The 60,948-nt window shown below is 31.9% G+C and overlaps 3 protein-coding genes, 1 long non-coding RNA gene and 1 pseudogene across 5 annotated transcripts; 2 read left to right on the top strand and 3 right to left on the bottom strand.

Moving 5' to 3' along the window:
- Window positions 1–223: 223 nt before the first annotated feature.
- LOC114381748 lies at window positions 224–7,356 on the bottom strand (annotated as a pseudogene).
- An 8,281-nt stretch (window positions 7,357–15,637) lies between these two features.
- On the bottom strand, window positions 15,638–17,856 carry LOC114380894 (DELLA protein GAI-like). Its single transcript, XM_028340010.1, has one exon. The coding sequence runs from the start codon at window positions 17,675–17,677 to the stop codon at window positions 15,887–15,889; it is 1,791 nt and encodes a 596-aa protein (XP_028195811.1). The 5' UTR covers window positions 17,678–17,856; the 3' UTR covers window positions 15,638–15,886.
- A 14,952-nt stretch (window positions 17,857–32,808) lies between these two features.
- Window positions 32,809–34,894, bottom strand: LOC114381834. Of its 2 annotated transcripts, XR_003660092.1 has the most exons (6): window positions 34,254–34,894; window positions 33,920–33,988; window positions 33,741–33,849; window positions 33,596–33,648; window positions 33,302–33,467; window positions 32,809–33,205 (listed from the first exon to the last, which is right to left on the bottom strand). It is a non-coding gene; the product is annotated as an uncharacterized LOC114381834 (long non-coding RNA). The 2 variants fall into 2 exon arrangements; XR_003660091.1 differs by having other exon boundaries at window positions 33,741–33,988.
- A 4,472-nt stretch (window positions 34,895–39,366) lies between these two features.
- On the top strand, window positions 39,367–44,559 carry LOC114381018 (glutathione S-transferase DHAR3, chloroplastic-like). The gene is made up of 6 exons (XM_028340192.1): window positions 39,367–39,630; window positions 40,468–40,558; window positions 40,700–40,843; window positions 41,087–41,204; window positions 43,193–43,333; window positions 44,213–44,559. Exons 1-6 carry the CDS (start codon window positions 39,432–39,434, stop codon window positions 44,297–44,299), a joined length of 780 nt encoding a protein of 259 aa, XP_028195993.1. The 5' UTR covers window positions 39,367–39,431; the 3' UTR covers window positions 44,300–44,559.
- Window positions 44,560–47,768: 3,209 nt separating this feature from the next.
- Window positions 47,769–49,105, top strand: LOC114381369 (HMG-Y-related protein A-like). Its single transcript, XM_028340609.1, has 2 exons — window positions 47,769–47,933; window positions 48,285–49,105. Exons 1-2 carry the CDS (start codon window positions 47,877–47,879, stop codon window positions 48,783–48,785), a joined length of 558 nt encoding a protein of 185 aa, XP_028196410.1. The 5' UTR covers window positions 47,769–47,876; the 3' UTR covers window positions 48,786–49,105.
- Window positions 49,106–60,948: the final 11,843 nt, after the last annotated feature.

Here is a 60,948-nt window from a genome sequence, read left to right as displayed (position 1 = left end):
TTACTTTGGAAGGATCTAATCATGACTACATGTTTATCTAGGTTGAATCAAATTCAGTCAATGTTTTCAATTTAATTAGTTCAGTTAAGGATAGCTGCCCATTGACCCATTTTGTGAACAGGGGCAGATCCAAACAATAAATATCAGTGTGGTTAAAATATAAAAGAAATTATAGACTAAAATATATTGAAAATAAGAAATAATGTTGTTTAATGAAATATATTTACAATGAAAATCGTCTACTACCCATTTTTTGAAAATGAGCTAAAATAACATCATTGTTGATTGTTCCAAGAACATCTCTTTCTATAAAAGTTACAAGACGATCATTTAACCATTGATCACCCATTTTGTTACATAGCTGACTCTTCACAAACTTCATAGCTGAAAAAACACGTTCCAAGCTTGCAGTTGCTACCGGCAAGACTAAAGCCAACTTCAGAAGCCTATAAACTATATCAAATGTGTTGCACTTTTTTGTTTTCACAAGCTTTGCACAAAGGTCTGAAAGTCCTTTTAACTTTGCAAATTTTGGATCACATCGAACATTTCTAACATAATTCTGAAGCTGATGTCACACCACCACTTTCGGCACATCTACAAAATCATTTGGATAAAGTTCAACCATCCTCAACAATTTTTTCACATCAAAAGCTTCAAATGATGATGAGGGACTCAAACATGAAACACATTGTAAACGTTCAGTATTCTCTTCATCAAACCTAGCATTGACATCATGCAACTGCAAATCTAAAACACTAAATAAACAATCATGCTTATAATGATGCAAATTAGAAACACTAGAAGTGGTAGCATGTCGTCTAGGTTTCTTCCCTTGCACATACGGTGCATCCAAATCAGGCATATCAATATCATGCTTATTGCAAATTTCCATAACCTTAGATATAAGTTCTTCCCATCCATCATTCCTCATTTCTTGTAATTCTTCTTTGGTGGCTTTGACAAGTGATAAAGCATTCAAAAGATCTTGATCACGCTTTTGTAGCGCTACACTTAAATCATTTGTAAATCCTAAAATCTCAACCATCATGTATAACATGAAAATAAAATCAAAGGACTGAAGCACATCTAGCAAAAGCATAGTTTCACCATATTTTTCAAATGATGTATCTTTCCCGACTTCTTCAAGTACCTCAATAATGGCACCATATATAGTCATCAAACTAGTGAGAGTCCTAAAGTGGGAACCCCAACGAGTGTCACCCGCTCTAGCAATAGACGATTCTTGATTTAATCCACTGTCAGTCTCTATCTGACCCTGTTCAATCAATTTAGCAAATTGAGATACATGTTTGTCCCGAAGCAATTCTTGTCTCTTATTAGAAGACCGTATGAAATTAACAAGCATATTGACCTTATCGAAAAAACCACTAACATCTTTGTGAGTCTTAGCACATGCAACAAGTGCCAATTGAAGTTGATGGGCAAAACAATGCACATAATAAGCAGATGGATTTTCATTTTGAATTAAAGTTCTCAAACCACCAAACTTACCTCGCATATTGCTAGCTCCATCATATCCTTGCCCCCTTATGCTAGATAAACTCAAGCCATTAATAGACAACAACTTCTCAAGTGCCTCCTTAAGTGACTTAGCACTTGTTTCTTTAACACTAACAATCCCAAGAAACCTTTCTTTTACCAAACCTTCACTATTAACATAGCGAATAACAACAATCATTTGTTCTTTACCAGCAACATCACCGGATTCATCAATCAAAACACAAAATACATCATCCGCAATATCACATACAATTTGTTGAGTTATTTCACATGCACAAGCAGCAGCAAGATCCTTTTGAATCGTAGGAGCAGTCATAAAGTTATTGCCCGGAGCACAATCTATTACATTAGCTATCTCTGGGTTAATTTCCTTTAAAATGTCCACCAACTCAAGAAATGGCTCCTTAAATAAAGAGTTAAAGGACTCGTCACTCCCTCTAAATGGCATGCCACACCTCAAAAGAAACTTAGTAGCTATAAGAGATGTGTTTACACGAACACGATATTCGAAATTCATTTGTTTAGTTTGATTAACAAATGCAGCCTTAATACTTTGGTTTGGGTTCATGAGAGCATAACTCATATGCACACAATCAACATGACTATTGGAAGAAGTAGCATGATTAGCCAATCTTTGAGAATTCTTCCAATCACTAAACCCCTCGGTCACAAAGTGATCTCCCCCGTATTTAGAGACATTCTTAAACAAAAAACATGGCAAGCAAAATGCTAGGTCCTTAGATTCACTATAATCAATCCAATCATACAAATCAAACCAATTTTTGCCAAATCTACGTCTTTGATTACCTTTAAGAGACCAAGGGTAAACGAAATTATGAGGAGGTTGATGACGACCTATTTTTAAATAAGCTTTCCTTACCTCATTTTGGATGTGAGGATGATAGCTTGAAATTGGAGGCCTAATTCCTGGATATGTTTCCAACAATTCATAATCAACAACTTTAATACTCTCACTTGGATGTTGAGTTTCTAATGCTTCTAGATTTACCGAAGAAGTAGATTTGTCTCTAGAAAGCACAGGAAAAAATTTCTTCATCCTATAAAGAGACAATGAAACCACTAAAATTAGTTAATTATCTAACTCAAAGCCACTGTTATCTTTAGCTGTGCATTAATAATTCATTACAAGAAGTTGAATTTTGAGGTTTATCTGGTGAAAAAGGAAAAGGACCAAGTCCCTAAAAGAGGAAGGAAAAAGAAACAAAATGGACAGAGCAAAAGCAATTTTCTTATTGTTAAAATGCCTATCTCAACAACTAGATTTTCCAATTCCTTCATGAAAGCATAAATAAGGGAATGGATTAAACTGAACACTCTTTACTCCTTTGTTCTCTCTCTCTCTCTCTTTGGTTAGTCATGGCATCCATTGCAACAATTTTGCTAGTATGTTTGTTTTAAGAGCTAAGACCTATAACTTTTTATTGTTAATTATGAACAAGTTAAGATTTTTTTTTAATTTGAGAATTTTTATATATAGTCAGTATGAATTATATAAACTGTATAAAAATTTTGAAAATAGCAGTCATATTGTTATGCACTATCAACTATACTACTATAGCAATTTTGGTGTCAGCTGCTACGCGTCTGCTATCTGGGATTGATAGAAATAACTAAGTATGCCTACAATTAATATTATGTCAATAGTTGTGATGCTATTAGCTCAAGAGTTAAACAAGAAAGGAGTCCAACAAGGCATGCCATCAGTTAACATCGACATAAAAAAAAGGTATGATATTTAAATTAAGAGGTTTATCCTTTACTGATTGCATCATTACAAAAATAAAAATTCAGAAGATTTAAATGTTCTAAATGCTCTGAACTCAACTTTATTCACATGCTCTTTATAAATTACAAGATGTGCAATGTGAAATGTAATAGTAATAGAAAGGAGTTTTGGAGCATTATTTTCAATACACCCAAGAAAACTATCAAAATATTGAAATAAGAGCTCTAAGCTTTTATAACAAAGAAAATAAAAAGTCAATTTAAACATGAAAGTAGATCAGGAAAATTGTATTAAGCCTAAGGTAATATTGGATTTTATTAATCATCGCACATTAGAAAACAAGCCCAGGTAATGTTGCAATGCATCATAATGTATATAAAGTTTACCTAGGCAGGTTATTTATGCTAGGCTCAGTATGATAAGAAATGCACTAAAGATAAACCTCGTTACACTCTTTGTTAATAACTCAATATTTCTAAGAAAAAGGAAGGCATATGATGATCAGTAGGAGCAAGGCTGTTAATAATCTAAGCTATTTTTGGAGGCCTAATTCCTGGATTTGTTTCCAACGATTCATAATCAAGGCTGTTAATAATCTAAGCTATTTCATGAAAACCTTACCTCAACAAAGTCGTGGAACGGTGGAAGGGAAGAGGCGGAGTCGCGGAGAGGTCGAGAGGGGAGGCAGCGGCAGCGCACGATGCAGTGGAAGAATAGGCGCAGTTCACCGTGAACGAGAGAGAGAAGGAAACCTAGGTCGTGCAACACAGCAGCAATGAACAAGAGAGAGAAGGAAGTTTTATTTTAAAAAAACCTATTAATCAAAATGACGTCGTTTTGAAACCAAAAAAAAAAAAAACTTAAAAATTCTGGTGTGGCTATAGCCACACTCTGACTCAGCGTGGGTCCGCCCCTGCTTGTGAAGCTCTCTCGCGATTCAAAAGTTGGCTTCCTCAATAGGACATGGAAACTCATAATTAGAATATGCCATGTTTTATGGAGATAATAATCTTTCTTTGTTCTTCTTATCATAGGTATTCTTTATAAACGAGAAAATGATGTATTTAACGAAAGAATCTATGTTCGATTTTTATTATGTGTAAAATTATTTTGGGTCAAAGACAATCACAAATCGTGAGTGAAATTAATCTAATATATGATCCAATGAATTGAGAAACACTTATATCCTTTGACTCAAGACTAAAAAAAATATTTATACAAAATAATATGTGATTTAAAAATACAAAAGGAGATCCCAACAAAAAAAACAAAATCAAAAAGGATCTACACATGATTTATAAAGGATTTGCACGCATGTAGTATGTCAAACTCATATATATCAACTTGCCTTTATTCATACCCCTATTATAAATTATTTTTATGTGTTATCATATATGAGATTCTCTCTGTCCATAACAAAATGAAGATTTTTATTTCTTTTAATCTAAGTTTGGCATATGGATTAAAAGAAATTAAAAATTGATATTTAAATATAGAAAACATGTGTTTTAAAAAATACAAAAATGATATCCCAACAAAATAAATTGGAGAGGTTTTGTATGTTTGTCACGTATCAATTTCATATATGTTAACTTATTTTCATTCCTACATCCTACTGTAAATCCCTTTTTTGTGTTCTCATATAAAAAGTTCTCTCAGTCCATAACAAAATGTAGATTTTCATTGCTTTTAATGTAAGTCTAGCACGTGGATTAAAATAAATCTAACAATTGATATTTAAATAGAGAAAAACGTGTATTTTAATAAATCAAAATAAAAATCTCAACCAAACAAATCAAAGAGAATTTGAATGTCGATTGAAGAGAATCTACATATCAATTTGATATATGTTAACATGCCTTCATTGACACACTCTATTGGAAATCAATTTTATGCATTCTCACATATAAAGTTTCCTTAATTCATAGCAAAATGTGGATTTTTGTTTCATTTAATCTAAGCACCACATGTGGATTAAAAGAAATCTAACAATTAAAATTTAAATGTAAAAAAAATGTGTTTTAAACAAAAGGAAAACAAAATCCCAATAAAATGAATAAAAGAGGATTTATACGTAGAATGAAGAGAATTTGTATGTCAATCACATGTCAGTTTTATATATGGTAATTTGTCTTCATTCATACATCTTATTATAAATCACTTTTACATGTTTTCATCTATCATGTTCCCTTTTATCCATAGTAAAAAAAATAGATTTCCACTTCTTTTAATCTAAGTCTGACATGAGTTAAAAGAAATCTAACAAATGATATTTAAGTAGATAAAAAAATGTGTTTTAAAAATGAAAAATGAATTATAGAGAATTTTGTCTCCTTGGCAAGCATACCAAGTTGCACAAGTAGTATAAAACGGTAAGACCGAGTATCGAATTCCACAGAGATTATGCTTGTACTCAGAGTTATACGTATATCTAACACTTAAACAATTAGTGAGTCAAATTGAATCTTGTTCATTAATTAACTATAAGTATAAACTAAAAGGAATGAACTACAAAGCAAGAAACATGAAGGGTTAGAAGGCAAACGCTCGAAGTTGTGAGATGGTGTTGTGATGAGTTAAAGAATGTGTTGGGGGCTCCTCTTGCCAGAACTTTTCTTGATGTAATCTTAATAGATTTTTCTCTTTTAACATTAATATAATTATTACCTGCATCTACTAGTGTATTCTAACCAATATCCCTCGAGTGAAAGAACCTAAATCACTTAATATCACTCTCAATCCCTTTGTAATTGATTACTAAATGATTTGCATTAAGAGCAAAGATGCATGAACAAACTAAAGAAACCACTCTATCCCTATATATGACTCACTTTAGCTATTCTTTCCAAGTTCTTAGCATACAAACATTTCCTAATATTTGTATCCTAAAACAATACATAAAGATGGATGATCAAATCATAAATATGTGAATAAGCACAAAGATGAATAATAATAACAACATTATATCAAAAGACAGTTTAGAATCATCACATCAAAGAGAGTTTGGTTTGCAAAGCTCCCAACAATGAGTGGTTTTAGCCTCTCATTGCCATGAGAGACTTACAAATATAAAAGTGGGATGAAAGGAAAAAAATGGAAGAGAAATGGATTGAAACGGATCGGCCAAGGCTCCGGAAATGGATTTTCCTTCTACTGGCTTCTTGCTTTCCTCTGCTTCTTTTTTTATTTCTTCTTTTGGTTTCTTCATCCTTGAGGAAACAAAATGTTTCCTTTCCTTTTTATATGATTCACCAATTAATTGGCCAATAAAAACTCTCTTGTGCGCTTAGCGCGAAACTCGCGCTAAGCGTGCATGTTGATAAGTGTTATGCACACGCTATTTGTATATTGAAATCACATAACAATTATCTCATTTTTTTTATCTTTTATTGCTTATTTTGTGTTAAAACAAAAGGACTTAGCTTCTTCTAAGTTTTTATTCAGAAGGTACTAAAAAGTTAAAGATTTTAGAGTAATTTTTGTTGTATTTTGTGTAGAGTTGAGTTGTAGTAGAGACATGGAAGAGGATGAATGAACAAAGTGTCACACTCAGTGCAACCTCCTCGCTCAGTGAGTCAGAACTGCTAAGCCCAAGTTAGCCGCTTAGTGCAAGGAGCTACATTGAAAGACAGTTGTCACGAGCAAACACGCTAAGCGCACATCCCACGCTTAACGCGTGGCTACTTTAGAGTCGCGCTAAGCGCATAAGAGAGCTCTAATTGGCCAATTGGTTGGTGAGGCATATAAAAGAAAAGGAAACATATTTTGTTTCCTTAGACATGAAGGAAGCCAACAAAAGCAAAAGAAGATAAGTAGAGGAAAGCAAGCAGCCGGTGCAAGGAAAATCTGTTTTCGGAGCTCTGGCCGATTCGTTTCAATCCATTTTTCTTCCATTTTTTCCCTTTCATCCCACCTTTATTTTTGTAAGTCTCTTATGAAAATGAAAGGCTAAAAACCACCCGTTGTTGGGAGCCCTACAATCCAAACTCTTTTTTATGTTATGATTCTAAACTATATTCTAATATAATGTTATTATTATTATTCATCCCTATGCTTATTTACATACTTATGGTTTGATCATCCATCTTTATGTATTGTTTTAGGATATAAATATTGGAAAATATTTGTATGCTAAGAACTTGGAAAGAATATCTAAAGTGAGTCATATCTAGGGATAGAATGGTTTCTTTAGCCTGTTCATGCATTTTTGCTCTTAATGCAAATCATTTAGTAATCAATCGCCAATGGAATGAAAGTGATATTAAGTGGTTTAGGTTCTTTCACTCGAGGGATCTTGGTTAGGATAGACTAGTAGATGCGGATAATAACCATATTAATGTTAAGAAGAGAAAAATTCATTAAGATTACATCAAGAGAAGTTCTAGCAAGTAGAGCTCCCAACACGTTCCTTAAATCACCACAACACCATCTCACAACTTCGAGCGTTTGTTTTCTCAACTTTCATATTTCTTGCTTTGTAGTTAATTCTTTTTATCTTATACTTGTAGTTAATCAATGAACAATATCTGATTTGAATCCCTAATTGCTTAATCATATATATATAACTCTGAGTACAAGCACAATCTCTGTGGAATACGATACTCGATCTTACCGTTTATACTACCTATGCAACTTGGAACGCTTGCAAGGAGACAACACATGTCCAGCTGGATCAAGTGATCTTGCGCTAAGCGTGGGATGTGTGCTTAACGCGCTTGCTCGTGATAATTGTCTTCCAATGTGGCTTCTTGTGCTAAGCGGCTTGCTTGGGTTGAGCGGTTATGACTCGCTGAGCGAGGAGGTTGCGTTGAGTGTGACACTTCAGTTCAATAATCCTCTTCCATGCCTCTATTTCAACTCTACACAAAATACAACCAAAATTACTCTTAAATCATTAACATTAGCATCCTCTGGATAAAAACTTAGAAGAAGCTAAGTCATATTGTTTTAACACACAATAAGTAATAAAAGATAAGAAAATGAGATAATTACTATGTAATTTTAATATACAAATAACTTATGCATAACACTTATCAGAGAATCTATATATGAACCGAAGAAAATTTACATATTAGTTGCATGTCAATTTCATATATGATAACTTGTCTTCATTCGAAAATCTCACTACAAATGACTTTTATGTGTTCTTATTTATGAAGTTTCGTCTCTCCATAGAAAAAAGTGTAGATTTTCATTTATTTTAATCTAAGCCTAGCATGTGGATTAAAAAAAATATAAAAATTAATATTTAAACGTCATGTTGTAATAAATGCAAAATGAAATCCCAACAAAATGAATATGTGAGATTCTACATGTGGACCAAAGAAAATTTGCATGTTAATCGCGTGTCAATTCCATATATGCTAACTTGTCTTCATCGGTCAATCTCATTACGAATCACTTTTATGTGTTTTCATTTATGAAGTTCCCTCTCGCCATAGCAAATTGAAGATTTTTGTTTATTTTAATCTAAATGTGACACATGGATTAAAATATATTAAAAAAATATAAAAGTAAAAAAAGTGGCATAATAAATGCAAAAAGAAATCTCAACAAAATGAATCGGTGAGATTCTACACGTGGACCAAAGAGGATCTGCATGTTAATCACGTGTCAATTTCATATATGTTAACTTGTCTTCATTCGTACATCCTACTATAAATCACTTTTACGTGATTTCCTATATCATGTTCCCTTTGTTCGTAGCAAAATATAGATTTAAACTTATTTTAATCTAAATATGTGTTAGTCATTATTTACGATTAACTTTTGTATTGAATAGTTACATGAAATTAGCCTCTTTCCCCAAATTTATGGTTCTTTTTGTAGGAATTGTACATATTTTCATGTTTAGTTTGATTTTATACAGTAAATACTCCCATTTTGTGAATTAATGCTGAAATCACTTCATTCTCAGGCCAAAAGAAAAAAAATGCCAAGCAACTGGTGTCTTGCTAAGCGAGGCATATATGCTTAGCGAGTGACATCCGCTAAGCGAGGCACTAAAATCGCTTAGCGTGATAGGAAACCCTAGATGAGGATCAGCCAGAGATGTGCTCGCTCAAGGCGCCGCAATGCTCGCCCAAGTAGTCATTTGTCTCTTCTCGCGCAAAGCGCGCCCAGCTCGTTAAGCCAAATTTCACTAACTCGCGCTTAGCGAGTCAATCTTGCTAAACGAGCCTTCAGAATCTGAAATGTCAAGGAATCTTTAAAACACTGAAGTTGGCGGAAACTAAGAGGAGGAGTCAAAAAACAGAGCCAAGAGAGAAGCTAGAACGACAGAAACAAGCCTCCAAGAGAGTTTAGGTTAGAGGAGTGAGATTAGGGTTCTAGAGGTTGAAGGAGACATCCTCAACCATTCTTAGCCATTTTCTTCCCTCAAAATCTATCCTTTATGCTGAAAGTTCATTACTTGTAATGGAAGGCTAAACTTCTTGTTGGGGAGTTCTGTTGAACCTTTGATGTAAAACTCTCTTACTGTTTATTTAAGGTTGTTTTTTATGTGTTCATTGCTTCTATCTATGCTTATTTTTGCATGATTGTGGCTTGATCATCCATTTGTATGTATAGTTAGGATTTTTAGTACTGGGAAGTACATTAAAACCTTAGAACTTGACAGAGCAAGCTAGAAAAATGTATGTCTAGGAATGGAGTGCAGCAATCTAGTCCTTATTATGCTGTAATCGTAATGCAACTCTTTTAGGCTCAATTTTTTGAAGGATCAAGGGCAAGGTTTAAATAGAGTTAAGCCCATTCACTCGAGGGATCTTGGTTTGGGTAATTTCTCAGCATAAGAACACTATGATAACATTAAATAGAGAAAAATATTTAACAACATCAAAGGAAATTTAGTAGGACGACCCAACGTGCTTTTTACTTGACTGTTTTTACTTCTCAACCTCTAGATATATTATTTTGTGTTTAACTAGATTTTTATACATAAATCCAACTCAGCATTTACTTGCTTTACACAAATGTTTGCTCATTAAACATATATCTTCTGAATGAAATAAGTTCCCTGTGGATACGATATTCGGTTCTTACCATTTTATATTACTTGTGTGACTCAGTACACTTGCTGATTTGCATCGCAGAATATTAGTGAACAAGTTTTTGCTTCGGGAAACAATATGACACGTGAGTCAAAACAAATCTAATAAGTGATATTTAAATGGAGAAAAACATGTGTTTAAGAAATGCAAAACAAATAAGAAAAGATCTACATGTGAACGGAAGAGAATTTGCATGTCAATTATGTGTCGAATTCATATGTGTTAACTTGTCTTCATTCTTACGTCTCCCTACAATCACTTTTACGTGCTCTCATTTATGAAGTTCATTCAATCCATAGCAATGTGTAGATTTTCATTTCTTTTTTTGTCTTAACCATTTGGTTCATCAGGAGAAAGGGACCATCACTAATTTGGAATTCGGCTGGAAAGTAAGTAAAGTATTATCAAGAATTATTTCTGCCAAGAATCGAACTCGAGTAGTACTCAAACATTCAACCTTAACTTTAGCATATTAACCACTTGTGTCCAATCACTTGGTTAGATTTTCATTTCTTTTAATCTAAGTCTAACCGTGGAATAAAAGAAATCTAAAAATTGATATTTAAATGTAGAAAACGTGTATTTTAAAAAATGCAAAATGAAATCCCAATAAAACTAATTGGTGAAGTTCTACACGTGGACCGAAGAGAATCTGCAGTCAATCGCGTGTCACTTCCGTATATCTTAAATTCTCTTCATTCATAAATCTCACCACAAATCACTTTTATGTGTTCTCATTTATGAAGTTCCCTCACTCTATAGCAAAACATTAAAAAACGTGTTATGATAAATGCAAAATGAATCTGTGATATTCTACACATGGACCAAAGATGATCTGCATGTCAATCGCGTGTCAATTTCATATATGCTAACTTGCCTTCATTAGTAAATCTCATTACAAATCACTTTTGTGTGTTTTCATTTATGAAGTTCCCTCACTTCATAGAAAATTGAAGATTTTCATTTATTTTAATCTAAGTCTGACACTTGGATTAAAACAATGAAAAAAAATATAAAATTAAAAAAAGTGGCATCATAAATGCAAAATGAAATCTCAACAAAATGAATCGGTGAGATTCTACACCTGGACCGAAGAAGATCTGCATGTCAATTGCGTGTCAATTTCATATATGTTAACTTGTCTTCATTCGTACATCCTACTATAAGTCACTTTTACATGATTTCCTATATCATGTTCCCTTTGTCCGTAGCAAAATATAGATTTAAACTTATTTTAATCTAAATATGACACGTGAGTCAAAACAAATCTAATAAGTGATATTTAAATGAAGAAAAACTTCTGTTTAAGAAATGCAAAACAAATCAAAAAAGATCTACATGTGGACAGAAGAGGATTTGCATGTCATTCACGTGTCGAGTTCATGTGTTAACTTGTCTTCATTTTTACGTCTCCCTACAATCACTTTAACATGCTCTCATTTACGAAATTCATTCAATCCATAGCAATGTGTAGATTTTCATTTTTTTTGTCTTAACCCTTTGGTTCATCAGGAGAAAGGGACTCTCATTAATCTGGAATTCAGTCAGGAGGTAGGTAAAGTCTGGCCAAGAATTGCTTCTGCTCAAAATTTAACTCGAGTAGTACTCAAATGATTCAACCTTAACTTTAGCATATTAATCACTTGTGTCCAATCATTTGGTTAGATTTTCATTTCTTTTAATCTAAGTTTGACCGTGGATTAAAAGGAATCTAAAAATTTGTATTTAAATGTAGAAAAAGTGTATTTTAATAAATGCAAAATGAAATCCCAATAAAAACTAATTGGCGAGGTTTTACACGTGGACCAAAAAGAATTTGCATGTCAATCGCGTGTCAGCTTCGTATATCTTAAATTCTCTTCATTCATAAATCTCACCACAAATTACTTTTATGTGTTCTCATTTATGAAGTTCCCTCACTTCATAGCAAAACGTTAGAAAACGTGTTATGATAAATGCAAAATGAAATCCCAACAAAATGAATATGTGATATTCTACACGTGGACCAAAGATGATCTGCATGTCAATCGCGTGTCAATTTCATATATGCTAACTTGCCTTCATTAGTAAATCTCATTACAAATCACTTTTGTGTGTTTTCATTTATGAAGTTCCCTCATTCCATAGCAAATTGAAGATTTTCATTTATTTTAATCTAAGTTTGACACATGGATTAGAAAAATGAAAAAAATATTTAAAAGTAAAAATAAGTGGCATTATAAATGCAAAATGAAATCTCAATAAAATGAATCGGTGAGATTCTACACATGGACCAAAGAAGATCTGCATGTCAATTGCTTGTCAATTTCATATATGTTAACTTATCTTCATTTGTACATCCTACTATAAATCACTTTCACATGATTTCCTATATCATGTTCCCTTTATCCATAGCAAAATATAGATTTACACTTATTTTAATCTAAATATGACACGTGAGTTAAAACAAATCTAATAAGTGATATTTAAATGGAGCAAGGCATGTGTTTAAGAAATACATAACAAATAAAAAAAAATCTACATGTGGACGGAAGAGGATTTGCATGTCAGTCGCGTGTCGAATTCATATATGTTAACTTGTCTTCATTCTTACGTGTCCTTACAATCACTTTAGCGTTCTCTCATTTATGAAGTTCATTCAATCCATAACAATGTGTAGATTTTCATTTATTTTTTTGTCTTAAAACGCTTTGGTTCATCACAAGAAAGGGACCCTCAATAATCTGGAATTCGGCCAGGAGATAAGTAAAGTCTGGCCAAGAATTGTTTCCACCAAGAATCGAACTTGAGTAGTACTTAAACGATTCAACCTTAACTTTAGCATATTAACCACTTGTGTCCAATCACTTGGTTAGATTTTCATTTCTTTTAATCTAAGTCTGATCATGGATTAAAAGAAATCTAAAAATTGATATTTAAATGTAGAAAACCTGTATTTTAAATAATGCAAAATGAAATCCCAATAAAATAATTGGCGAGGTTCTACACGTGGACCAAAGAGAATCTGCATGTCAATCACGTGTCAGTTTCGTATATCTTAAATTCTCTTCATTCATAAATCTCACCACAAATCACTTTTATGTGTTCTCATTTATGAAGTTTCCTCACTCCATAGCAAAACATTAAAAAAAGCGTGTTATGATAAATGCAAAATGAAATCCCAACAAAATGAATCTGTGATATTCTACACGTGGACCAAAAATGACCTGCATGTCAATCGCGTGTCAATTTCATATATGCTAACTTGTCTTTATTAGTAAATCTCAGTATAAATCACTTTTGTGTGTTTTCATTTATGAAGTTCCCTCACTCTATAGCAAATTGAAGATTTTCATTTATTTTAATCTAAGTCTGACACATGGATTAAAACAATGAAAAAAAATATTTAAAAGTAAAAAGTGGCATTATAAATGCAAAATGAAATCTCAATAAAATGAATCGGTGAGATTTTACACGTGGATCGAAGAGGATCTGCATGTCAATCGCGTGTCGAATTCCATATATGCTAACTTGTCTTCATTCGTACATCATACTATAAATCACTTTTGCGTGATTTCCTATATCATGTTCCCTTTGTTCGTAGCAAAATATAAATTTACACTTACTTTAATCTAAATCTGACATGTCAGTTAAAAGAAATCTAATAAGTAATATTTAAATGGAGAAAAACAGTGTTTAAAAAAATGCAAAACAAATCAAAAAAGATTTACATGTGGACCAAAGAGAATTTGCATGTCAATCGCGTGTCTATTTCATGTGTTAACTTATCTTCGTTCTTATGTCTTACTACAAATCATTTAACGTGCTCTCATCTATGAAGTTCATTCAATTTGTAACAATGTGTAGATTTTCATTTCTTTTAATCTAAGTTTGACAGCAGATTAAAAGATATCTAAAAATTGATATTTAAATGTTAAAAAAAGCGTGTTTTAATAAATGCAAAATAAAATTCCAACAAAATTAATCGGTGAGATTCTACACCTGAACTGAACAGAATTTGCATGTTAATCGTGTGTCAGTTCTATATATTTTAACATGTCTTTATTCGTATATCCTACTATAAATCACTTTTACGTGTTTTTATATATGATGCTCGCTAGGTTCATAAATAAAAAAAAAAAAAAGGTTTCCACTTCTTTTAATCTAATAAAGGAAAATTTACATTTTACTATGGACCGAAGATGGTTTGCATGCCTCGGAGACCATTATGATGAATCCATAAACTAAATTTAGGTGCCTTTCTCAACATAAATTTGAACTTTTATTTTCACATTATACGAAACTAGTCATTTTTACTCAACCTAAAAGATAATCGTAGCCATTAAAAAAAGGCCCTCTTTGGATACACTAGAGACATGAGGCCCTCTTAGTGGCTTTATTTTTTTTTTCCTTCTCGCTTTCTCATGATACTTATAATGTATGTGCTACTTTCATAACCCGGTTAAAATAAGGATAACTATCCATAATTAAGGTCATGAAGTTAATTCTCAATACCTTCTACATTAGATGAAACAAGTAAAATATTTAAAAGAATAATAAGAACAGCCTGTCTTTATGGCATTGATAAGAATATCTTTTTACGCTTGAATATGTGAACTTCATGGGCTGAGGATGGAAATTAAAATTGAGTAATCTTCAAATAACTTATGATAATTTACATTGTTTCTTAATGTTACTTTTAATCAAAGCATTTTATCATAATAATCATTTGACTTCACCTAAGTGGCGTGCAAATTTACTTTCAATAAGAAAATCCGTTAGGTAAAACTCTTGAAGGAAATTTTCTTTTCGGGTTACATTGGATGGAAATTCAGTTCGCTTTTTCTTGTTGGGAGAAAATTTTCCAAATATTTTCGATCATGTGCTCTAAAAGGAAAAATGAAAATCAACGCAAAACAAAAATTCTCAAGCATAGAAATTAAACACCCAAAGAATAATATCATCACATCACTTTTCAATTTCCAAATCAAGATGCTTTCATCTTTCCACTTTATCCACAAATAATCGCATTCTTAGAAATTATTCACTAAAGAGTAACAATTAAAATCACAGAAAACACAACCGCGATGCAAGGTTTTTATTCATGAAAAGAAACAACTTAAAAGCTAGACAAGACTAAAATTACAACACCTCTTTGATTCATTTATTAAAAAATCAGACAACAAAAGATTAAAAAGATCGACACAATCAATATCCTCGCATGGACCACTCCCTCCCCCTCCAACAAAAGTGAAAGAGTTAATTCAAGTTAATCAATCTCAGAAGTCACAACAACACATTATAAAGATAAAAGATTAAAACGAAAAGGACATCATAATACTGAAGAATTAAACAAATTATATAATAATAATAATTTAGAGAAAGGAAAACAAAACACTAAAGAGGAGAAACGGTAATTATGAGAGCACAATTACAAATTACAGTCTTTCTTTGGGTTTTCTTTTTACTTTTTTTTTTTTGTTCACCCTCTCATTTATTTATCCTCTTGCTGCCTGGAAGGCTCACTGACTCGGTCACTGACTCAGTTCACTGGAACAAGTCCAATTAATCTATAGTTTTACATTCACTGAGTCAAGCCACTAGACTCGCTGGAGGAGGGAAGCTTCCAAGCGGAGGTAGCGATGAGTGGCCTAGTGTGCCAGCCAAGCATGAGGCAGCCGTTATTCTCCTCAACCCTATACCCATCACCGCCTGCGAATAGAGCAAGTAGCATACTCGCTTGCTTGAATGCGTTGGACCCGAGATGAACCGGGTCGAACCCGGCCGAGTCCAATCTCCCCCTCCACTGAGTCAAAGTCTCGTGCCGCTCGACCCGGTCCGGGCCCTCGTAAGCCACCACGTTGCAAATCTGTCTCCCAAGGTACAACTCGGACATCAACAGATCCTGACTCGGCGAGCCCAACCCGGTCGAAGAAGAAGACGAACCCTCAAGCGAGTCGAAAAGACTGGAATAGTAATGCAAGGCTTCAGTGAACCGGTCTAGAAAACCCGGTCCGTTGTGGTTCGCTTCTTGTTCCACGATGGTAACGATCTGGGGATTAATTTTCTTGACAGTGTCCAAGACCTTGTCGACGGATCCGGACCGGGCGAGCATGCGGTGGAGTTCGAAGACGGAATTCACTGCCACGGCTTCCCCGGGTCGGATCTCGAGCATATTCGGGTCGAGATCCGCGAGGCTGTTGCAAACGAAGCCGCGGAATTCGAACTGGACGCCGATGATTTGGGCCAATTGGGCTAATTTCAAGCCCACCTGCTGCAGCGCGTCGGTGTTGTCGGGCTGTGGGGGCCCGATTCCGGTTAAACGGAAAGTCGGGGGCCCGCCGGGCCGTAATGCGAGGGCCTGCATGAGTGCCGGCCACTGCATCCCTTGTTTGAGGCCGAAATCGATGACGTGGACTTTCCCGGCGGTGGCGAAGGCTTCGAGGATGGCCTGATTCGCGGTGAAGTGCGCGAATTTGAGATAAGGGCAAGACTCGTAAAAGTGCATGTGGAGAACGTCGGAGAAGGAGGAATCGAGGGTTTCTTCGGGGAAGATTCCGTAGATTCTACGCGCCAGGGCTTGGGCGAAGTAGGAAGCAACCTTCCTCATGGCGCCGGCTTGGGAAGCCGCGAGTATGCCCACGTGCTTGACGAGCGCGTCGGCGAGCTTGAGATTCTCCTGCTGAACGGCCTCCGCGCACGCCAGGAGAGTGTGGACGAGACGCACGCCGGCTTCCTGATGGTCAACGAGGACGACATGGCGCGTGGGCTCAGACGCGGCGGAGTCTGCTGATTCCGCTGGAGATGGCTTGAGGCGCTTGTTGATGTTGTTGTTAGCCGTTTCGATTTCGTCGAGGTGGTTGTCTTGAGGAAGAGGAGGAGGGTAGGCTGCTATGCCAGGAATGGCTCTGAGGTCATATTCGGAATCGTCGTTGAAAACAGGGGCTGTGCTGTTGATGATGTTGTTGTTGTTGTCGATCAAGAAAGAAGATGGATCGAGGTTGTTGTTGGGTTCGGGGTTGAGTTCGGTTAACATGCTTTGGACCCAGGAATAGAGATCTGTAGGGTCGTAATGAACGGTGTCGGAGGCCAGGTGGGAAATTCCGTCTTCCTGGGCACAACCCATGACCATCTCCAACTGCTCCAGCTTCTGTGCCACGTCAGCCATGTCGGAAGCACGAACCTTGTACCCCAACGCCGCCAGCAACTCGTCCATCCCCTGTTGTTGTTGTTGCTGTTGTTGCTGCTGCTGCTGCTGTTGCTCTTCCTCCCACATCTTCGCCTTCCCGTTTGACTGCATTGAGGAACACTCACCCTTCACAGTCCCTCCGGCGGCGCCGCCGCCGCCGCAGCTATCTTTGTGGTCCCTCTTCATCACGAATTCAATTCAACTCCTGAAGAATGGAATTAGAATTGGTGATTTGGATTTGGAATTGGGTCATAGGAAAAGAAAATTGGGTTGTGGAGTTTCAAGTGAGACGAGAGAGAGAAAACAGAGAGAGAGAGAGAAAGAAGGGTGGAAATGGGGAAAGATAAGGAACAATGGAGGCCATAATAATGGAATGAATTCTTTATTTATTTATATTTTTATTTATGCAAAAAGTTTGGATGTTGAGTGTGATATTTACTTGGAGGGAGTGAGTATTTTTAATTGTGTGCGGAATTAAAGAATGAAGGTCCGGGGGCATCAAAAGAGAAAGAGGCGTGGCAGCACCGCAATGCCAAGAAAGATGCCCATGATAGTGTACAGCTCGTGCATACAGCAGACACCATACACTAGAAAATCAGGTGCCCGTACGCTTCATCGATTGAGGGTCTTGGGGACCGAGAATGATCGTGGGCTCCACCTTTTCTACAATCACCTTCACGCGCCTCTTTTTCTTAATCCTAGTAATCATTCACGGATTCAAGAATTACCCCTTCACCATTACATTAAATTAGCCACTTGGAACTTGGAACCAACCATATTGTTCAAAAGGCAATGCTATGTTTAGTAGTACAAAATATACTTTGATAGTATTTGATTGGGCTCCATCATTTATATTTGACTTTTGAAAATTAATTCCGGTTAATGTCCCTTTACTCATTATTATTTCTTGGTACATATATGTCCTATGTTTTCCTTACTTTTCTTCACATACTCATGCTCTGCTGTTTATGTATACTTGCTCATGTGTTTAGCAAGAGTAGTAAATACTAAACTAAACTCATCTGTACTCACCAAAATATTCATTTAACATGCTCTAGTTTAATTTCATCCAATTTTTTTGCAAGTGAAGAACAATCCTTGTCAAAATCACTAGTTATATCAAGTCAAGTGGATAGCCGTATTTATGCTCCACCCTTCTAAAAGATGTGATCGATCTGCAGGATCTCAAGTACGTGTTGGATAATAAAATAAATTTTTATTTAAAAAGGAAGGTATTTATATAACTTTAGAAATCTATTACTCCTCTAAAAAAAAATAAAAAATCTATTACTATATTAGTTATGTAAATTCTTGTGTTGTGAACAATTAATCTCAACAAAATACAAATCATAACTCACTCTGCAAACTAATGCTAGCAATGTAAAAGGCATTTATTTTAATGTAACGGATGCAACTTTAATAAATGAAATGACATTATTGTAGCTTTAGCATTTATTCATTCATCCTAAAATACGGGTTTTCTTTTTTCCTCCATAGGCTTGCTATTTTAGTGTCATACTTTCTTTGCTTTTAAAAAGTTATTTTTCTCTTTTGTCATAGTTTCTGTAGCTATTTTCTAGAGAGAAAAAAAGTAAAAAATATCCATAAAAACATTCTTCTTAGCAAATTTGACAGATTATAATTTTGAAAATAACCAATACAAATATCTTCATCTTCATTAGAGGATTAATTTTTATTCGGATGAAATAATGCAAGGAGTCATTGTTGAATTCAACACTCCACCACTTGCATATTTAAAATATGAGAAAATGATAAGAATATATATATAAAAAACTGAAATGAGGGTGGTATTCGTATGAGGGGTGGCCTATGGCAAGTATGTGTGGTCGGCTTCCGTAGGTTGAGTGGGGAATAACTTCCCGCGACGCACATGAAGGAGAGATCAAGGGGACGGGTCAACTTTGGTCTCCACGCGCCACACTTTCACGCCAAACAGTGACTCAAAGTTAGCAATTTGCCAGGTGGCGTGTTCCAATGGCGCGTGAATGCCACGCGTTACGTGAGCGTGGTGAATGAGAGATGTGATGAGTTGCAACGCGGGCCCACTGAAATAGGGGGTCTGTGCTGAGAGAAATCAACGAGGACGGGGATTCAGACGTCAACATCGATTTTAGGACCATCCGACGTGGGACCCACTGTCCAAAAACAAAAACAAAACATTACTACTACTCTATTTTCTCTCTCTCTCTCCTGAGAGAAACGGGATGCCAGCAAAGCACGTTCCCTATAACAGCGATATTATCTTTCTTTTTTCCTAAGTTAAAATGTTAACAAACATACGTTGTTGTTTTTTAATTGCTACATCATTGAAATATACAGTTTACTAATTTAGAAAAGAAAAAAAAAGTAATTACATTTTGTAGCCGTAAAAACTTTTTTAAAATGGAAATTATAAGAAAAAGATCCATCAAGAGAAAACGGTGCTATTACGGTTACCTTTGACGAGACTGTGTGAAAAGGGTAGCGTCCTCATCATCCGCAGGGCATGAGGTTATTAGGCAAACATAAACACCAAAGTTATTAGGGTGACATTATTAGCCAATTCATACACAGAGTCACAGACATTAAATTTATAATCATGTTTTTAAAAAATTATTAGTGTTTTTATTATTGTTAGATAAAAAAAAAAAAAAAGTGATTTGATTTGAGTAATATTGTGAGTACAGTTTGTAGAGTAATTGGGAAGAGGCACTGACAGGTGGTGTGGTCAGTGATATATGAAAGGGGAGAGGGCCATGGCCATGTGATTCTGCCACGTTTCACAGATTCTCTTGTCCCCGTGGTCACTCTTTCTGCACCACCCTCACTCCCTCATTCACACCCTGCTTCCTTCTCTCTTCTGTATCACTTTCAGTATCTCTCCATTTTTATTTTTATTTTCTCTCTCCTCTACTCTTTGCATTTTTAAATCATCCGTTCCAATTAATCTCGATCATCGTTTTTTCCCGAATTAAAACTTAACCCTAAGTACTACTCCTAGAAGCTTATCCAATCCAATTCCAAAACAATGGTCAATCAAATATGTGTCCCTATATGACAGTTGAGATCGTGCCATGATTAAACAACGGTTGTACTAACTGGCTCCAATGACTAATCACCAAAGACTCTCAACATCAATTCTGGGGTATCCATAATTTGGTTTAAAGTAAAGTAGTACTTATATTTACTCTTCTTGCATTGCATCTCATGGGATCAGAAATAAAGAACACTACCAAGAAATTAATAATTTTAATTTCACTTACAACTTACAAGTTACAACAAATATTCGTGTACAATATTATTTTATTGTTATAAATTATTGGTTTTCAGTTAGGATTTAAATTGTTTTTCTTTCAAAGTAAAGGTCTACTATAGTATCTAATTATTTATGGGGAATTAACGTCAAAAACAAATTATACTATTCATGGAAATACAACACCATTTTGTACCTAGTAAAATGGAGATATTTATTTCTTTTAATCTAAGTCTAATTAAAAGAAATCGAATAATTGATATTTATCTGGAATAAAATGTGTTTTAAAAAATATAAAATGAGATCTAAACAAAAAAAAAATTGAGAGGATTTGCATGTGGACCAAAGAAGCTCTACATGTCAATTGCTTCTTGATTTCATATATGTTAATACACTGAGTTGTAAATCATTTTTATGTGTTTCCCTAAATAAGGTTTCCTCAATCCATTACACAATATAGATTTTCATTTCTTTTAATCTAAGTATGAGACATGGATTAAAAGAAATTTAAATTGATATTTAAATGAAGAGAAATATGTGTTTTAAAAAATTGTAAAATGAGATTCCAACAAAACAAATCGGAAATGATATGGGCATGGATCAAATGAGATTTGCATGTCAATCACATGTTAGTTTCATATACGTCAACTTGTGTTCATTATGTTAGTTTCATATACGTCAACTTGTGTTCATTTGTACACTCCTTACTGCAAATCACTTTTGCATGTTCACATACATGAAGTTCCCTCAATCAAAAGCAAAATGTGGATTTTCATTTCCCTTCATCTAAGTCTGGTCTATGGATTAAATGAAATCTAACAATTGATTTTTAGTTGGAGAAAAACATGAGGTTTAAAAATGCAAAATGAGATCCCAGCAAAACAAATCGAAGAGGATCTACATGTTAGTTATGTGTCAATTTCATATATGACAATTGACACATGGAGTAAAAGGATTCTAAAAATTGATTTTTAAATGCAAAAAAAAAAGATGTGTTTCAATAAATGCAAAATGAGATCCCAACAAAATGAATACGAGAGTATCTACATTCTACGCGTGGACGGAAGAGAATTTGCATGTCAATTGCGTGTCAAGTTCATATATGTGAACTTCTCTTTATTTGCACACCTAGTATAAGTGACTTTTAAGCATTCTCATATATGAAGCTCCCTTAGTGCATATCAAAATGTAGATTTCCTTTTTTTAATTTAATTTTGACACGTGAATTAAGAGAAATGTTACAATTAATATTTAAATAGATTAAAACTTATGTTTTAATAACTGCAAAACAAATCAAAGAGGATTTACACTTGGACCGGAAAGGATTGCATGTTAGTTGCGTGTCAATTTTATACATGATAATTGACATGTGGAGTAAAAGAAATCTAAAAATTAATTTTTAAATGGATAAAGACATATTTTTAAAAGTGTAAAACAAGATCCCAACTAAAGAAATTAGTGAGAATATCCATGTGGGTCAAAGAGGATTTGCATGTTAGTCGCATGTCAATTTCATATGTGTCAACTTGTCTTCATTCGTCCATCTTATTGTAAGTTCACATATATTGACATGTGGATTAAAAGAAATCTAGCAATTGATATTTAGATAGAGAAAAAAAAACACATATTTTAAAAAAATGTAAGATGAGATCCTTAACAAATTGAATTGAAGATGATCTACATGTAGATTAAAGAGAATATGCATGTTAGTTGTCTATCAATTTCATATATGACAATTGATAAGTGAAGTATAAAAAATCTAAAAATTGATTTTTAAATAGAAAGGAACATATGTTATAACAAGTACAAAAGGAGATCTCAACTAAATAAATCAATGAAGATATTCAAAGGAGATCTCATAAAATTTCCATATTTAATTAAATAAGTATAATTTTATTATAATTTATAAATATTTATACAAAAAGATAAACACTTGGCACGTAGAAATTTAATAGGATTTGACTAATATTTTTTTCGTATAAAGCCAGACCATTAAATGATAAAGTACTTCTAAATACTATGACAACGTCACAACCTTGGTTAAGGGGTAAGAGGTGAGAGTACCAAACCATTCACATCAAACAGCATTTGTTATAATATTCTTTCTATGTACCAAGTAATTTGAAGAACACAGGTAGGAAATTAGTAATTTCCTACACAGATCTAGCTAGTTAAGATCTTCAGATTTATTTGAGAGGAAGAATAACTTATCAAGAAAAACAAATTTCTGTTCACACATGTAATTAATTAATCCTTTAATAAATTCATAAATATGGAAATTTCGCTGAAAAAAAAAATTACAGACATTGATCCCTAACTTACAGTTACAAATTAAGAGCCCCCACCCACCACCAAAACAACAATGGGATAAAGACCAAACCAAACAATACAATTGAGGAAAATCCTCTAGTTTGGTTAAACCACTACGCATGATAATACTGAAAGCTTGTACCCCACTAAAAAAAAAAGTGACAAACATTGCGTTTTAGTTTCTTTAATGCAGAGCATTCAAAGTTTCTGGCGTTGTTTTGGCAGAGAGCCTAAGGTTTTTATATATATTTTTGTTTTTCTGGTGTTATGGACACGCATTTTGGTGTTGGTGTAGTAGACATTGTACAAATGAAGCTCGACAGCCCCACAAGAAACCCGTAAATGCAAATGCCTTATCCTGTTTGTGTTTGTGTTGCGGCATGGGAAGTGGACCTTTAGCTTTCGATCATCACAAAAACTAGTCACACTAGAGGAATTGCCGACATAGTCAACGCTCAAAGTCTTCAATTCTGTCATTAATTATCCTAGACTTATAATTTAAGAAAAAAAAGTCTTACAACCTAAATGTTAGGATGTAGTACTACAATTAATTTCTTTTGTGATGAATAGCCAGCATTCAGAAACAAGCCATTCATCTTATATAGTTGTTTTAAATAATGTTATTTAACATTTTTTTCATTAAAACAGATAATAGAAGTTACTTGTATAAATATTGTTACATATATAAATAACTGTTGTTTAACAACATTATATTATAAATAATATGTTTTTTAAGTATTGCAAGGACATACAGAATTAATTTAAATATTTACTTTAATAATCTTAATATTAAAAAAAAATTTATAACATATTTAAATTTATGAAAAATTAAAATAAACAACTTATTTTAACAACAACCTATTATAAATGTTCTGACGGTCTATATTGATATAATAATAGCTATCTAATGATTTCTAATAAAATTACTCTGGAATACATTCTTGAATTTTTACGTTTTCTGAATTAATTCATTCGAATTACAAGTTATTTTTGTTACTTTTTTTTTCTTGTACGTCTTTCTTCACTTTTAGAGTTATTCAACCTTTAGATTCTTTTTGTTTAATTTTCTTACAGTTATTGTTAATGGTTTTAAATAAATCAAAATCGAGGTTTATCAAAATTGTTAATAAATTAATATATATATATATATATATATATATATATATATATATATATATCTTACATATATTAATTAAAACAGAAAAAAAGTAAAATACACTTACAATATTATATTTTATTTATTTGTAGATTTTAATGACTTTTAATCTTACTCTTACAGATCATAATAAAGATATTTAAATATTACTTTATTTTATTTTATTTTAACACATTTCATTAATATATTTATATTTTATTTACACTAATAATAATAATAATAATTAATACAAAGTACCTCTTAATTTTATAAACAAACTCACGCTCACACAGATGGATATATAAGATATGTACCCAAAAAAATGTATATATAAGAAAATACTACATTTTTTCTCTCTAAAAATATACAATATTTTAAATTTTTTCTCTATTCATCACATTATTTATTATGTTTTTAGTTCTCTCTTTTTCTTTTTTTCTCTCTCTCTTTTATATAGTTATACATATTGTATGACTTATTCTACAAATAACATTTATCATTTAATCAATCAAGTTGGTTCATGAATCAATGGAGTCAAATAATACATAATTCAAGCTTAACTCGCTTATTTAACAAGTTCAATTTTTAATTTATGTTCAACTCATTTGATTCATGAATCAAATTCAACAAGTTAATTATTGAGTCAAGTTGGTTTGGATCATGTCAGTCTTATTTGAGATAATCACTTGACATTTTGTTAAACACATGACAATTAAGAAGTGACACATAATAGTAGTCACAAAAAATGGTAATTTCATATTTTTTAAAGATTTTGGAGATCCCGCATTGACTAATGATATAGCCAAAGCAGTGTATGTAAATAGAGGATAATCTTCATTACACAAGCATTTTTGTAGAACTAAATTAGGCTCAAAAACCAAATGTTAAGATGATATCAAGGTCTATCCTACTAATTGTTAATGAGTCTATTCGGTCACTCATTATCGAATCGTTATTGGATCACCGACCGATATTCAGTTATACAAAATTTACATTTGAGATGTTCAATCCTCCATATGGATGTGATGGAGATCACATATGAATTAGTGATATAGTCAAAGTAGTGTATACCAATGAGAAAAAACTCTCACATCATAAATTAGTTTTGTGAAATTAGTTAAACTCAAACCAAATTCTAGAAATGAAAATTGAAGACAAAATTTTACAAAAATAAAAATAAAACTTGTTCATTTTATAGGGACTAAAATCATAAATAAATCTGAATAGTTATTGAATAGTGTCCAGATTATTATAACTTCAATCAATAAGTTATTTGATAATTCAATGCATCTTATTCAAACCAAAACAATTTGGATTGAGTTTTAAAATAAGATTAATTGAATTATCAAAATTAAGTTAATTTTAATTGTTTTTTTTTCTAAAAAATGATCAAATAAATCCAAGAACACCCCTATCATGGTCCCTTTGTATAAAATATATTAGTAAGTTTCTAGTGCATTGCATATTTTTTTATAAGTTTTTAAAAAATTAGATAGAGAATTGAAGAAAATAATATGTTTTGATTGAAAATAAATCAAATTAAAATTAACTAATGGAATTCAATATCCATAAAACATATAAATTAAATTAAATACTTAATGACATCTTCATCACATTCAAAATCTTCAAGCAACAATTGTGGTCTCAATAGTGCCTTGTCTTTGTCTTCTTATTCTTTTATTAGAAGTATGCGCTTCAATATAAGAATAGAATTGTGGTCTCAATGGTGCCTTGTCAAATGTGAATTTAAAATACGCAAATTCTTATCCATAATTGGTTTGCTAAACCCTTCGCACACACAAAAAAAAAAAAAAATGGTTTGCTAAAACTCTATTACTTCTTTCTTCAAACTATCTAAAAAAAATTGTATGAAACCATGTAAACATGTACTGCCCTGTCTTTATTTAAAGACCCATTCAGCTCATTCACACTCCATTAAAAAAATAGTTAATTTCATTAAATTTATTAATAATACGTATTATTCTTTCAAAAGTACCCTTATTTTTTTAAAAAAAAAATCATTCATTTTCCAATCAATTGTTTCTCATCCAATAATTAATATTTGGAGAGATAATAATTAATTAAGAATATTTTACAAAAAAAATAATAGTTAATGAATCTAAAAATTAAACAAAAAATCTTATAAAAGAACACAAACAATATTTTTAAAAATGATCTTATAAATAAGTACTAACAAAACTTAGATTCTACATATCACTATAAGTTAAAGCATTAATAAACTCTCGTTCAAAAAAAATCAATATGATTGTCTCCAAGAACGACTAGAGACAGATCAAGCTAGGCTAATTAGATTTTTCAAGGTTCACAAGAACAATTTGAATTAACTCTTAATTAATATATATGAGTCTTACCTTTATATTTATTTATTTTTACCCTACTTAATATATTTAAAAGTCTAACCTAACTTGAAAGAATTTCCCTTTAAAAAAACCTTAAAAGCATTTTTAAGGGCCTATAAAAGTTCACAAGCCTATTAACCTAATAGGTTGGCAAACCTATCAACACAAACAAGTCAGAAGTATCATTAAAATAAGTAGTTGTCATGGCATTACTTAGGCGATACTTAACAACAATCATTAAAAACGTAAACGAGAAAAAATATAAAGACTAAGATTAATCAAAATTTTATTTAGAGAATAATAATATAAATTATCAAAAGTTGAGAGAAAAAAACACATTTTTCTCTATTTTAAATTTATACTGACAATACAATTCATTACACTAAAGATAAGATGTGCTGATGGTATATATATCAAATTTTCATATCAATGTAATGTCTAATAATAATATACAAATTCATAATGTCTATATTAACTATTTAAATTTTAGAATATAAAAAAATTATATCAACAAAGGTAAAGCCAATACTGAAATAGACGAAATCTATGTTTTACAGGTAAAGCCAGCACTAAACCTGTGTTTTATTTTCGTCTAACAAGTAAATTATTCAAACCAACTTATAAACTACATTGCTTTTTTTTATTTTCTACATTACCCTAGTGTCATGTGAATCATACTCCTTAATTATTTGTGTTATCCTTGATTCTCAATCAGGATTTCGCTTTGCATCCTCGTGCTTCTATCATCACACGGATAAGCCTTGGGTTATCTCTTTTTATTATGTGCTGAGAGAACAAAACCAATGTGCAGATTGATTAGCTAGACAAGACTCTCTTATAGAGAGATACTTTACATATATACAATCTATGTCCTCCTGCTCTTGTTGTGGCAGATGCAATAGAAACATCCTTTGTTAGGTTGTTATCCCTTTTCTGCTTTTTTATTTTATTTCTTAATGATAAAAAAATTTCTTCAATTGTTATGTATAATTATTTTTATTTTTATCTTTAATATTAATTAATAATATTTTGAGTGGAAATTGAGTGCAATACGTAAGAAAATAGCATATATATGCTTGGTTTTATTCAACAAAAAAATAAACGTTACCTCAATTTTGCCCTTTTAATATGCAGTCTTTCTTTCCTTTTTTTTTTTTTTGTATGAGTATGTCGCAAATCATAATCATTGATTTATTGTTTTGGCATAGAATTTTTTATTATGTTATATATATTCAAATACAAAATGATTGTTAAAAAAACAAAATAAAATTAGGATAAAATGTGGAGATAATAAGATTTTCTTAAATTAAGCAAATCAAATAATTATGGCCTATATACAAAAAAAAAAAAAGCAAATCAAATTATGAACGCGAAATTAAAAATCAACCTCCACTCACTAATGTCGACTTTCGATCATCAAAATATTGACCCTCTTTGAAGTTGAACTCGAGCAGTAACTTTCAGCTTTACTATGAAAGTGATTATATATAATTTAGGTCTAATTATTCTTTTAGTTACTGAATTTGAGTGTGTTTTTTTTTTAAAAAAATTGAGTTCTTGAAATCTATTTAAGACATTAATTTTTTCAATAAATATTTTTTTATACATATAAATCAGAAATCAAACTCATGATTAATATAAAAGATAAAATTATTTATTTATCATGTCACTCTCCAATAATATTAATATTAAGCCTATAATTTTTGTAAAAGGATATCAAATAATTGTACTATAGATATATATTGATAAGCAAAGAGAGTGATAATCAGATATTTCAAAAAGAAAATTGTACGGGTCTTTTCAAATGGATGGCGATTTGTTCTTACTTTCTTGAAAGTTGACATATCAAATCCATTGAAATGGGAATCTAGTCATTTCTTGTATTTTTCCATCATAATCAAGTTAAATATGTTGCCTCAAGCAGAAAAGGTGCTTTAGAATATTTAATTTATGCTATTTAATATGGTCGTCTATCTCTTTATCTTTTTCACGAGGAAGTTTTTCAATCTACATCGTTCGTGACAAGTATTTCGTTTATTTTAATTATAATTATATATATATATATATATAAGTTCATAAAATAAAAAAATTATTTGTTTTTTAATAAAAATAACACCCATATGTTAGTATTTCAAAAGTAAATTTAAATTTTAACAACCACAAATATATAAAGTTTAATGTAATATTATAAAAATAATTTGACCTAATTTTTAAAATAAATTGGCCGGTTCGAGGGTCAAATCAGAGCTAGCTCGCCGGAGTTATATTCTAATTAATGAATGATATCTACAATAATAATAATAATAATAAAAAGCAACCTTGATAACCAAGTACGTAATGAAGTATAATACAATAATAGCCACCAATACTTTCTAGCTAACATTGTAAGTAAGATAGTCACTATCCTCCCATAATTTGGTTGAACATAACCCGTGTGCATCATGTCAAAGGGTCATCTTAATTAATTTCTTGATTTTCCATTTTCTTTCTCCTTTTTTAACACACTTTTTTTTTTGTAGCTTTTATTCTTTCACAATTTCATCCAAATGATAAAGTGTAAACTTTAAGAATCAACAACATCTAATAAGAAGACTAATAAATTAAAATATGATTTTTTTTCGTTACTCACACATGTGGTGCTTCCTTTATTTTCCCGTGTTTGTCATTTCATCCTAGCTGTGCAATTTTTCTCCTCGTTCAAATACAACTCCACGAGATTCCTTTGGTTGCTGATAAAGTTCCAAATCCTGCTGATACTGTGTTGTGTGTTGTACCTTTACGTTAAACCAACACTTGGCATCAATTTTTAAATGGAATATATATATATATAATTAAACACCAATCTCAGTGCATGAAGTGCATATTATATGGTTATATCAGATCAAGAAAATCACTTAATTATTGAACATAATTGCTAAGCCTGAGGTTACTGTCGCTTAATAGTTTGCGCCAGCAGCAAATTATACAAACAAGATACATTCCACCAAGTGATCAAGAGTTTAAATAATGACATGTCCTGATCTAAGCTCCACTGATTATCACCCTCTACATTATTGGGATTATTAATTTAGAATAATTATTGAATGCATAAACCCACATTGCCGCATTCGATGAAATCACTTTGAAAATAATTTAAGAGCTAACCATATGGCACACACACATATATGGTTGGGAAATGGATGTGTAAACATTTATTTAATAAGAAAATATGAAGCATTGACCCAAGGCTTTTGGCATAGTTGTTCTTGCTGCCGCGCCCTCTAAGCTAGCTCCCTATAGGGAGTGCCCAAATGGAATTTTATGTTCAAATTAACCAAACGGCCTCATGTACACAAATGATGGTAAAAAAATAAATAAAAATAGTTGGCTTAATTAGATTTTTTTTTTTGTGTAATTAGGAGGAATTAGATGTTTCTTATTTGACACCCAATTAATCTTTTCCCACCAGATCAATTTATTTTGAAATAAAATAATATATCCAATTATAAATCATGTCTAAGTCAAAAATTGAACTTTTAAATATTAAATCTTATGTCAATAACTTTTTATTTAATTAGAAATTTAAATATTGAAACTAGAGAATTGATGTGAATAAACTTTCCACGGCTGCCCATGAATTTTGGATTTGGGTATTTTAAAATAAGGGATGCACTTCTTTTTGATTGAATGGAGTAAACACAAAAACTACCCTAATATATAGTACTAGGGGGAAAGAAAGACCCTTACCTAATAATTTAACAAGAGGGGTATCATATCAAAACATGATCAAGGTGGAGTCACATGCTCAAGATCACACAAGTGGGGCCTAATTAGCCAGTCAATCAGTTAGGTACAATGCAATTCCCTTCTCGTGGAGTCTTGTTGTGTAATCTGAGTTTGTCAAATTAAATTTCCTTATATGAACAACAACATACATCATTGGAAACAAGGATGAGAGCAATTCCGTTTCCATGAAACCAATTCAACTACACATGATGATCAGACTCCATCTAAAGTGTGATGACAGAAAAACAACTACACAGAAATTATGATTTGATACTCATCAAAATCTGTAATTTATAAGATTCTTATTACTTACTGTCAAATTTTATGTAATAATTGAATTAAAATAGAGATAAAAACTAATGAGTACAGCGAAGGAGAGTTTTCATACCTCAGGAAGGGAAGAAAGAAAATTATGGTAACAGAGACCGAATAGTTATAGTTTCCCTTCACTACACGTGAATAGGATTATTGGAATTCACTTTCCATCCCTTTCGGTGGCACGAGTGGGTTTAGGACAAGAAAGGAAAGATCCAACCCATTGTCGGGTTTAATGGTGATGATTTATCCTCTTTTTTTTTTTAAAGATTAAAAGGTAAAAAATGTCCCCAAGTTCTACCGTCACCATACTAGAGGAGCCTATATATTAATTTTTGGCAAACTATCCTTGGACGAATAAATTATTGCATCTTATCTTATCAAAGGAAAAAAAAAAACTTATTGCAGATTAGAATTTATATATTTTGACACAACTTTGCCTAGGAGCATTTCAGTGAAAATTAGTGAGCATTTTAAAAAAAAATATAATTATAACCTCAATAATCAATGATTAAAAAATGTAATTTAAGGGTTGCTTGAGATTAATATCGATTTTAAGTTCTAAAAGTTAACGTAATTTTTTAGTCTTGCAATTTAGTTTCAATTTTAAGTGATATTCAAATTTCACAAATTTTAAATTTAAACTATACAAGTCACACGCGTATAAAAAAATCTACGTACAAATCACACAAAATTTCAATTAATTAGCCTAGTTTCAAATATTTTCTCATCTTTAACCTTAACTCCATTTTCTTTGTCTTTTGAGTGGCCTTTTAGGGTCTAGTTATTCTGAGAATGGTTTATGTTGACCTTTTCTGGTTATAACTGGATGCCTTTTATATTCAAATAAATTAGTGTCTTCTTAGGCATTCTTTGACTCAACAGAGAATGAAAAGCGAGAAAGAACTTTAGGTTTCATCATCGTCTATTGGATCCTGAGGAATTTAGGTTTGATTCTTAAAGATTCATGACGTTCCTTCTTTATGTTTTATGCTTAGTGACTCCATGAGTTTCTTCTCGTTAGGTTATGTTAGGATGAACCTTTATTTGATTCTAATGTAATTAATTTTCCTTTTTGAATCACATTTCTTTTTATGCAAATTAAATTCTTGGACTTACCATTAATGCTTTGCCGCAATCGAACTTTGTTAGAAAATAAATCAATATATAACCTAAATCTTGCAACCAAAATTAAAAAAATATAATATCAGATTTTTATTTTTATTTTTTGTTCACGAGACTCATTTTTATATGATTTTTTATCATATTTATGAGCCATTTCGAATTAAATATAAGTTGAATTTCATAACTTTCATGTAAGTAAATTTAATGAAACAAATTTTATATCTCAAATTAATAAAAAAAAATAATTCAAAATCATGTTACAAATGATCATTGTCACTTTAAAAATATAAATGGTTAAATTAAACTTTTTGAAAGAAAATTAACGTTACCCGCCCTTATGGGACCAAATCTAATATAATTAAAAGTATATTTTAGTGAGAGAAAAATATAGTTTAACACAAAAAGTATAAATAAAATATTTGCATCTTTCGTAAAAGAAATGTGTAATTATAACCTTAAAAAATATATCGCATCATATTTTAGTGCTTTAGTAGATGGTAAATACCCAATTAATCGCCACGCTGCGCTGCCTATGCCTAAATTTAGCTATTTCATAAAACGTTCCTAGTTAAAAGTTAAGTAAGAACTAAGAAGTGATGATCGAAGTTTAATTGTTTAAGGTTTGTTCTAGGCTTATAGCAATATCCTAACAAGTATACCATTGAAAGTCATTATTAAAAAAAGCACAATCTACATCGATTATTTTAAACATATTAAGTCGATTGGCGTGATGTCGTAGAAAACTAATAGATCTACGATGATGGTTAAACACAATCGTCTTAGAATGTACTATATAGTACTTTATAAGACGGTTACCTGTAGAATCGTCTTAGAAAATTATTTTTTTAAAAATAAAGTTGAATCTTTCTAAAGGCCTCTTACTTTGGTTTTTTTCACTCATCATTTCAAGTGTCCTATTTAAGTGGCTATGCTAGCATAAGGTCATGTTTTACACAATACCAAATTACTTAACAACATATGAAAGTACTTTATTATTAAAAACAAAAAACACAAAACAAACATATAGGAGACTGTCCTCATTAAACTTCATAAATTTGCGGAAGAAAAAGATTAATTTAATTTTGCACAAAAATAGAGGTCAAAATATATAGCAACTAATTAATTATAAATACATGTAGGTTACTATATTATATCCCAAAAAAATACAGCAAGATGCAAAATTATCTACAAAAAGTTCACCTGACTTGATTGGTCAAGCAGTGCGCTTCCAATTAAACCAGGCGCAATAATGGTCATTGTTGTTGTGGTTCTTGAGAGAAAAAATCTGGAATGAACCTTGTGCTACAGCACGCACATTTATGTTCGCCTGTTTTCAATTTTAATAACAATAGCACACAAAAGAACAACAAAAGATAGTGATTGCACCTGAGATATCATAATAACATTAGCTCCAACGTCTTTTACTACACCAAAAATAGCGCTAGCTGTACCTGGAACACCAGTCATTTCGGTTATGCAAAAAGAACAACTATAGAGACTACAACTTTGAGGAGACAAGCACAAAATGACTGCAATTCATGACTCACCCCTCTACATTTACAAGTGCCAAGTTGTCTATTGTTGTAATGCCTTTGACATAATTTTTGAATATCTGCTTATCTTCATCACCAATAATAGAAGGGTGGCAAATCTTTGTTCCAGAAGAAGAGAGGTTGAAGACATTCCTTATTATAATGGGAATGCCATATCTAACTGGAATTATTGTGCGTGGTTGTAAGACATTGGCACCAAAATAAGATTGCGAAAGATGTAGTTTGAAAGTTAGACTCCTAAATTTTATTGTCACAACTAGCTTTTACACTTTCCGGAATCAAACTTACCATTCCCCACGCTTCTTGATAAGACAGTGTCTTCAAAATCACAACATCACCAACTGCAGAATATATCTATACTAAATTAAACCGACACTAAGGCTGTAGAAGTGTAGAACATAAAGCAAAGCAAAAGCATCATCACATAACAAACCTTTTCTAAGATCTGCACTATACACACCATCAACATCTGTCCAAATTATGACCTGACGAGCCCTGAACAGAGCACCCATAATTGTTGCCGAGAAATCACTTCAATCTCTCTAGAGAGTAGTAGGAATTTTCTGAGATGTGCTTGCAATAAATCCTACCTTAGATGGATTTAGAGCGTACCATTTCTCAAGTCTTCGTTCAGACTCCAAACATAGCTAGCTATTACTCCATACTCTAGAAGCATGACCACTGGCATTGATCATTGTCAGTAGTTTAAATTATCAAAATTCTTTTTGTACAAAAAGCAATTATACATTCAGTATAAATTTCTGAAAGAGGCATCGTTGCCAACGGCAGAGAAAATGTAAAAGCGCACAATTAACTCAAGCAATTACAAACTCTATCATAATCACTAGTCAGATTATATAGATAGTATTCAATTGAGAAAATAGAGAATCATAATTAGCACAAACAACAAATAAGACATATGATTATCGAAGCAAAATTCAAGTACCATTATGGAGCAATAAGGGGAATTCGGTCCAACACTGAGGCCGCGTAGAAATCTCTTTCACAAAATGAATAATATCTTTCGTGGTTCCAGGTACCGCATCGTCGCTGTTGCTCCGTTGTTGATCATGCTCCAACTGCAACAACTGAGAAGCGAACTTGGAGATTCTGGTGACGACTCTGTTCCAGGAAATGTGCTAGAGAGAGTTCTTGAAGCTTCCGCCGATCTCCACAAGATCGTTCCGGATTCCGATCAGAGCTTGCGAGGAGGAGAAATCACCGGCGGGGGTGGAGGAAGAAGAAGAAGAAGAAGAAAAAGAAGAGGAAGAGGAAGACGACGGCGACAGAGCGAGGGAGTTGGCGACACTGCGAAAAATATGCGATATGTCGTCCTTGACGCAATGGCGATCGATGGCGGCTTACGGCGGCGAAGACGAGTGGATAACGGTGCGGTCGTGGAGATTAGAAGATTTTGGGTTGGGGTGGTTGGACTTGAAGAGCTAAGACATTTTTCTTTTAATTTCAAAGACTTGGCGGCGTGGGCATGGAGCAAGGTGGCGAGGAGCGAGGAGGTGAGGGTTGAGAGGGAGAGGAGTGTATGGAAGCTTCTAGGGCACGAAGGAGCAAAAAAAGAGAATAAAAAGGTGAGCAAAACTCAGACGATTTTATTAAAAACCCATCTTTGAATATTTTGAATACTTACTTTCTAAAACGGTCACTCGTTGTATAATTTTTATTATTTATAAAATTATTTTTGTGTGATATTTTAAGACAATTTCGAATAACTATTTTAAAATGTATATAGTAAAAAATATTTTTTTTAGTAGTGAGTGAAACAAAGATATATGCAATTTGTGATTTTTTGGTCCCAAAACAAGTAGTAAGGATATGTGCCACTATTGTTGAAGCAACTTTACACTCTACAAAAGGCAAAATTGAATTATGGGTGTCCACTTTTTTAGAGCAAGTCATTGTCTATCCCAAAAACAATTCCCACACACATGCATCTCTTTCCATGTGATCTTAAGGGACACGTTTGGGTCCGTGGTCCTAATGTTGTCCATAAGAAGTTGATTTGTAGGTCTTCAAGCCGAATTACATTGACATAATGATTTTTTCCCTTTAGTAACAAGAGTGTATACTTCAACGTTTTCTATTTCTTTCTTTACGTATGAAAACTAGTATATCGATTATTTATTGTATTATATGGTAAAATTAAATTAAAAATATAAATATTTTAAATTAATTATAATACTTTTAAAAATTAACAGAAAAAGTGGTATTACAAAACAAGTTTACTTAATATAAAAGTGTGTTTTTATGGATAAGTTATCTATTTATAAACATAAATAAATCGTTTTGGAAGTAAAATGTAGGAGGATTATAAATTAAAAATAGCAAGCAAACATTTTATCGAGTTTTTATTATAGTTAAAATTAAAAATACTTTTAAAAAAATACTTCTAATTGAATCCCTAAACACCAACATTATTATTATTATTATGCATAACATTGATGCATTAATATGGAAGTGTTCATTTTCAATGCATGACTTCCTAAGGAAACCCTTTTCTTAAATAGTAGTAAAATTTATTTTTCAATTATTGTTAAAAATGAGGATATACAAGGTGCAACGGTTTGTGTTTCAAGATGGTTCAACCAAAGCCACAGTTAATAGTGTCAGCTTGAGCTTCAACTGGCCAACACTCACGCTAGGATAGAGCAAACCTTAAAATCAAGTTATAGAAAATAATATATTCTAATAGTATATATAATATTAAATAATAGGTTTAATTATTCATTTTGGTTCCAATAATTTTATAAATTATATTTTTTAGTTCTTATAGTTTGAAAATAATTTCTTTAGTCCCTATAATTTATATCTTAATTCTCTTTTAGTTCCTATAATTTGAAAGTGGTTTTTTTAGTCCTTATAATTTATATTTTAATTCTCTTTTAATCATTATAATTTGAAAGTGGTCTTTTTAGTCTTATACCTTATATTTTAATTCTCTTTTAATATTTACCATCAAAATATGAGTAATATTATCAATTATAATTATCTACAAAAATATTAACAAGTAATTCATAACTAATTTATCGCAAGATAATTTATAATAAAAAATAGTTGATAATTTATAACTAATTTGTAGATGATTATATATATATATATATATATATATATATATATATATATATATATATATATATATATATTGTAACAATAACTAAAAGGTAATTAAAATATAAATTATATGAACTAAAAAAATCACCTTTAAACTATATGGACTAAAAGAGAATTAAAATATAAAATCACTTTTAAATTATAAGGACTAAAAGAGAATTAAAATATAAATTATAGAGACAAAAAATATTACTTTCAAATTATAAGAATTAAAATATATAAATCATTAAATTATAGGAACCAAATAAATAATTAAACTTAAATAATATATTATGAGTCTTCATAAGGTCTATATGCTCTGATAAAAAATTTCAAGTTGGAACTAAGATAAACTCGTCCTGTAATAAAATCATGAGTAAAATAAGTTTGGAGTTTGGAGTTTGATGTGCCATGGTGCATATAGATTACATATGCAGTCAAGGTTTGTAGTAGCGAGTGGGGTTTTGATCAGGTTTAGGGTTAAGGTTATTGGTGGATAGACTCAGTTTGGATTTGAGAGAAAGTAGTAACGGTTGCTATAATCTTATTTATTTATTTTTATCGATTAATATTAATTGTTATTTGTTAATATTGTTAGTTTGTATTAATTGAGAAATTTAAATCCATCACCTTTCTTTCATTTTCTTTTTCTTTTATTATTAAATCAATCTTATATCTTCAGTATTACTCATTCTAATATGAAAAAATTGGAGAATTGAGCAGCTTCACAAGATAAAATAAGATACGTGTTAAATTTAGTAGCTACTAGTATACTAGTAGGTAGTGTTCACTTCATAACAGTTTTAATTCAACAAACATAATATTTATGTTATAATCATTATTCGTGGTTTTGGCTAGCTAGCAGTTTTTATTTTGTGGCCACAAGAAGATAACTATGATATTCTTCATAATAGCCTATCACGTGATTGGATTTGTAAGTTGGTTTTGTTAGAATTGGAAATGTCATCAACAACATGGATCCCTGTAATTTATTTCTATAATGTACATATATACCACGTGACATGAGATGATGATGATGATTATATTTCTCTGTTTTTTATAAATAGAAAAATTCAAAAGAATATAGGATTTTCTCTCAAGTATTTACACTCGCTTCAACGTAATTCATTTTTTTTTTTATTTAGTCAGTTGAGAATTTCAGACATTGCAGATACTCGTTAGCATCTAAATACCAAGTGCGTCAAATAACTTCATTATTTCGAAATCAAACATTGAAGACACTGGAAGGATTTACGTACTTAGAAGAAAAAAAAAGACACGTTCATTAAAAAGAGAAAAGGCAAAAGATGGAGAGCCATTGCAAAAATAGCAAAGGAAAGCACAATAGGCTATTTTTGGCCTAGTAACACTTTGATAAACTATTTAACAAAAAGCCTAGCCTAGTATTTTAAGGATTCCTAAATCTTGTATGAGGGCTTTTTTAGTCCTTTATAGCATTATAGAGATGTTATATTTGTATTCATTTTTTCTCTTCACACCAAACATTTACACTGTTGTTAATCTTATCAACCACAGTGAAATGTGATTGAATAGCTATTCAAAATTGTTTTATATTGATAGTGAATCATCATTAAACTCATAATTAAAACTAAATAAATAAGTAAATATTTATACGGGCGTTTTTTGTTTTAGATAAATATAAACTACAAATTAAAATTTTAAAATGAAAATCTAAATATTAGACTGTTTTATCATAGAGAAATCAAATTCAATTGCATAGCATGTGAGTATGTCTGCCCCATATAGTCTACGGACTTAGCGGACTGGTCTATATTTGATAAAAAAATAAAAAATAAAAAATAAAAATTTAAAATATAAAATTTGACTCATTTTAAAAATTAACTATGAATTGTCTAATAAAGTCTAAAATGATAACATAATTTACCTCTTAAGCGGTCTAAAAAGTATTTTTTATATTATATTTACTTAATTTATAATTTTGTTAATCAAAATACTATATCATTATTCCCCTATTATTTAATTATATAATTATATAAAAAGTACTTAAATTTTTACACTTTTTTTATTTTACTTTGTTTATATTTCTTATTTATTAGTATTGTATTTTTTTATATTAAAATATAAAAAGTCTATCAGATTCACAAGGTCCAAGATAAAATCCATTTAACTCATATATATTAAGTATGACGGACTAAAAAAACCCACACAAACAGACTCCAGATATCAAAATTTACGAGTGTTGCTAGGTGCAACCAGCATTATTGTTGGTATACCCAACATTCCTTGAAAGTGGCAAAACTGCCCCTGCTAATTTCTCCTGTTATGGATTAAGTTGATCCGTATGTCTTAAAAATAAAATTACGGATCAATTTGATCCGTAAAAGACTTACGGATCAAGTTGATCTGTAAGTCTTGAAAATTAACTTATGAATCAACTTGATCCATAAAAGGTATTTCTATCTTTTTGTGGTTAGTACTGGGTGCACCAACAATAATGCTGGGTGCACCTAGCAACACTCAATTTATATACTATGCCTGTTGTGAGTTTGGCGGGTGATCGGACCCAAGCCCGTTTGTGCATCATTAATTGCTTATAGATGTTGAGAGAAGGAAAAAATAGTTTTTTTTATTAGGATACATTATTATGTTAAAATGGAGATTAATTAGATTTGTTTATAGTAATTTTGAATTTATATTTTGTAAATAAAAATGTGTAATCATTTACTTTATGAATTAAATAATGCAAACCAATTTTTTAAAATAACGAGAATTAGTTTTTGTTTGTATATATTAAAAACCAGAAGAAGTAAAATATTAAATTTCCATCCACTAAATTTTTTATATCACTAATTGATTAAAAAGTACCTTAAACATACTTTTAAATATTTATTTATTATAAAAATTAACAATTTTATCAAACAAAGTAGTAATTTTTTGAGGTAAATACATGATGTTGTTGTGGAAACGTTGTATAGTGCCACGTAAACATCGCGGGAACCAAAAGCACAACAACGCAACATCATCATCAGCTTCAGCAATGTCCACTGTGAGAGTTCAAGTTTCGGCGTGTGTGTTTTCTGCCACCGTCAACAACCTTTGCCTCCGCCAAAACGCCGTCGTTTCCTTCAGAAAGAAGAAGCTTCTCAGATTGGTCTCAATGTCTTCCGTTCCTCCTTCCCAACCCTTCGAAATCGCCGTTAAAGCTTCCGTCACCACACCCAACAGGCTCGGCGACTGTAACATCTTATATTCTCTCACCTTTTTACGCTTCTTTTTTTGTTTGTTCGATTGATGTTAAAAATTACTATCACATAAACAGATAAATGATGTGCATGAATGTATTAGAGAAATGTTGGCATGTATGAAGATGGAGGAACACAAATTAGGATGTATCTAGACTTCAACTATGTCCACGTGCATTCTCAATTTTCACTCCTTCTGTCACTTTCTTTATCAGAAACTATAATGGATGTTTGGACTGTGAAAATGTTTTCTGTTGTCATGTTTTTACATAAAATAACATAAATAAAATTTCTCAATAAGCACTTATAGGAGAAGAAAATAACAAGGTAAAATGAATTAAGTTTTCTTATAAGTTATAATTAGCTTATGCACAAGTTAAAATCAGCTTTTTTTTAGAATCTAAAGGAGATAGTTTCTATAAATTAGCTTGTGCTTAAGTTAATTTTAACTTGTGAGAGAAGCTTAGTTTATTTTACTTTCTTATTTTCTTCTATTATAATTTATAAGTACTTATTGAGAAATTTACCCAAACAACCTTTCTCGATCTCAACTGATGTGTGTGTGTAATTGTAGTACAAGAGATTCGGCGATTTCCCTTGTTTTGAGAGTAGGGATTGACTTTTTCCATATTTTGTTGTTTCAATTCCATGATGTAGGTATTAGGTAATGCCAACAGAGTCTTTATCCTGGCATTATAGAGAGCTAATTATGCATGTACTTTGTATTTAAGAAAACAAAATATGATTTTGGTTGATTTATTTGAGCTTTAAACTCAGGGTAGTACTAGTACCTATGATTAGTTAGTTTGACTCTTTGAATTGTCTTTTCAGGCCCTTTTTGCCAAAGGGTGTTGCTGACACTGGAGGAAAAACATCTACCTTATGACCCCAAGTTGGTGGATTTGACCAACAAGCCAGAATGGTGACCTTCTGCTCCATTTATTTGAGCTAATTTTATTTATTTTATTTTATTTTCCTTTTAGAGCTGCTATCTTCATAAAACTGAGTCATCTACAGACCACATGATCCTCTTACTACTTTATATTTTGTTTTGTTGGTTTAGGTTCCTTAAAGTCAATCCTGATGGTAAAGTTCCTGTCATAAAGTTTGATGAGAAGTGGGTTCCTGATTCAGATATTATTACTCAAACATTGGAAGAGAAGTATCCCAGCCCCCCATTGTTGACCCCACCTGAAAAGGCCACGGCGTATGCATTTGGCTTATAGATCTAGTTGTTCTTAGTTGTACATTGCTTTGAATTTTTAGAAAAATGCATGATGAACTCATACATGCTTAAACACAGTTTTTTTTTTCATACTGCTTTATTTATTTCCAATTTTTGGTTTCCTTCTACTACGTGTCAGTTTTTTATTCTTTGATGCATACATGGCTATATTAAATTTAAACGCACACAATTGCCTAATGTGTATGCATGTGTTTTTTTCTTTAGGGGGTCAAAGATCTTTTCAACATTTATTGGTTTTCTCAAGAGCAAGGATCCCAATGATGGAACAGAACAAGCATTACTTAGTGAACTGAGCTCTTTCAGTGATTACATCAAGGAAAATGTATGACATTTTTCTGCTTTTCTCTCTCTGCTATTTGTTTGCAATCTTGATTAGGTTTTTGATTTAGTTATGGAATTTCAGCCACAGAAGAAATGCAATGGATTTTTTTTACACAAATCATTATCCTTATTGCACGGTTTCCCATTTTGAACTGAAATTTGGACTTCAACCCTGGTAAGATTTAAGCTAAATGGTAAAGTGTGAAAATTGAATTACCTGAAGTTGGTATTACAAAAAAAAACTTGCAAAGGAAGGATTATAACATTAGAAGTGAAAGTGACTTGTTGAAGCTGTCATTTAAATCCTTTACACAAACTGAGTATGCATAGTTCTATCTGCCTCTGCAACTGATAAAGCTGGGATTGGCTCCAATTTGAACCAGAATTTTTGTGCTAGCAATATCAATCAAAGTGTGCAGCAATTTTTTGTCATACATGCCAGTAATCTTCATTGTCTGATGAGTGATAATTAGAAACTTCAGATAACATGTTCATGGAGAGCAGTGGGCGTGTTGATTGTGCAGTATTGTGATCAGCTGTGCACACATCTATATCTCCATTATCATTAGTCATCTCAGAATTTTCTTCCTCATCCAATTTCATCACATATAGGTGGCCTCACTAATGCTTCAACTTGCTACGGCCTAGGGGTGAATCATTCATCACAGAACATACTCAAGCTCTTTTTGCTCTTCTATCAGGCATCTCAGCATCAGTAAAGAACCTGAGTGGTTTGGTTATGATAGCTGGTGGTTGTTTTTGTGCATTTTGGCTAGGTAGGGGTATTGTATGTAGGTGAAAAGGCTTTATTTAAGGGGTTAGGTGCTGTTTGCAAAAGGTTTGGGGTTGATTTGGTGAAGTTTGAAGTGCTGGTGGGTTTTGGGTTAGAGACATGTGATCTGGAGGCTTCATTTAATCTAGCAAGATTAGCTGCATGGGTAAGAGAAGTGGGATTTAACATTCTTGCTTGAATCTGTGTGATGCTCAAGGCCTGCTAAAAAATGCTGTGGGTATGTTCAGGGGACAATGTCACTTGTGTCAAGGCCATGTCCCCAAGGCATTAATAAACTCCTATACTCTTTAGTTTGCTACACTTGTATCAGCTCCCAGAGTTGATCCTCAAAATTTTCCCAGAAGCGTAAAGAAATATCTGTTATATATTAATCGGGATACAATGGGAACCTTGATTTCTTATAATCCAGGTGCCATTATAACTCACTACCATTCAAATGTATTGAAGCCAAATGGACCTTTGATTCAGGAGATGTATTATCAAGAGCTTAACATTGCTCACATCTGTGTTGCCACTCCTTTAACTTTGTCCCATTGAACCTTGGGAACTCAATTTTGGAGATGCAAGTAGCATATAAATTATGAGATTGATGAGAAGCATGGTACCTAGTGGTTACACTTAGGTTTCTTAGGCATTGCAGGTGTCTCATTGGGGTTTCTTTGAAATCTTGTTGCCAGTTATATGGGTCTCTTTGAAAATAAATTTAGTCAATTGTTTCTGTGATATCTAATTACATCAGCTAAATAAGACTGGCAAAAACTTAGGGACCAAGTGGCCCAAAACTCTTGATCCAGTATACATTGTGCTTCCCTAAACTAGGTACAATTGCCTGATTCCAACCTAGTAGATGGAGATATAAGCTAATATATCTCCCATTCTTAGTGGAAAACTCTATTAACCATTTCCATGACTTGGATGACCACATGGAAACTTGCTCTTTGAATAATTTAAGTGGCCCGATAACTCCCATAATATCATAATGTTTATCTATCAGTGAGTATGGAGAACTTGGTCCAAGATGGTTATATGTTTTCAACTTGTAGGATTTTGTTTTCTTGTTTTTATCCTAGATTCTATCTCGTTTTTTTTAAAGCTTTGAGGAAGCCTTTTTTATATTATCTAAAGTCTGCACTGTTTAACAAATTGCAGGAACCTTCTACTTTATTTAATTGACTGATTTTTTTTCCTCTTTATAGGGTCCTTTCATCAACGGTAGTGAGATATCTGCAGCTGACCTATCACTTGGACCAAAGCTATACCATTTAGAGATTGCTTTGGGGCATTATAAGAAATGGACAGTGCCTGATTCACTTACCTCTTTGAAGTCTTATATGAAGGTATGTTCAAGATGAGCCTAACCATTCAACATCATATCATTTTTCCTGTACTTTAAGGAACTTTTCAAATCTAGAATTGTGTGCAGGAGGCTACTTTAGTAGATTCATATGTATGCTGACGATGTTTCTCAAACATTAATAATAGTTAAGAAAATTTGTGGAAATCGTATTTCAAAAGATATTCTGCATTGTCCGTGTCAGTGTTATCAATGGCGGATGGCGGAAGGTCGAAATTCCACCATATAAACATGCCATTGCGCCTTATGGAACCACCATGGCAGGTCTCCCTTCACAAATTGCCTATAGTGATTGGCAAAAAAATCACCACGCCATTCCGTCATGGCGGCACCTTAATTTGGAATTTCTTCAGAACACAAAACTCAAATATTTCACTAAAGATGCAGAAGATGTTTTTGCTTCTGCATACCTTGAATGTTTTACAGGTAAGAGTGCTATAAAGGTTAAAAAATTGACCCGGTATTATAATCCAACTTAGAGTGTCATATTAATGAAATATTTTGGCAAAATTTTACTGATGTATATTAACATCCTGGGGTTAATTTCTGAACGAAGTTCTCTAATTGATTGTTTGTCAGGTAGTTGTTGACCCATGATCCATAAGAATTCTTTGTTTGAGTTTGCTGTTTGCTATGCCTATACCTAGTAATGCTTTGAAAATTCTTTCGTTGTGTAAATGACCATTTTGGAGGGAAGTAATTGTCGGACTTTTTATACATTCAAGACTAAATCAGATTTTTTGTTGTTTTAGAGACTAAATTGTTACTAGTTTACATTTTCAGAGACCAAAATGGTTATTTATCTTATCCTTCTTTTGTTTAAGTTGCTGTTTGCTATAGCTAATAATGTAGAACCGTACAGGTCATTTTCTCGAGGGAATCGTTCGTTAAAACAAGTGCACAACCACAGGATGTCATTGAAGGTTGGCGTCCTAAAGTGGAAGGCTAATATTCACTGATCATTTCCATGAGACTATACCCCAACAAGTAGCAATCCATCAAGAGTTCTAGACCTATATAGTTTTGTACTATTATATAACCTTATTTATTTACTATGCACTATGGAACAATTATTTATTAAAAATAGTTGTTGGCTTCAGATTGCAACATGTTTGATAAGGAGGCCAGAAGACTTGCATTTCATGTAGATGAAAATAGTTGCATTCCCTACAATAAATAAGAATTGCATTCCTTATTTTGCTTAAGCAAGTGATGGGCTAATGATTATTGTGGTGTTGTTGACTCTGGTCTTAATTAAAAGATATATATCTCAAAAGCAACAATATATGTTATTACGAGAAATAAAAGTAGCATATTCTTTTGAATACTCCCTTGTTGACATTTTTTAGAAAATATAAAATTTTCTGGGTCTTACATTTTTTATTTGGTGAGTTTCTTAATTTTAATCAATACTTATTATGATTTTTTTTATTTCATTTCAAATTATAAAAATAATTTGTAATTATACATGTGTATTACCTTTATAAATATTAGTGTGTTTATGTGCGATGCACGGGAGAATTTTTTTTAAGGGAAGGGTAAAATAATTATTTTATTATGTATATATAATTATCTATTTCTTTTAAAAGCTGCATAGTTAAAACAATATTTTTTTTTTGAAAACCGTGGATAGTTAAGACGATATTTTCAAAAATGTTAAATTCGATTTTTTTATATTAAATTTTTTTTTTAAAATCTCCTATTTGATTTTGGCCAAAAAGACTTATGCTTAGTAATACGGTTTACAAAAATGAATTGATTTTTTTTATATTAAATTTCTTTTTAAGAAAACTCCTATTTACAATCTACTTTAAAAAATAATTAAGATGTTATATGTAAGTTGATATACTGTTTTACCTAAAAGTGTAAGTTTTAAATTATAAAAAATAAATAAGTACTTTTGTGCACCATTTGAACTCTATAATAGGCAAGGATTTTATATGTTAATAATAATATTTTTGTCATCTTAAAACTAATTTGCATTTGAAGTTAATAATAATTATATTGTTTAAAAGTAAAATTATTATTTTGATTATTATTGAAGCATGAAATATATAAAAAAAAAAAACCTTTCATATCTTTAATAATGTCAATATAAAAGTATTTTGAATAATTTAAAGTATAAAATCAATTACTTATACATCAACTGAGTTTATTAATATTGAATGCACCAATTCCTATAAAGGGAGTCTAGTACTCATATGTTAGTCAAGATAAGATGTGTCAGGGTTGTAATTTTTTTTTAATTACCGGTTTAATTTTATTTATAATTTTTAAACTTATTTCTTTTGATACATGATAGTTAAGTGAATTTTTTAATCACGTAAGTTTAATAAGTGAATTTTTTAACCCGTTAAATTTATGTTTTAATTTTTAAATGATTTTTGTCGTCAAATTTTTTAATTTTGTATTAACTTTAAAAACTAAAATGGATAAATTTAAAAATTATAAAAATTAAATAGATAATAACATTTTTTTAAATATGCATTTTTAAAATTGCTTCCTTCCTCTGAGTTTTTTGAAAACTTGTTAAAACCCTCAAAATTTACCTTCTTGAAGTTTAAATTTTTCAACCTTCAAGGTTCGAAGTTTTCAATAAAACAATTATGTGGCATCAAACTTTTTTTTTTTGAAGTAATTTTTTTAGGCTGGAATAAAGTTTGAATGTGAAGTTTCTATTTTCTTTTAATTAAATTAACTTTGTATTTAATGCTTTGTTCGTGTGTGTTAAAAATTTGTGAGAGTTGAAGTAAATGTGTGTTTAAAATAAAAATAAAAAATAAAATAGCCTATCTAGCCAATGCCACTTGCTAGTCCCCTCTAGCCTATCTAGTCAATGCTACTGGCTAGTTCCCTTTAGCCCTATGGTGCAAACCGCTAGTCAAACTGGCTAGACCTAGTGCATGGCCAATTCGTCAATGGGAGTGACAAAACTAATGGAACTCACCAGTAGCAATGACATTTTCTCCACGTGTCAAATCCAGGATAAACTCGTCAATATAATTGATGATTTACATGTAATTTACGTAAAAAAAAACAGTGTCATCGTGCAAATAATTTTAAAAGAGACTTATTTGAATAATAAATTTGTAAAAGTGTTACCTTTAAGATAATTTGCCACACTTTGAAACCACATTAAGCAAATTTTGGGTTTCAATCCAAAAACGCCAAAGTAACCTGCCTGTTACTTTTTCGTGCGTTACCTTTAACGCGTACACAAACAAATAGTGCCCTTTGATATTGTTAATAAATTTAAAAATATATATTTATTATAAATATCATATAAGAACGCAAAAGAAAATATAAATAATATAATTTTACGTATTTTAATGGAAATATTTTTTAATTATTTAACTAATATTCTAAAAATATTAATTATCATTTGTGTTAGAATGATTGACCTAACATTCCTAAGTTTGAACTCGAAATCAATTTGCTTTCCAACGTCCACCAAGTTATTTCGGCCAAAGATATGTGAGTACTAATTTATTCTAAAAGCAAGCTAAAATTTTAAATATGATTCTGTTATTTGTGTCAGAATTTGATTTTAATCCCTCTATAATTTAATTTAAGAATTTAATTTTAAATTTTTTTAATTTTGTTACTCTAGTCTTTAATTTTAAAATTATATTGAAGGTTGATTGATAATTGGTTATGTATTTTTATTACATGTTGACAGATACTTATTGTGATTTTATTGAAAATTGATATTAATTAAGTGTATGAAATTAATGTTCAATATGAGAGAATGGTAATTAATGTTGACAAGTATTCAACTTTGAAATAAAACAAAGATTGGAAACAAAAATCAATGGACTAAATTGTGAATTAAACTATAAGGAGGGAAACAAAATTGAATTCAAAGACAAATAAAAAAATTAAATTTATAATTTTACCTTAAATACTTAGTAAAAGGATAATTAAAAAGAATGGAATTATTGTAAAAAAGAGTACGTGGCTGTTGGGTGTGGAATCTGTTAATGTAGAAACCACAGAAGTAATGTTGGCTTAGGTAGTAGCTACCACCGAACACTGAACAACCATATCCGAAGGAGAGAGACGACACACGCAGTATCCGTACGGTCCTTTTTTACATCAATTTGGACTCTGTTTCTGTTGCCCTCACCCTTACACCAACCTCATTTTCCGGATTCAGCTTCTGGACTCAACCGCGGGCCCCACTCCAATCACCATCATCCATAACATAACCAAACCAGGGACATCTTCGTACTTTCACATCTCCATTTTTTAAAATAAAACTTCCGCCACGTCATCGATCCGAGTGTCCTCCTCCAGTTAAAGACCCAGCCGTCAGATCACCGTCCCTTCCGCGATTCCCATCCGTCGATATATTCTCTCATTGGAAAAGAAAGAAAAAGCTTTTTGTTTTTTTTATTTATTTATTATCTTCCTTCAAACAAGACACTCCCGTGTGTATGAAAAGAAGAAGAAGAAACTTTGTAAGCTCAATTTGTTTCCAAGGTTGCTCTGGGAATCCGAGGTTCTAAACTCTGCAACTAACTTTAATGGCAACTGGGCAAGTCATTAATAAACCTCCTCCTTCACTGCCTCCGTACCCTGAGGTATATTCTAACTCTTTTTAATCTTTTTTTTTTCTAGCTACTATAATTGATCTAACATTACCCTATTTATCCACTGATCTAAATCTAGTCCAATTTAAAAATACATGTTCAGGTTTATTTATTTATTTATTTTTCACTGTTTTGACTATAATTGAACATTTTCATGCGAATTTCATAATCATAAATATAGACAAATAAGTGATGTGTTAATTTTTTTACCATAGATATAGAAGGGAAAAAAAGGTTGATTCTACCATTCTACTTTTATGAAATTATTATTAAGTGATGGGTTAATTTTTTTAAAAGGAAATAATTATGAAGACTGAGTTAAGGTGTGTAATTTATCTATAGATGATTCTGGAGGCAATTGAAGCACTGAATGAAGAGAATGGTTCGAATAAATCATCAATTTCGAAGTACATCGAATCCACCTATGGTGGATTGCCTCAGGCCCACAAGGTTTTGCTCAATGTGCACCTCGCGAAAATGAGGGAAAGTGGAGTGCTAGTGTTTTGGAAGAACAACTACACCAAGCGTGACCCAAATGCGCCGCCACGGCGGGGCCGTGGCAGGCCACCCAAGCCCAAGGAGCCTCTGCCACCGGGCACTGTCTTATCACCGCCCAGGCCCAGGGGCCGTCCTTCGAAGGACCCAAATGACCTGCAGAAGCCTCTTAAGGCTTCGGTGGTGGGTAGTGGTAGGCCTCGAGGCCGGCCCAGAAAAATGGCCTGGCCCACTGGAGGCCTTGGCAAAGTATCACCGGCCTCTAAGGCGAAGCCTGTCACTAGTAGTGGGAGGCCCAGAGGTAGGCCTCCCAAAGTGAAGCCCGTGTTCACTGAAATTAGTGTTTGACTATAAAGGCTTATAGGGCTTGCATGGAATAGGGAAGTGTTGTTTCTACAAAAAGTTGGACTGAGTAACGGTTGTGTGTGTTTACTAGATTCTTCTCTTATGTGTTACACTTAGCTGAAATGCTGAATTGTTGTGTACAATCGTGTGGTGTAGTGTAGTGTAGTTAGTTGCTGAGGCTTTGTTCGTTTGTAAATTGTAACTGTGAAAATAGGACAATGGGTGGAGCTAATGGACGCAATCTCTCAAATTCTTGATGTGAAGAGTCTGTGTGTTATGCACCAAATTGATTGGAGGCAAAATCTTTAATACTGTTGCTTGCATGTTTTATTTGGATCAATTTTGGAGAAATAGTAATTATTTTGATTTTCACTAGATTTTTCAAGAAATTAGTAAAAGCGGAATTATTATTTTTATATAAGTAAGCTGAATTAATCATGCACTTAATTGACTGGTGCTGTGGTATTGTCTTTTTACTCTTTAAGCACTTTACTACTCCAGTGTTTGAAATGTGTAAAAGGCATATCAATTACCAAATCATTCTGTGCATGTGTTGTTTGTGGAATAATGGAGTGGGCATAAGCATGAAAATCATTGGATCCTTTGTTGGCAAGATCAACACTAGGCCAATTTGAGGGATGACCGGATGAGTGGCAGATTAACTTCCTAATCCCTGTTGCATGTCGTTATTACGTTACAACTTACATGAGTTCATGGTGGTTAAACAAAAAATGGAGACTCATGATATTTTGATTTTTTTTTAAGTTCTCTTTTTTTAAATTTTTATTTCATTATTTATCTGGCCTGGTACTTTTGCCCTCTTCCTCTTTTCATCATCCTTTTCACACTCTTTAGTGTTATCTGCCAAATTAGAGAGAATGAATTTTGATTGAAGACTGTTTTATTTTATTTTTCCATTTCTCTCGTTTTTCAGCTGAAGGAGGGAATTATTCTTTAGATAAATAGTATTTTTCTGTCTTTCATTTCACGGTTTTTTCAGGTTTTGCAAATGATTGCTTAATTTTTCTTTTCTTTTTACCTATTTCACGTTCAAATGGTTTCATAGTGGATCATTTGACTGATTATATCCCATGAGTTGTTACTCTCACGTAAGTAATTTAACCATTCACACCTATAAGTTTGATATTTGGTGGACTAAACCTATCCTATAGGAGTTGACTCTCATATATGAACTAATTCACAATATCTCATTAATTTCTAAAGAGTCAATCATAGACTCACATACCATAATAATCGAGCACACTTTGGCTTTTGGGGGTTTATACAAATCTAATAATATAGAGTATGTTTTTGAAACCCTTAGAGTGTGATGACAATACTAGATAACACACCACATCCCTTACATGTCATAGACACAGAATCATGTAATTGTACCTGATATGAAGCTGGCAAGATCTTATGTGCACAAGCGCATGGCTCACATGAGCCATTGCCAGAGCAAAACACATAGAGGATTTCAAAAAGACATCTTATCTTATATAAATAAAGGTAACCTGTATGATTCATCTTAAGTTCATGATTAGGTAAAGATGTGAAAGGTGTTGGCGAAGGTTATTGAGCTTTAAGGATACTTTGTTCTCTCACTTTTTAGCATCTTTCGAAAGCAACACTTAGTTTTATATTTAATTGTAAACAATTAAAATTTTAAGACTAAATATCTATAACTACCTTTACCTTCACATATTTTGTAAATCTAAAATAATAGTATTAAAATCTAAAAGACACAGAGGAAATAGAGTAATTTACTTTTTAAAAAAAACAGAACATTTTAAGTAGTAGTAATGATGATCATTTCTTCCACACTTCAACAATATATAATCGTTAATAAAGTTATATACATTATTAATGGAGGATATTCAAATTCATAAAAGATTAACAATAATCAATTCGAAAGGTATAAATAGGAAACATATTTTTTCAAATTATATATTTAAAATGTGTAACAATTCTAAATAATATTAATTTTGCTAAAAGTTCCTTCTTCGAAACTCTGATTTATATAATGATTATCATTTGAAACTTTCACCAGTTAGTATGCTCTACACTCGCCTCTTATGAGGATCTTGTGTATCAGAATGTCGAATATTGATATCAATTGGTGGATTATCTCTATGGTTTGTAGATATCTTGCATCAAAATTATTCTAGACTCCTTATTACCTTGGGTATGGCTCAATAGCATAATGGATATACTGAGATAATTGATATTTATAAGCTCTCAAAGAGGCAATCCATCCGCTTGGTATCAGAGCCTGGTTTGTCCCGAGGGAGAGTATCAGATGGTAATTATTATATGAGGACGAGGAGTAAGAGAACTTCTTTACAAATGGCAGAAACTTCTGAAAAGCAACCTATTTTGTTAAATTCTACTCTTTCCCTACCCAGAAATATATCCAAAACCCTTTAAGAAAAAATAGAAAATCTTGTGGAATATTCATATATTCCAGAAGACGCCCAGATATCTCAGTCCCTAAATCCCTTGTTAAGTCCTTATAACATATTCAAAAGACATCGTTACTCGTTAAGATCTATCACCAGTTTGATCACCACTAGAAGACCCCATATGAAAGAATATGTCCAGTCTTTAAGAATGGACCAGTGCTCGCTAACTGCTACTTCTGAGGAGCAATATGTCAATATTGAAATCCCCGAACAACTTATCAGAGGATGGCAACAACAGGGATACACCCATCTTCACTATGGAGCCATTAGGCTGGTATTATCCTTACATGGCAGAAGAGGACTTCCCGTGACTGCCAAAGTCTCCCTTCTGGACTCCAGTTACATCCACTATGAAAATGTTGTGATCGGAACTATACTAACTACTCTTCATGCTGGAAGTGTGGTTCTCACCATCTTTCCAAATTACAACGTCAGTTTGAAAGATCTCACTCTCTCACAAAGAATGAAAGTCCAAATCCAGATCACTGGAGCAGAACAAGTATCTGAAGCTCATTCTGCTACCTTGCATCATTAGATTATATATAGATTGCAGAATCATGCTGTCAATCTATATCTACCTACTAGCCATGACAGTGCTCTCTTTATCCTAGTTAATAACCAGGAAGAAACTCCATCCATTGTCCAGATCCCCAGAAACATTTCTAGAAAAGAATTGCAGGAGCTGATCCCTCTTCATTGGGTGACCGGTTACGAGAAACTCAGAGAGAATACTAAGCCTCTTAGTACTTCTCAGGCATTTTCAGAAGATCAGTAGATGGGCTTATGACCACAACCTTCAAGAAACCAGATGAAGACAGTAGTAGCAACTTTTCAGAGGTTTTTCATTCTTTAATGATAAAACCTAGAGTTAAAGAAGACAACAGAATGTCGATATTTGCCATCAAGGCAGATGGAGGTGTGATATATTCAGATAAAGTAAATGGATACTTTATCTGGGATGTTGCTCCAGAAATGTGTGATTCAGACTGTTTCTGTGATGATCATAATGGAGACACAGATGAAGATACGGATGATGATGAGGAGGATAGATGGAAGCCAAATCCAAGGCCTTGCAAACCACCTCCACCACCACAAAGAAGGAGTGACCCTGAAAATGAACCATGGACGGGGATAAAGAAAAGATATCCAAAAGACCCTTTTTGGAAAGAAAAAAGGATGGCGGAAATCCTAGGCTGGAGTCATCCATCTCTAAAGATTCCTGAAGCACCTATACCTTGCATGATGTTTTCCTTCACATCCTATGATCAAGAGTTTCCATCTCTTGATAGAAAAACAGATCCAGTGACAAAGGTTTCAACCAAGCCTTACATAACTCCTACGGAAGTAGGGCCAGAAGGAAAGCTCAAAAGCCCTAGCCAAGCCGAAGAAGTTTTAAACTGGCAAACAAATAATGTCAGAGCCCAAAATCATCTCTTGAAAAAGATAGATGAGAAGATTGACAAGATATGTACCCAAGTGAGCATAAATGATGAAAAGCTACAGTACTTGTCTGATAGGATGAAAAAGCAATACCAATAACTTTCCAAAGAAATTGCTCGCTTTGAAGAAGAATAGAGAAAGACCACTTTTGGGGCAGCGTCTAATGCCAACGAAAGATAAATAAGGAGGCTTAAAGCTCAAGTCCAAGATCTAGATCGATACATAGAATCAAAGATGATAGAAAAACAAAAGTTTGTCTTAGATCCTTATTCCATTTTAACCCCTCCTTCTCCTACTTTCTATTCTCTAGATTATTTCTTTCCCAAAGCTAGCCAGTTCTGGTCTTTGCCCACAGCTTCAGCTTATAAGAAAAAACCAAAACCTCCAAAGAAAGAATCTACAAGATTAAATATCTCTTCCCAAGAGTCAGTCGAATCTCCTACAAGAGTAGGAGAAACTCAAAAGAATGACCCTCATGACTTTCAAGATTCTCAGGATCCATATTCCCAGTTTTCGATTCAACAAAAGCTAGAAGCCTTAGAAGGATCTGATGAAACTAGAACAGAATCTGAAGGATCTTCGTCAGAGACAAAAAAATCTTATTCTGATGAAGAAGAAAAGATTGGATACATGGACATTTCGAACATTTTGATGGCTCGCTCCACAGAAGAACCATTCTATGATTCTCCTGTACAAGAAGAACCAGTGATTTCAAAGAGTTCATCCTCCAAGCCAAATGCAGGACCTTGGTTTACCCTTGATGATACTCCCCCAAGAGAATAGAGAAAAAAACTCATCGAGATGGGAGCATGGCTGGATACAAAATTCATGAAAGATGCTGATCCTTACGAAGTGATTGAAGAATTTTGTTGTCGGATGACGGGAACACTGAAGGAATGGTACCACAATCTAGGAGCTGTGCGTCAAAATCAGTTCCATGAATTAGGATCTACCGCATTTGTTCTAAGAACTCTCCATCAAGAATTTATCGGAGAAGGGAAAATCATTGAAAGAAAGATGAGGCAAGAATTCTTTGAGATGAGGTGTTGTTCTTTAAAAATAAAAGATTTAGACAGACACTTCTAAAGAATGAAGCAGAGATTTTATCTTCTCAATGGTCTCCATGATTCGAGCCTGAAGAATACATATATGACATCATTACCAGAAGAGATACAACCAGAATTGAACAAGATGGTAGCAGCCGCCCAAATGAATTTTTCTACCATGTCTATGGGACAAATCCATCAATTCACTTTGGAGGTGGTTGACAAATTATGCAGACAACACCAGTATTTCTCAGACATCATGAACAGAAAAGCCAAGTATACCAGAGCTTGCAAAAAACCTTACTTACTTGGAAATCAAATGCAGAGAGAAAAAACTTGCCATTGCTCACCGAAGAAAAAGAAAGCCTTACAAACTCACACAAAGGAGAAAAGAAGGCCATTGAAGTTTTTCAGGAGAAGCCAAAGGAGAGGAAAATCCAGGGGACAAAGATGTTTCATATGCAACCAGACAAGACATTTTGCAAAAAATTATCCTAAGAAGTCACAAAAAGCCATCAGACTAATCTCTCTCATCTCCAAATCGGTGAATATGATGATATAGAATCTCTGTACTGTGAACAGAGTGAGCCAGATGATGAGATTGAATTTGCCTTAAACCAGACAGATGATGAATCCACAGCACCTCCCATCCCCATCTTCTCCATACAAGAAGAACAATCTATCAAGCCTGCGATTCCTCAACCATGTGTTGAAATTCAGGTGTTGGCAAAAAAGTTTGAAAAGCCAATTAAGGTTATTGCCTTTATAGATATTGGAGCTCAAAGGACGATGATGGATCCAGATATTCTTCCACAAGAATATTGGAAAAATGAAGTAGCCTATCTTGTAGCAGCTGGTGGAAAAGTTTTTAGAACTGACTTAGTAACACATGCTCTTATAGGCATCAAGTTTTTTCCCTAGTTGTATTATCTGGACCAAGGTAATTGAAAGCAATTTGTCTGATAGAGATCTCCTCGTAAGAATGAATGTGTATACTGCCGTGAAATAAACTCCAAATACATAAGTGAATTCATACTAAAATGATTTTGTTACTAGAAATTAAATAAGCAAGATTAATGTTGCTTATTATTTAAAATATAATTTTGGTTTTTCTATTTTTTAAAATTTATAATTTGATCCTTTTATTTTAAAATAAATGTATTTAATTCTCATATTTTCTTAATCTGTAATTTTAATCTTTTAATTTTAAAATAGAGACATTTAATCCTTTAATTTTATAAAATATGTAACTTTTATCCTTCCATCAAATTTAAAATGCATACAAAAAATGTTTCGTGTGACTTTTGGAGCTTATTGCACACTTCATTGTAATTGAAAACCTAAAACCAACTATGGCTAATGTTTCTACAAATCTTATATTCCTATCCAAAGACACTGAAAAGTATGTTGCTACGAAGTGATTTGTGATGATGAATAATGGCGACATTTAAAAATTAACAAGGGGGATTGATGCGTTTTCTGTAAAATACAGTATTATGTTTGCTGGTCACATAATGCATATACACAATATTCCGTCTTTTTCTTTTTGAAACTGTGGGTAGAGTAGCAATTACGTTAGCAACAGGCAAAAAAAATGGTAGAAGTAAATAAGCTTTTTTTCAGTGCTAATAACCCTTTTTTTGTTGTTGAAAGAGTAACCCATTAATTTTTTAACTTTTAAACTTCAGTTCATTGGCTTTGATTTGGTCGCAAGTTGGATTTTTTGGTACATGGTTGTAAGTTGGTGGGATTGTATTATTATTATTAGTATTATGGTTGTTGTGGTTGTTATTGTTAAAAAAATAACAAATTGAAAGTTAAATAATATGTCTATTCTGAGATATTAAATGTATTTTTTTTATTCCATACTTATCATAAAAAATAGTAGGAGAATCTGTAAAAAGATGGAGTAAAAAAAAATAACATTTGCAATTTGGGTTGAATTAATCTAACAAAATTAAAAATAAAAAAATATAAAAAATGTTGACTCATTATTAAGTTGACATATCAAATAAATGAATCATCCAAACATTTTTTTAGGAGAAATCATCCAAACATAAACATAATGTTCTATAAAAGTTATCATCATCAGGAGTTGAATAAATATAGTGCAAAACAACATAAAATCTTTAATTGTTCGCAAAATATTATGTCCAACAAAACAATATTTAATCAAACAATGCATAAAACATTTAATAGAGAACAAAAAATCAACTAATGGATCTGTTGAGCCTAACCAACTATTTTGACTAATTAGGTGAACAAATTGTGTCAGATTAAAATATTTAACACAAATCAGTTTGACGGGTTAAATAGATTAATTTGTTGGGTTCAACTCAATTTGACATTGGTGAACTCAATCGTCTGTTGTGTCAAGTTTGAAAAACTTCTGAGAAATTTGCTTGACTTTTTTTAATATAACTTATATATTTTTAAATAAATCATATATTATGCAATTAATTACATTTTAATTCAAATAATTTATAAAATTAAATAATTATTTTTTTCCTAAAAATGGATAAAATTTAGATATACTTCATGAAATATTTTTAGTGTTGTTATTTTTGTTGTGTACAATGACAGTAATAAGGTTTGAATTTTAAATCATCCGAACTATTTAAATCAACCACTGCTAGATTGACTCTAAATCCACTTTATCGGGTTTTTAGTAATATTTTCTAATCAAAACTAGACTTTCACCTTTGTAATTTCCTTGATAAAACTTTGTGTAGATTACTATGAGTTACTAAGAAAAAACTCCAGTTCAAAATAAAGAATAACAACAAAAGAATTTAAGCAATTATATTTGTACGACTAATATTATCATAAGTCATCTCTTAACGGATTGTCTTTGCTTTTTAGAGTTGTAGGTGGACTATGTAACATGACAGACTAAAAGCAATAACATAAAATAAATACTGGTTAACAAATATAACTGCAAGTTTTTTATGACATTAAATTCAATTTATTGCATTTTTCTCGTTACGAAGTATAGGACCTTAAAACAAGGCCTTTATGCCGCAAAAAATGACTAACAAAATCAGTAATACTCAAGTCTTTTGCACTTAGGATGCCTACCTACATTATTTTTTAGAGGAAAACATCTAACTTTGCTCTTTACGAATATCTGTTAACAAATATTCAAAATAGAGCATACAACTAAAATATCATTATGTTTTTAGGGTGCTTTGATAAATGACAATTTTTTTTTTTTTGTGTAAATCTCTTGTAATGTCATCTCCATTTGGGAACTAAAAGCGATTCTTCCTATTAAGCAATGCTTCTTAATAAGACTCAACCGTTAGAGGTAGATCTTGTGAAGCATTAGGTGCTTATCTGAACATTTATAAAAAAAATATTAAAAAATGTTTTTGTATAAATCTCTTGTAAGATAATCTTCATTTGTGAGACCGACAACAATGCTTCCCCGTGCATCTTCACAAGACCCAACCATTGAAGGTGGATCTTGTGAAGCATTGAGTGCTTTTTGAGCATTTTATATAAAAAAAAGAGGATATTTTTGTAAGTATATAATTATGACAAAAAATAATTAATGTTGATGAAATGTAGGGATTATGTATGCTTAATTGTAAAAGTTATTTAATAAATTTGTAAAGTTGTGTTGAAAAGAATAATTGTTTAACACATAAAATAAATAAATAAATGGTGTGTAATGATGAAACTTATTTAAAATATATAAATAATAAAATGATGAATTGAAAATGATATAACAAAGAAAAGGAAAAAATAAATAAAAATGAAATGTGAAATAATTAATGAACAACATAGAAAGAAATAAAAAAAACAATATACTATAAAAAAATCTAATATAAAATCAGTGAAAGTGATTTTGCTAAATATGTCAGGCATCATGGGTATAACACTTTTTGAGCACCCTTAAAACTTTGAATAATTATTTAAAAAAAATCTAAAAACATGTTTTCGTGTCATGGTAGTATTCTATACTTTAATGCCCAAATTTTATAAAGAAAAAAAAGCGTAAGTAATAATTAAGGTGGTTTCCTCATGAAAAAAAAAAAAGCAAGAAAAACTAATAAAGAAGGGCACTTTATAAAAATTCCTGAACACTCACCTACTACTTCATCAATCTGAGTGATCCCACATAATGAATTCTCAATCGTATGATCATCAACCATTTCGTGAATCTAAGTCATCCACGGCCTTGAAAAATGAACAAGGGGAGAAAAGATGAATGGTTTCCATATTTTTTTATTTGTTATGCAAAATTTTAATTCATTTGTCTGCCTTTAAATCTAACCTGAAGGGTAACTGCAAGTGTCATTCACATCAAGGTTCTTCCTTTTCTTGGAAATTTTAAACCTTCATAGTGGGGTGTAGCACACATCCAAGCTGCTTCATCATCTGCAACAATGACAATCAAAGAAATTAGTCAACTTTCATCACTTCTCCCATACCGAGGTGAGCTCAATTACCACTTTTTTGCCCGTTCTCCAAAATTGTATAGTTAGTTAATTGTTATGCATTTATAATTGATTTAACCTTTTTCACTCACACGCCTCTTTAAAACAAGAATTCTCTTTTAATTGTGTGCCTACCTTTTTAATTAAGTTTTAATCCTCTTAGAAGAAAAAAGTCTTTTTTTTTTTTTTGTTTTCTTATATGATAATTTAGCAGCTGTTGTAGATTGTTGTGGTTGTATTCTTTAGATGTTGGATATGCTTAGCTAATTGTAATTATGTAGCATCTTTAAATGAGAAAAAAAAAGAATAACTTGGCTTCTTTGAATTTCAAGCAAAACCACAAGTTTTTTTTCTTTTGACTATTGTGTTGTCTTTTTTTTCTTCTTCTTTGGTTCGTCTAAAGTGGTTCATTTCTCACAAACTCGTTAAGCCGAGCTATAATTTTGACATGTTACAAGTTACGTTATTGAAAAAAAATCATATATTAAAGATACTTGTGTTCCTTATATGTTCTGTTGCAGATGATAATGGAAGCAAGTGAAGCTCTAGGTGAGAATGGTGAAAATAAATCAACGATATCAAAGCACATAAAGATCATTTGTGATGAGTTGCACCAACACACTCAACCTTTTTGAGTATCCACCTTAACAAGATGAAAGAAAGAGGTCAGATATTGTTTTGGAAAAACAACTATATGAAGCCTTACCAAATGCCACACCAAAAAAAGGATGTGGAAGGCCATCTAAGCTTAAAGTTCCTTTCCCCCCAAGTACTGCTATGTCCTCACCAAAGCCAAGGGGTCGCCCTCCAAAGGACCCTAATGCTCCACAAAATTCAACAAGTGTCAAAGTGTCAAGTGGGAGTAGTGGGACCATGTTTCGGAAGAACAACAATATGAAGTCTAACCTAAGAGTTCCACCAAAGAGAGGATGTGGAAGGCCACCTAAGCCTAAAGTTCCCCTTCCTCCAAGTACTATTTTGTTCTCACCAAGGCCGAGGGATCACCCTCCAAAGGACCCTAATACTCCACAAAAGTCAATAAGTGTTAAAGTGTTAAGTGGGAGTAGTGAGATCATGTTTAAGAAGAACAACTATTTAAAGTCTAACACAAATGCTTCACTAAAGAAAGTGCACCCAAGCCTAAAGTTTCATTTCCCTCAAGTACTGGTTTGTCCCCACCAAGGCCTAGGGGTTGCCCTCCAAAGGACCCTAATGTTCCACAAATGTCAACAAATGCCAAAGTGTCAAGACCAAGGGGGAGACCTAGGAAGGTTGTTAGGATTGGGGTGACATCAATGCCTTTCTCCATTAGAAGACCATGAGGGAGACCTAAGAAGGTTGTTAGGATTGGGGTGGCATCAATGCCTTTCTCCATTAGAAGGCCATGGGGTAGGCCTCCTAAAGCAAGACCTAAGTTAGAAGTGGTAGATGAAAACTAGATAATACTCATTTGGTGACCAAAATGTGGTGATTTGGAACTCATCGTTATTTATATAAGTGATTTTGGTTTTAGTAATTTTTTATTTCCTGTGTCATGTATTTGCTTTCTAAAATCTTGTAGTGGACTAAATTATAAGGAACCTTTGTTGGTTTCTAATGATCAAAGAAGACAACAGCAGGAATTGACGTTGAATTATTTTTTTCTTGTGATGTTTTAACTTGCAAATTCATATTATGAAAAAAACGTGTTGTCTCTTGTGATTATTCTCTTTGATTATTTGTTTTTGAAATTAAGGATAATATTCATTGAAACAAAATAAGGGAGTTTGACCAAAAGGTGATAATTCCATTTCGAATTTACCAAATATGGGTATTTTTTTTAATTAATCCCCAAATGGGAATAAGTCATAGGATTTTTTTATGACTTTTGGGTATGAAATGGTAAAATAATTCACAACTTCATTTTTTAACAGTGAAGTCATAAAAAATCAAATGACTTTAGTTTTTTTTCTTCTAATAATTTATATAAAATTGTAAATTTTTCACGACTTCAAAGTCGTGATTAATTTTTTAATTTTAAATTAACTTTGAACGACTTTAAAGTTGTTTTAATTATAATTTATATTTTGATTTTTACTATTTTATTTTTCTATCATAACGTCGTGCACGATAACTCTTTGGTATAAGTTTATTCGTCTCCTGTCTCTTTTTCTTTTAACATACTTATTTTTAATATACTTTTCAATTAATATAAAAAATATATTTGCACAAACAATAAATATTGTTGCCTTTCTTTTATAATTTTATATTTCATGTTATGATGTTTATACTACTCTAATTTTTGATAGACCGTCATACACGATAAGTGTCTAATAATATAAGTTCATTTTTCTCTTATTTTATTTAATATTTTATATATTTTGTTTTATAAATTATTATTTGTTAAATTTAGAAATGAAAAGGAATCTAAACGGTAAAGATTAATAATCTATAAATAACTCCTTATTCATTTTATCTAATTATTATTAGTTCAGAAAATATTAATTAAAAAATTAAAGGTTAAGAATAAAAAAATAAAAGTCATTGGATTATAAAAGAACTAGTCGTTTTAATTATAATTATTATTTGGACAACTTTAAAGTCGTAAATTATAAAAAATATTAATTATAATTATTTTTAATTTTAAAATAATTAAAAAACTAATCATGAAATATAAAATTATAATTAAAATGACTTTAAAGTTGTTCAAAATTAATTTTTAAAAAAATTAATCACAATTTTGAAATTGTAAAAATTCCTACTTATTTTCATTTAGGAATTAATTAAGAAATATCCG

The sequence above is a fragment of the Glycine soja genome, chromosome 13 (assembly GCF_004193775.1).
Source record: "Glycine soja cultivar W05 chromosome 13, ASM419377v2, whole genome shotgun sequence".
In the NCBI taxonomy this organism is placed as follows: domain Eukaryota; kingdom Viridiplantae; phylum Streptophyta; class Magnoliopsida; order Fabales; family Fabaceae; genus Glycine; species Glycine soja.
Note: the sequence above shows the minus strand (reverse complement) of the source record. Positions and strands in the feature narration are given on the sequence as shown.

Excerpts from the sequence above, each read along its gene's own strand:
- LOC114381018 (XM_028340192.1), top strand. The coding sequence starts at position 39,432 with ATGTCCACTGTGAGAGTTCAAGTTTCGGCGTGTGTGTTTTCTGCCACC. Across the intron at positions 39,631-40,467 it reads ACCCAACAGGCTCGGCGACT|GCCCTTTTTGCCAAAGGGTG; the intron begins GTAACATCTTAT and ends TTGTCTTTTCAG. Across the intron at positions 40,844-41,086 it reads CCACCTGAAAAGGCCACGGC|GGGGTCAAAGATCTTTTCAA; the intron begins GTATGCATTTGG and ends TTTTTTCTTTAG.
- LOC114381369 (XM_028340609.1), top strand. The coding sequence starts at position 47,877 with ATGGCAACTGGGCAAGTCATTAATAAACCTCCTCCTTCACTGCCTCCG. Across the intron at positions 47,934-48,284 it reads CACTGCCTCCGTACCCTGAG|ATGATTCTGGAGGCAATTGA; the intron begins GTATATTCTAAC and ends ATTTATCTATAG.
- LOC114380894 (XM_028340010.1), bottom strand. The coding sequence starts at position 17,677 with ATGAAGAGGGACCACAAAGATAGCTGCGGCGGCGGCGGCGCCGCCGGA.